This window comes from Xyrauchen texanus, chromosome 14 (genome assembly GCF_025860055.1).
Source record: "Xyrauchen texanus isolate HMW12.3.18 chromosome 14, RBS_HiC_50CHRs, whole genome shotgun sequence".
Taxonomy (NCBI): domain Eukaryota; kingdom Metazoa; phylum Chordata; class Actinopteri; order Cypriniformes; family Catostomidae; genus Xyrauchen; species Xyrauchen texanus.
Genome location: NC_068289.1, coordinates 6,423,826 through 6,495,914, shown reverse-complemented (window position 1 = coordinate 6,495,914; position 72,089 = coordinate 6,423,826). Strand labels below are relative to the sequence as shown.

At 37.8% G+C, this 72,089-nt stretch overlaps 2 protein-coding genes across 4 annotated transcripts; both read left to right on the top strand.

Moving 5' to 3' along the window:
- Window positions 1–31,498: 31,498 nt before the first annotated feature.
- On the top strand, window positions 31,499–55,476 carry LOC127655095 (protein mono-ADP-ribosyltransferase PARP4-like). 3 transcript variants are annotated; one of them, XM_052142701.1, is made up of 34 exons: window positions 31,499–31,601; window positions 31,910–32,058; window positions 32,295–32,490; window positions 32,844–32,952; window positions 33,144–33,222; window positions 35,267–35,365; window positions 35,780–35,938; window positions 36,159–36,296; window positions 36,400–36,558; window positions 37,320–37,471; window positions 37,573–37,704; window positions 37,827–37,925; window positions 38,073–38,256; window positions 38,475–38,625; window positions 38,799–38,941; window positions 40,617–40,748; window positions 40,851–40,937; window positions 41,089–41,253; window positions 41,366–41,409; window positions 41,503–41,581; window positions 41,713–41,850; window positions 41,933–42,140; window positions 42,336–42,406; window positions 42,676–42,863; window positions 42,988–43,087; window positions 43,196–43,366; window positions 44,566–44,646; window positions 44,740–44,820; window positions 44,932–45,027; window positions 48,683–48,808; window positions 51,607–52,758; window positions 52,860–52,962; window positions 53,242–53,374; window positions 53,460–55,476. In XM_052142701.1, exons 2-34 carry the CDS (start codon window positions 31,933–31,935, stop codon window positions 53,659–53,661), a joined length of 5,283 nt encoding a protein of 1,760 aa, XP_051998661.1. In that variant the 5' UTR covers window positions 31,499–31,601; window positions 31,910–31,932; the 3' UTR covers window positions 53,662–55,476. The 3 variants fall into 3 exon arrangements, with proteins under 3 accessions (XP_051998661.1, XP_051998663.1, XP_051998662.1); XM_052142703.1 differs by having other exon boundaries at window positions 31,509–31,601; window positions 31,926–32,058; XM_052142702.1 differs by having other exon boundaries at window positions 31,519–31,674.
- A 7,784-nt stretch (window positions 55,477–63,260) lies between these two features.
- LOC127655335 (V-set domain-containing T-cell activation inhibitor 1-like) lies at window positions 63,261–66,734 on the top strand. Its single transcript, XM_052143092.1, has 5 exons — window positions 63,261–63,496; window positions 63,637–63,701; window positions 63,841–64,200; window positions 65,043–65,300; window positions 66,209–66,734. The coding sequence occupies exons 1-5, from the start codon at window positions 63,465–63,467 to the stop codon at window positions 66,316–66,318; spliced, it is 825 nt and encodes a 274-aa protein (XP_051999052.1). The 5' UTR covers window positions 63,261–63,464; the 3' UTR covers window positions 66,319–66,734.
- The last annotated feature ends 5,355 nt before the right edge of the window (window positions 66,735–72,089 follow it).

Sequence of the window (72,089 nt, the reverse complement as noted above, 5' to 3'; positions counted from 1 at the left end):
AATTAAATTATATTTTGATTATGTACTGGTTTCTTCGAAGACTGAGCTCTAACTGTCTATTCTAATGTTCACCAATCAATACAGCCACTGATCAATGGTGAATCATGATATTTATACAGATCTGCATCAAGTTATTGTAGGACTGTGTCTCCAAATTTTGTACACAGAAGTCACGTGACTTGGGGAAGGTGAATGGCAGCGTAGTTTAGTACTGCTCACAGCGGCACTGTTTAAACATCTTATTTGGTCATCCTAAGCAGTTAACTTGACTTTCTTTTCTGATAAGTAAGGATTTATCTAGAGAACAAGAAAATGACTTGCAGGCAAAAAAATGGTGCAATAGTCAATAATTTAAAAAATGCCCTGCGAGGTGGTGAGGCAACCTAAAATGGCACGGAGGAAGACAGCACTACAGGTTCTCAGATTGGGAGTGGCAAACCGCCAATGAAAACAATTGTCTGATGAAACGCAAAGCCTAAAAGAGATCTGTAAAGCCACAACGTTTATGAAAGGGAAGCTGTCTGCGTTGATGGACAACATTGGTGATATAGAAGGGAGGCAACAGTTCTTTGACAAAACTGAAAGGGAATTGCCAACTAATCCACCTGCTGAGAGGGCCGAGATGGAGGCGCTTCAGGAGAAACTCACTGACAGAGGACAGAAGCAGACGAAACAACTTGCGGTTTATTGGGATCCCGGAGGGCAGTGAAGGCCATAATATGATGGCATTCACAGAAGAAATGCTGCCCCAAGGCTGGACATCACCACTCCATCCAATGGTTTGGATATTGAATGGGCTCACAAGGCTCTCATGCCCCGACTGCAATCGAATGAACGACCGTGTGCAGTATTCGCCAGATTCATGCACTCTGGGATGAGAGACATGATCCTGCGGATGGCCAGAGAGAGGAGACAACTTCAGTGGGGTGACAGTTCCATAATGATGTTTCCTAAATTCTCGAAGGCCACCCAAGAAAAATGCAATGCATTTAAAGAATGCAAGAAAGCATTATATGACCGCCACATCAAGTCTGCTTTTCCCAGCGATGCTCAGGATTGATGTAAAAGGGGGCCCTAAAAGTTTCAATGATCCAAAAAAAGCCCTTGCTTTTATCCGTAGCATGTGAACACATGTACTACAACCCGGTTGCCATGCATTTACTTTCTTCCGGTTTTCTGGGCATGACACTCGCTTTTTTGCTTAACTATTAGTTACAAAGGCCAGTCATTTCTGATAAAGACTATTATGAATGGTAACAGCCTAGTTATTCTACTTAATAACTTTATGGAGATGGAGATCTATGCCTAGATGCCAAAGTTTCACCACTTCAATTATGTCTGATTTTCTATGCATGCCAAGTCTGGCTGAGATACACAAATTACGTTTGAAAAAGTTTTGAGGGCAGCTAGCAGTAATGTTAATGCTCTACTATAATTTAGTCTTATAGTGAGTTCCCTTTTATTCTAAAGTTCTGTAATATCCAAGAATGTAAAGTGACTTATTTAGAGTTGTCAGTTATCGGCAACCTTTACTGTGCTGCAAGCAGCAATGGCTGTACGTCTTTTGATGAAGAGTCATGGACCAATGTTTAATTTTACAGAATTATTTTTATTTTTTGTTATTAATGTTTTTCGTTTTGGGCTTGACAGTGTTAAATACATGGTTTTATATCCAGGTCCTTGTGATAAATGGTTATAATCTGGCCAGGTTAGATCAAAATAATCACAATTCACACCTCTCTACATGGAATGTTAAAAGCCTAGGTAATCCAATTAAAAGAAGGTGCTTATCAGTTTAAAGTCTAAGAAAATAGATATTGTTTTCCTTCAGGAAAGTCACCTATCAGCGCAACAGTCACAGGAACTTTGTAGAGACTAGGTAGGTCATGTTTATTATAGCACCGGCTCGAGTCAGAGCAGGGGAGTAATTACATTAATAAACTGGTAAATTAATAAACTAGTAGTCTACAATTGAAATGAGACAGGGAGGGGAGGATTATAGTTATACTGGTAGAGATACAGGGGAAGCTGCATGTTCTTGCTAACACATATGCACTAAAGGGGATGACTATGTGACATGGGAGAGTATCCTATTATATGGGCGGGAGATATGAATGCCATAATGTATGCGACTCTGGACCGTAGCCACCCAATTGCTCAAAGCTCCCTAGATCTGTTTTTACATTAAGGAGGTTACTTAATCCGTCTAGCAGAAACTATACTTTTTTTCATACCCACATAGTACGTACTTGGGTATTGATTACTTTTTCATAACTTAAAACCTTGTATCTTCTATATTAAATTGCTCTATTGGAAATATACTGATTTCAGATCATACACCAGTATTTTTGGACTTTATAACTCTTGATAAAAGAACATTCAGATGGAGATTTAATTCTGCATTATTGCAGAACAGTGGATTTAAAGATTTACTTAAGAACCATATTGATCTTTACGTATCATCTAACCTAATGTCAGATCCATCAGCAGGAGTAGCCTGGGAGGCTCTAAAATCTTATCTGAGAGTGATTGTCATTCAGCATGCCTCAATTAAGAAAAAGTTAGATCATGAAAGGCTGTCTCTTCTAGAAGGGAAAATCAGGGGTGCAGAAAATAGTTTCAAACAATAGATGGACCAGTCCAATTTAAGGAAATTAAAACAGCTAAGGTATCAATATAATCTCATTCTTACCTAGAAGGTGGAGTTTTATTTGTTCAGAGCAGGGATGGCGGCCAATCATTGAATATGGCCCGTCGGACAAAACTGAGGATTGATTTTATTTTTTTGAAAAATGGATTATGTAAAGATGGCATTCAGTTTATGATTTTATTACAACTACTGTCCAGGAGAGAATGCTTGTTCTTAGCAGACCTACTGATCACTCTAGGATTCCTACATGCTACATCTTACACTCCGGTAACGGCTGTCCGCGCAAGAGTTTGACATAGGTGTAGTGTAAGCTTCGGTGAGAAGTGACAAACGCGAAAGCGCAGAGGATAGAGGAAGCCAGTGAATGCACAGACGGCTGTTACCGGAAGCCAGTGATTATAGTTTATGAAGTTATTAATATGGATATTGTTCTTACAAAAACGAATCGCTTTGCTTTAGAAGGCCTTTTATTAAACCCCTGGAGCCATATGGATTACTTTTTTGATGGATGGATGTGCTTTTTTGGGCTTCAAAATCTAAGGTACCATTCATTCCGATTCTAAAGCTTGGAAGAGCCTGGACTTTTTTTAATATAACTCAGATTGTGTTTTGCTGAAAGAAGAACGTCATACACATCTAGGATGGCTTGAGGGTGAGTAAATTATGGTATAATTTTCATTTTTTAGGTGAACTAACCCTTTAAGGCTCTGGGTTACTGATCAGAAGGTCAGGGGTTCAAGCCCCAGCACCACCAAGATGCCACTGTTGGACCCTTTAGCAAGGCCCTTGACCCCATCTACTCCAGGGGTGCCATATTATGGCTGACCCTGTGCTCTGACCCCAGCTTAGCAAAATGTATAATGTGTGACAAAATAAAGGCTTCTAATTAAAGAAGTGATATAGAATATGCCAACAGGGAAAGCCCCTAGACATGATGTGTTCAGAGCAAAACATTTTAATATACTCAATGCCGAAAAGGCTTTTGATTGTGTAGAATGGCAATATTTATTCTTAACCGTGGAAGCTTTTGGAATCAGTCAGGTGTTTATAATGTGGGTGAAGCTTCTCTACAAATATTCAGAGGCTGCTGTCCAGACTAACAGTGTTATCTCCCCTTAATTTTTTGTTTAGCCTTGAAACCCCTGGCAGTTGCATTGAGTGAAAACCCTAGTTTTCCTGGGGTAGTTGTAGGAGGTTCAGTTCTGAAAATTGTGCTTTATGCAGATAACATTTTGCTGTTCATTATTGATCCAGCTAATTCAATTCCAGCATTGCTCAAAATAATAAAGTTGTCCTCAAAATTGTCAGGGTATAAGGTCAACTGGACAAAGTCAGAAGCTATGCCCTTGACTGCATACTGTCCAAGGTCACTGTTTCAGGTTGGCGCATTCAAGATGCCTGACAGGGGCATACAATATTCACTTTTTCCCATCAGTTCAAGGATAATATTAAAGCTAACCTTGACCCCTGCTTGGCTCCCCTCTTTCTCTCCCTTTGGGGTAAGGTAAAACATGTTTCAATGAATTGCATACCCAGTATTAACTATTTATTATGCTCCCTCCCTCTCACTGTTCACTCTAGATATTTCAGTAGATTTGACAGGATTTGTAGGCAATTTCTGTGGAGTGGTAAGAAAACTATCTGAATGTGTCTTGGAAAACTTGAGCTCCCAGTTGATAGAGGGACTTGTCCTTCCCAAACTATCATTGTATTATTATGTAATTAGTCTTAAACACCTGGGGCAATAGGTGCAACCTCCATGGTTGGCCATGGAAATTTATGATTGTCCATCTATACCATTAGTTTACCTACTAATAACTAAGTTACCCCTGTCAGTGTGTAAACATACCATTATTTTGCATCTCCTAACAGGTTGGAAGGGGGTATCACGTATTGTAGGGGTTAACCCCTTTTTAAGCCTGCATGCAGCTATTTATGCCAATCCAAGGCTCTTAATAGGTGGATCCCCTTTTCTGTGGAAAGAATGGTTAGATAAAAAAAAATTATAATTACTGGAAACATTAAGCAAATGTCTAGAGACATTAAAACACGTCTAATTCAATAAATATTTTTGACATAGGTTCCACTCGACACCTAGTAGGTTATTTAGAGCGGGTTTAAGGGATAGTCGAGATTGCTGGCATTGCCAAAGGGAGGCGGGAGATCTAGATCATGCCCTTTGGTCATGCTCAGAAGTTCAATATTTTTGGAGATATATTTGCGATATCACAGGCCTAGTCTGACGTGTATCCCAGTTTGTAAATTCTCGGTGATCCTCGGCCTTTAAGTCACATTAGGAAAGCTGAATCACAGTGTTTTCTGTGTATTCACAGTGCTGAATACACAGAGCTGTATTATGCAGGGCAAACAAATCATTTTAAAAAGCTGGAAGTCTCCTGGAAAGCTATCCTCTCGTGAGTGGCTCTCTGAAGTGGGACAGGTGGCTGCTTATGAGAGACTCATCTTCAGTATGAATGGGAGGATAGATAATTATTATCATAAATGGATTACATTTCTAGAATTTTTCAATTGGCAGTAAATAGTAATTATTGAACGAGGCATGCAGTAGAGTTTTAATGACCATAGAAACAATTTCATAGTCGTATTTTTTTGGGACCTGGTGAATATAAGGATAGGATTTGTTTTTATTTTATTTATTTAAAAAAAAAAAAATGTTTTTTAATGTGTTGTACTGAGCTGTCCTTTTGATTGCTGTAACAGATGTATTTTTTCGTGTGTGTGTGTGTGCGCGCGCATGTGTGTGCGCGTGCGTGTGCGTGCGTGCATGTGTGTGTGTTTTGTAATTTGAAAAGCCAATAAAGTACGTCATAAATTAGTTTTTTTGTATACAACATCTCTTAATTCACACTAAAAACATACAAATATTTATCACGCTATTGTAGTGATAATGCCAATTCTAAAAAACGATCTCAAAAGCATGCCACAAATGTTGTTAGCTATGCAATACTCTCTGCTAAACATCACAGGAAACTCGAGCTGCTGCTGCTGCTGCTCTGCTTTTGCTTGGTTGCTGAATACCCAGCTCTCACCACAAGCTACAGCCATCCATAATTGATGATTCTTAAAATGTGTGGTTTTCTATGGGGGCCTTGCACAGCTATAATGAGCTCTGTCCCGGGCAATGTGAAGACATTTCAGGTGAGTATTACTATCTGATTAATTTGCCCCACAGCAAATGTTTTAGTTTACGTGTTATTGCATTTAGAGGGAATGTACCTAATGGCACATTTTGCTTCTTGCCATGTTTTAGATTGTTAAGAAGGGTTTCATTATTAACCTTCCCATTAAATCTGGTCTCTAGTTAGCAATGGTTAAGTGTTATGTAAATGGTGAGTTTCGTTAGAGGCAAATTGAGATAATTTTGATTTGTTGCCATCATATTGATTTCTGTGCATCACAATAGCCTAAGCATCCATTTCGAAACATGAAGCATACTCACTTAAATCCTTTTGAGTTTACATCTGAATAAAATCCTTTGAAGTGGTAGGGTTCATTTGAATTGATCCAAATTAGCAGTGTTCTCAAGATAGAAATGCTAAATTGCTGTCACTGGGCAAAAGCTATATTGGCTGCCCTTTACAGGTACACTGCTTACCCTGTGATTTTGTGAGTTGGCAAAGCAAGAGGAGGAAAATGGGCTGCAAAAAGCAGCAGGAATAGCATTATCACAGATAAAACTTTCATTTGTTGTACTTGTATTTGCCTCCCTGGAGAAAAACACAGCTGAAATCAGCCTAAGGTTGTTAACTGGTCTCTCAGCCTGACCTAGCTTGTTAGGCCTGGGTGACCCATGTCATGTGTCACAAAAAAATCTCAACAAATTCTGATTCCAGGATTGGTTTTAATTTGACAAAACTCACCAAATCCAATCAGGCTGCATTAGGGATAAGTGGCATCAAGACGCTCATTACCAACTTTCTCTAGCAATTCAGAGTTTTATTATAAGAATTTAAACACAGCACAAGATGACGTTAAGAAAATATGATCAATCTCAACACATTTACACTACACTACTTATCGATATGAAATCATGAATAATTTGAATACATTCACACAGCACAGAGGATCACATTGTTAAAGAATTTAAAGGTATTTACACAGCAAGAAGAAACAATACTGCTGCTGCAAGAGCACAAACAAATCTCAATGTGATGAAAATATTAAAATAGATCATATGTAAATGTCCCACAACAAAGAACATTCAGGCTTGTGATTTTAAAAGGTTAATAATTTGATTTTAAATGTAAAAATTTGAAATTAAAACTTTAGTATTCATTTTAATTAACAACTTAACATAATTAAATATGATTATTAATAGACTATCAAATAAAAAAAATGTGAGCAATTGGAAAATGAGTAGATGGTATGAACTAATAAAGACTTGTTCTTTCTTTCTTTCTAGCAGCATATAACACAGTAAAGACACATTTGGTGTGCTAGTGTGCTTTTATTGAACTTCAAGTGAAATACTGTATGTTCATGGCATCTCTGCCAGCAGATCCTAACAAGAAGGGGTTTGGGTGGCATTCACACTTTTCTGATATATCTACAGTATATTGTGTAGTGAATAAGTTTTTATATTTTAAAGTCATTTGATCATTATTGATATTGCATTAACATCTTACTTGAAATTATATAATTATTTTAGGTTTATTTATTCATATTTTTATATTTATTTATATATATTCAAATATTTTATGGCCAGTGTGGGAAAATTATTGGGAAAACAATTAAAGTGTCTTTAAACAAATGCAAGACTGCTCAATTCCATTTCTTGCAATAAATGATGATCATAAATAGCTTATTTTGTAAATTTATAAAATTGCCTCGTTGAAGTGCACTTTAAATTGGACTGAGAAATACATGGGGGAGTGACTGTCACTTTGCTCACAACTGATTGGTCCAGTACCTGGATAAGATCTCTGATTGGGAACATAACAGGTTGAGCCTGGACTGTACCTGGATGGGAGACCTGAGGAAAACTAAGGTTGCTCTGGAAGAGGTATTAGGGAGGCCAGCAGGGGGTGCTCACCATGCGGTCTGTGTGGGTTATAATGCCCCAGTAAAGTTACGGGGACACAATACTTTAAAAAAGCGCCGTCTTTTGGATGAGACATTAAACCGAGGTCCTGACTCTCTGTGGTCATTAAAAATCCTAGCGCACTATTCATAAAGAAAAGAGGTGTAACCCTGGTGTTCTGGCCAAATTCCCCCCATTAGCCTTTACCTATCATGGCCTCCTAATAATCTCCATCCCTGAATTGGCTACATCACTCTACCATCTCCTCTCCACCAATAGCTAGTTTGTGGTTGGCGTTCTGGCACACTATGGCTGCTGTTGCTTTATCCAGGTGGATGCTGCACACTGTTGGTGGTTGAGGAGTGGGCGTAGATTCCGGGGGAACGGCAGAGAGGTATTCCCAATTCCCAATGTGCTCTAAGTCGTCTTCATGGAGACACGCCTCGGTCTGGGTGGTGGAGGACGAATGTTAGTTGCCTCTGTGTCTGAGACAGTCAATCCACATATCTTATGATGTGGCTTGTTGAGCACGTTACCATGGAGATGTAGCACGTGTGGAGGCTTCACACTATTCTCCGTGGCATCCACGCACAACTCACCACACACCCCACAGAGAGCGAGAACCACGTTATAGCGACCACAAGGAGGTTAGCCCAACATGGCTCTACCCACCCTAGCAACTGGGCCAATTGGATGCTTAGGAAGCGTCTTTACTTGCTGAGTTACCCAAGCCCCATGCATACTTTTATAATGACTTCATCTCCTTTTTGTAGCTTCAAATATCTCATCAACATTCACTTGCATTGTTTGGACCTACAGAGTGTGATAAAATCAGAATAAAGAAGAGTACAAAAAGAACACTATGTTTATAACACTATCATATAAGTGCATGCAAGTTTAATTAAGAGTGTTTGGGGTCATCAAGCTTGGCCTTATGTTTGTCTCACAAACCATATTTGCAATCCTTGTTTCGATCGCTTAAGGTGTTATGAGGACATGTCAATGCAAAAACACTATGTACTTCACTGAACCTCCATTGAAACATACAGACTACTCTTCACTGATGCTAAAGTTTTTGTTATTGTTTGATTTTTTTACTTTACCAGCAAGCTCAGGTGTCTCTGGGGATGTTTGACTGTCTTACAAATGATTTAAGTAATCTTATTCTCCTTAGAAACTACACTTTCTCAACACTCCTGTCTCTCTACAAATGGGTGTTTTGTGAAGGTGTTGTTGGTGAGCAACAAGATGCGTTTGAGTATATGATGCAATCAAAAATACTGGGAAAATGAAAGAAAACATTTTAAAATGTAGCTGGAAACAAAAAATGAGAATTTACTGGTAGAGATGAGAATGAGGGAGAAAAGAAGAAAGATAAGGCTAATGACCTGTGTTAATCTGTAGAAGCAGGTGTGAAGAGAAGTGTGTGAAAGTGTTCTTTTTTTACTTTCTGTAAATATGCAGTGGAGACAGCAGAACTTTATGCAAGCATATTTACAAAGGCTTTTGCATATATAATTTCAGAATATCAGATGGCATTTAGAAACAAGCACTCTTATTGGTCTTAGAAAATCTAAGCATATATTAATGCACCAAATATTGTGCTAAATAAGGGTTCAGTATTCCAAATTATCTGTAAATGGTTCTGTCTGGAGGCATATACAGCAAATAAGTCTGAAAGGAATGTGGAATGGAGAGAGAATTGGTGGAAAATAAAATAAATATTAGTGAAATGATAGACAGAGAGGGCGAGGGAGGGGGTGCATGGCAGTATGTAAGAAAATACTGAAAAGCTGAGTGATCGGAGCCTTAAGAAAAGATGAGAAAGAATAAGCTTTGATTTCAAGCTCTTGTGCGTGTGTCGTCTTTGGAAATGCAGACTAAGAGAGTACAATGCCAAAAACTCTTTCAGATGTTCAGGTGACTCTCCTTGATCTCCCTCTCCATGTATCAATTAATTCACACATCTCTGAATTGCTGCTTGGTGATTTTGTGTTCAAATATTTAAAAGATGTGAATTTGCTTTGATTAAGGTCGAAAAGGCTGAGACGATTTGTGAATACAATTTTTCACAACGTTGTCACCAGGTTCATAATGTGAGATAACTGACTTGACTTCTGGTTGATTCACAAGTATGCAAATGTTTTATGTATGTAATATATATTTAAACAATTGGTTGAATTGCAAAAAAAAAAAAAAACAAAAGAAGAAAAAACTTTGTTTTATATGCCTTTACCCTGATATAAAATTATATATACCTTGATATAAGATTTTGGTCATATTTCTCACCCCTACCAAAAAGCAAAGAACCACCTTTTAACAGGTTTATATACTAAAGAACCCCTAAAAATATAGCAAAGCAGAATTTCCATTAGCTAATAAAGCACTTTTAGATTTTTAGTCTAATGCCCATCATAACATTTGTTGAGAAATGAAATCATTATAATCTGCTCATATAAGCTCAAAACATGGTAATAAAAACAAGAAAAACAGCTCTGCTGCAGTAAGTAAAGGGTGATAAATCTTCCCAAACGCCTAGCTGCAGGAAAAGCTGATGTCCTGCTATGATGGCCATTGGTTTAAGTGGTTTCAGGAGCCTGTTTGATCACTCTAAGTGAGCCAATTACAAAGGATATAATGAAAGGCGGAAAGTCATACAGAATGTTAAATATTTTTCATTCATTAACCAAGAGAAAAAAAACATCCAAATGGCTGACTGGAATTTGCTTAATTTTCCAGCCACAGCAATTACTAAACTGAGCCATTGTTTGTCTGTGTAATCGTCTTGCCAGTATTGATGAAAATCTGTGACAAAGATTCATTTAAACCCATCAGGCTCTCTAAATAGCTAGCACTGTGGGAGGCAGAGCTTTTATCCAGAGACAGTCTGTCTTTGAGGGGCTATCCTTAAGCAATATCACACAAGCAACAGTGCTGTTATATTGAATATCAGCATGGCTTTTATTCGGATGCAGGTAACCACAGCTATGCTGATATTCATTACAACAGCATGATTGTGAGTGTAAAGTTACTTTTAAAAAAGAGTTCTTTATAGAATCTTCTATAAAGTATCTTCTACGGTCACGTGATGCCATGCAAGGTTCAGACGTGTGAACGGCGAGCTCTGCGCACTCTGCTAGTTTTTAACACTATTAATGAAATAAACCGGTGAGAATCGATACACTCTGTTCTATAACTGTTCTAGGAGGACAATGTATCAAGGTATTCAAAATCCTCAGGCTCTGGAGACATTAAAAGACACTTAAGTGATGACACACCCAAACATGCCCCAAGCCAGGTAGCTGATTTGGTCGGAGAAATTAGGGAAATTCGGAGAGATGTTGAACATGTCGGCAATGCTGATGAAGGTCGTTGCTGACCTGGAGGATATTGCTGTAATATGTCAATCGACACTGCCATAGAGACTAAATTCTCTGTGGTGGTTACAAGAGTGGGGGATGTCAAGAAACAGATCAATTATCTGGAGTAATTCTGACCAAATTTCTGAGATCATCTGATAAAGACTTTGTGTTGCGCGAGGAGTAAAGGAAGGTTTTTTGGAAGAACCACAGCATTTTCTTGTTCCCAGACTTTGCGAATTCGACAAGAGAGAAACGTGATAGACTCAAGAAATCTAAGAAACTCTTACATTAACCGAAGGTCACTTTTGCACTGATATTCCTGGCCAAATTGAGAATAGATGCTAAGGATGGCTGTAAAACATTCACATGCCCACATGAGTGCCTTTTTTGTTTCTTATTGTGCTGGTTCCGCCTTACAGTTGGAGTTTGTTTTGTGGAGTAACACTCCATTGGGACAGTTTGTGGATGAATCTGCAAGCTCTGTGTGCTTATGCCTCATATTGGCTGGAGTTTCACCGGACTTGAGCAATCCAATGGCAAAGTTGGCACGGGGGCTCTCGTAGGCGTACATGGACTGTTTGAGTTTAGAGGGATGGATGTCATTTGGAGCTGTCGTGCACTGGGTTAATGTGCACATTTTTCTTTTTTGAGTTTTTTTTTGGTTCTGTGGGATTGTTGCACTAATGTTGGAATGTGGTCTTTATAATTTAGTTTTTAACACATAATCAATTTTTTCTCATGTGTCAAAATATCAGATGTTAATATGAGTGGATGGTCTATCTCCATGTGGAATGTGAATGTGTTTATGTTCCCATAAAAAGAAGGAAGGTTATTTCTCTTCTTATGTATAATAAATTGAATGATATATTGTTTCTTCATGAAACACATCTTTCCCCGCAGGAAGCTGAAAAATTTGGGAAGATATGGGGTGAACATGTTTTCTTTCGCGCTGGCTCAAGTAAGAGCAGGGGAGTTATTACACCGATAAGTAAGCATCTACAATTCAAATGTCTCAAACAGATTACATAAAGATATAAATTATAAAGATAAATTAGGAAGAGTTATTTATATAATTATTGTTTTAGAAGAAATGCAGGGGCAAAGTCTTATTTCGGCTAATATTTACGCACCTAACATTGATGATCAAGTCCCTCATTTGATCTGTAGTTGATTGCTAAATTGGACACATTTAAGTCTCAGATCACGCCCTGGTGTGTTTAGAGGTGTTGATTCTGATATAACCTTGGAGGAGCATGGCGAGGTAATTAAGGCCTTGCCTACAGGTAAGGCTCCAGGGCTAGAAAGCTTTGCCACTGAGTTGTTTAGATCTTATGCTACAGAATTTGCTCCAATTTTTCTAGAAGTTAATTCAGATTCATTAAAGAATGGAAAGCTTCTGACAACCATGACACAAGAGGTGTTATGTAGAAGGCTGGGGAACTTGGATTCATTTGATGGGAAATGGGGCAGATATTTGGCGTTCTTGGAGGGCTCTCGGGGAGGGACAGTGGAGAGAGAAGTATTGTTTTAAATGTGTGTGTGTATACTTGTGTGACAACAGGGATGTTTGTTGAGGATCAGGGTGGGGTTGGGGATTGGGAGGGGTAATAGTTGATTCTGTGAATATATGATTTATTTTCTTTTTTAATTGTATGAATCAATAATAAATGTTAATCAGAATATTAAGTATCTTTAGGCTATGTCCACATTAATCCGGATGCATTTAAAAACTGAGTTTTTGTTTTTGAAATGCTCTCCGTCCACACTGCCGTTTTCAAGCATTTTCTAAATGTTTCTTGTCCACACTGAAACCTATGAAAAGATTTAATCCTGTTACGGTACATGAGAAAAATTGCCATTCCATGTATGGTCTGAAATGCAATTGTCCTCGTGCTGCATCGTGCAAATCCAAGTAAACTTCCAGTTGTGATGTCTCTGGCCTTCTGCAAAATTGTGCATATGTGTCTACTGAGTGGAGAGAGTACCATCCACATCTTGAAATCAAGACATCCCCTTTATGCTCAATTTGGCAAAAGTTTTTGAAGCCATAAAGATTTATTTAAACTTATGACCCATGGTGTGTTGTTTTCAGCCCTTTTCACAAAGCTCCATTAACTCGTAACTCTAACTCATTACACATTCTGGTGCTGGTGACAGTTGACTGGAGATGATTTTAGAATTATAAAACCTAATTGGAAATAAGATCAATTGATAAGGTTAGTGTAGAAGTCAAAATACTTTTATGGTTGTAGAAAAATAAATACATTTTAGGGCACTCATAGACTCTGATGAGCCTATTTATTTTGGTTTCCCAATTATGCAAGATTATCAATAGTTAAAACATTTTGTTTGCATTTAGGGTAGTTTAGGTCAGCATACTTCATACAAAATTGAAGAACGAACGGGTGTGATGTGATTTAGATCAGAATCAGGCCAAAAATATTTATATATTTTTTTCTGCATTTGTTTCCTTGGTTCGTAACAGCTTGTCTGGGTGAAGTTTTTGGAAAAATTCTTACTGGCTGCTAAACCCCTTCTTACAGCCATTGGTTCACGTCATTGGTAGTGTGATTTGGAGCTCCACCTACCTTGAGACTAACAGCTAATTTTGTTTACGTTGTTCAGTCAACATGAGTTATTAGTGAGCTGGTGCAAACTTACCAACATCTGTACAATCGCTCACGTAGACATTTTTCCAAGACCATGCCAAATAATTTTTTTGTTTGTTTAATTAGTCTACAAAAGTAATCAAATCTACTCAAATACTCTCAAGTGCCCATTCACTCATGTGCCATCTGCAGCCAAAAGCCATTCACACATCTGCCCAAAGTTAGATATGCATATCATAATTTTTTTGTCTGCATTCTTCACATTAACGATCTTTTATACGCCCATCTTTGCAGTAGTATCAGTGTCATCATAAATTATATGAACAGAGTGTAATCTGCACATATCATGAATTTAAAATGTAAACAAGACAAATTAAACATTATCTACTGCATGTATATTACTTTAAATCATCAGCGAGTGGTTAAAACAACTTCTTTTACTGACCTAGTGTGAATTTTACTTGTAGAATGAGGAATAAAGTCATTGATAACACATTTTAATAACACATTTTTAAGGTTTTACATGTAGCTTCCTCATATTTAAATGTACTTCTAAATGCCTCCCACAGCAGTGTGCCAGATGTCTCAGTGTTCGCAAACAGTATACCATTGCTTGGCTGTTTCGAGCTTCTTTTTACTCCTGAACAAAGAACCAAGAAGAACTTCACTGAGAGTATATAGGGGCCTTTAGGCGACATCTATATCAGAACAGACCTGTGACAGGCCTTAATGGCAGGTATATTTCTATAATGCTTTTCACAATACATATTGCTTTATAGCAGTTTTGCAAAAAATTATTTCTTAATGCCCCAAATGAGCAAGCTAAAAGCAAATGTGCCATAAACAAAAGTTCTTTAGATAATAGAGGGAGGACAACCTGGGAGTAACCAGTTTCAGCTGGGGGACTTATTCAATTGACTATTCAATTCTAGTGATGAATGGCCATCAGTACAAAGAAACCCTCCATATATGATCCTGGAGCAGATTCTCACCAGTACATCCACAGGCCCTAGAATACTGCTGCCACTGGGCCTTTGCAGTACAGCCTAATGCACAAGCACCATAACCCTAATGCTCTTGATTATCACATAGCCCAGAGTTCTTCCTCTTCAATCTTGTGGCTCTGCTTTCCCTTTCTATCTCCAAAAGCAATCACTGCAGCCTATAGAATCGCAAATGATTTTCAAGCATGCACTTTTTTTATTTAAAGGCTTCAAAGAAAGACATGGGCTTCGCATTAGCCTACCACTTAGAGACACTGTATAGAAACTATTAGAAAATCCTGAGTGTTGACCCTCTGGAAATGGCTGTCCTGCTGTAGGATTTAAAGAACAAAAACAGTAATTATTCCTCTTAGTGAACCTTGCAACCTCTATATGACACCAACAATTCATGAAGTAATTAAAAGATAACTTAAAAATAACAATGAGCATTCTTGTTCTCTTGTGGGGATATCATATTTCATGTACTGTATATGTAGAATACAGTTGCAATTTTGTATGTATTTCTATCCAGCTTCTTGTTGACATGGTTAGGGCAGGGTCAAAAAGAACAACGGGATTGTTATGTATTTGGAAGGCCTCAATTTGCAACTAGTGTTTACATTAATACCTTGTCTACGTGTCTATGTGTGCATTCTACAGAAATGTTTTTGCAACAGTATGCATGAAACTACATATTTTAGCACTCTTTCAGCATTAGACAAAGATGCAGAAAATCTGGTCAGAGTGGTCACAGGAGATATGTTAAAATATTAGGTGACTCAGTTGATCAAATGTGTTGAAACAAGGTGAAAACAAGGACCTTAATGTTATGTTTAACAGTAATATTGCAGTGGGATGGACAACAGCTTGGTCGCACAAGAATTACAGCTTTACCTCTCAAACACAGAATTATGCTGTATAAATATACAGCTAAAAATATAAAACCATGAAAGGTTTAGAAAAGAGACAGATTTGATTATTTTCCCTTTGCTATTCAGTAGTTTGTATGTTAATGTAATCTTGTATAGAAGAGGTACATTTATATGGCTTGCTGTCCATACACTGGAGGGCTCGGAGCTCGAGACTCAACTTGAGTCCTGATTACCCCACCGGACATTACTTCTTTAGATAAACGATGAATCTTGAGAACAAGTGGAGATTGGGTGGAGGAGGGATGTCAGGAGAATTGTCACAGGAAGTAAATAAACAGCGGCTTATATAGGCTACTCTGTATGTCAGATTAAAATGAACATGCTCCTCCCAAACCTCTGGTAATTAACTCCATATTGTGAAAGTGTGTGCACACTTTAATTGTTGTAGACATTTATGACAAGCAAACAAACACTGAAAGTACATCTCACATGTCATAAAATCAGTAAAACTTTCTTTATAAAACAATTTACTTTCTAAAGAAAAGTTACAAAAGATACGTTTGAAATCACTCTTTTGCTAAATCATAAATGCTTTAAAATGGATGTTCATTTTTCATCATGTGAATACACAGGGCCTAGTTATTAAGGGCCAGTGAGAGTATACTCGTGAGAACATGCCTTATTGCTTTGTTGGTAGTTGTACCTCATTCTCAAGTTTTCTGGCCTTTAACGTCTCTGGCTATGATATCATCTGACACAAGGCTGGCTGGATTGAAAGCACAGTACTAAATTCTCTTTGATGAGGAATGTTGATTGGTGCAGCTGCCTGTTACTTTGTTCTTACAGAACACAGTGTTCTAAAACACAACTCAGGATCAGCATAGATTATGTGATGTGCATGCACAATCTTGGGTAGAATGTGAGTGAAATGGTGTTGTAATCATTTTGAGGTTTTTAAGGTGAATATTAGATGTAGGTTTTAATGAGTAAAACGTATTCCCTAACCTAAAACTTTAGCCCAATAGTGATCTAAGATTAAATGAGATGTGAACAAAACAGACATCCTTATCCTATACTAACACCTAAACGTAACCGATAGTGTTTGAAAAGCAAATGTGACATGAAAACCATATTTTCTAAAGCAGCCACATCAGTTCTATGATACTTTCATCTCACGTGTCAGCTCACGTGCTTGACTAATCTCGAAACACAGTCTTCAGGGTCTAGAGTACAACACTCTATGAGGTTAGCTACCGCAGAATCTAATCACATGAGAATAAGTGTGTAAATGTACATGGGTCTGTAATTCAATTGTAAAATGTATCGATATTGAAATGATGCATTAGAGTAAAATGTTTTGATATCATAACAAAGCAGTGTGTGAGTAATAGTGTGAAAAAAAAGTGTTTATAAAATCATGATCAGACATTCTACTCGTGATTTGTGTGAAAGTGAATAAAACGAACAGCTGTTGTAGCGCCTCTAGTGTTAACTTCAAAAGGAAATTACGGCAAAATGTAAAACGAGGTACGTAAAACTCAGTTTGCAAAAATGTATAGTAAAGTTCATTTTCTGATGCATGTACTATGACACTGCAGGAAAATCTTTTTGAGATTCACATGGAAAGTCCAAAAATAACTACTTTTTCACACAAGTTTCTAACACTCTGCTATTGTTTAGACCAATGAGAAAGCTTTTTGTTAGCATTACCATTTACCTCAACGGAAGATGCTCAGCTGGCGCAGGACACCAAGCAGGTTAAAAGTTCAATCCAAGTTACATTTGGGCGTTGGTAAAACACCTTAAGATGGTGAGATATATTATTACATTTCACATGTATATGTTGCTTGCAAAATATCAAATTGAGCTAAAATATAAGGCTACTTTTGAATGGTTGTCAACTGGGGAAAGATACTTTTTGGAACAGATGTTGTTACGACATCTATCAGCAGGGGCTCACTGGACCATTTTCAGCCGTCTTGGTTCAACAAATATTTTCATAACAATTTCATACAATTCTTCATAAAAGAGTTCTAAGCCATAAACCAAACCAGCCAGCTCAGATGTGAATCACAAATATATTTTATTTATTGATTCAAATATAAAATCGAACAAAAAGTGTGAGACTATCTTTCTTGAGGTAATGAACTACAACCCCATGAAGCATTGCAAAAGACATATTTGAATTACAAATGATGAAAGAATATAAAACTTGATTTAAAGTTGTCATTTAATCAGGAAATGCTTCTAGGCTCTTTTGCTGCAGTTTGTTCGCAGTTCTCTGATTGATTGATTTTCCCCCTCAGAATCGTGGGTAGTGTAGTTCTTCACTAGGAATTCTGCTAATAAACGCTCTTTTAAATGAAGTTGAAATCATTTAAACTGATGGCTTTAGAAGAAGCATATTCAATTGCTTAAACTCAGAGCTCACAGTAAGTCTGTCTTTAAAGGTTTGTAAGTTATTGTTAATAATCAATTTATCTAAGGTAAAAATGTATGGGATTTTTACTTCGGGAACTAGGCTGATGTGCTGTATTGGTGCCAATAATGGCAAAGAAACGTACCTCTTCTTAGACTTCACTTCTACGTAGGATATTTACACAAACATAACTGAGTCTTGATAGATTCTGAATTGTGAAATCAAAACAAAAGATCCATCTCATGATAAGCATGAGATATGCAGGCGGTAATAGCGTCGTTATACTCATAAATGAGTATAAATGAATGACAGCACAAGTGTTTTTTAAGATACTACTGCAGAAACAGCAAATAGAATCCGGTCTTTCTCCCTTCAGCCTGTGTAATGTAAGTGTTCCACCAGACCCAGATGAGCTTTCATTTATTTATGCCAGAGTCAGTTTCAATTTTATTCATCTCAATCCCTTCAACAAAGGTGGATTTAAAAAAAAAAGAAGCTGTTCCCTGTGGTAAACAACAGACACAAAAGAAAGGCATCATTTCCCTGGGCATATACATTTCATTCCCTCTTAAATTTGCCAAGAAAATAGGTGATATTTCACAAAGACAAAATAAGTGGAAGAAAAAAAAACACATGAAACACAAAGGCAGTGTTTTCATATGTTGAACAAATGCGACGATCGTGATTTTCTATTACTCTTTATCCTAGTTGGAAAGCTCATTTGCTTTCTCTAAATGTATATTGTGATGTGTAACCAGCTGTGCCAGCCAACAGGCTCACCATTCTCTCTTGTGTAAGGTAATTCTAATGAGGCTTGCTGTGAAGATTTGTTTAAAGTCGGGTGCTGAGGGGTCATCTGGCACTTTACAACATTCCATCCGGGAGCTCTGCTAATCTAGAATAATCAAGCATTGATCCACAATAACATTTTCCTGATGTTACCAGGCTGTGGTTTGCAGAGCTCACCCACCGTTTACAAGCTACAACACAGATAGAAGTGTCTTTCATAGCACAAAGAATTGTATTTTCATATGTTGTTTCTATAACACCCCGAAGGCCTACGATACAACATTTAAAAGTAAAGATTAATACATGCTATAAATTAATGGTCATTATTACTTTGTTCATTCTTGTGTTAACTAATGTTACCTTGTACAGTAAAACCCACAATCAACCTGTTATTGAACAAAGAATATCTGAAGAGGAAGACCAAAAGTCTCTGACGATCTTTGGAGAAATCTCACGAACACTGTAAATCTATAAATCTTTTGCTCTCTCTTGCACATCTTTTCCTCTGCACAAATATGAAACATGGTGCACTTAAATCAGATCCAAGTAACCAGAAAGTCCATTAGGACAAAAAAGAACATTAGCCATATAGAAATAAATCTGGGGCTCCAACACAAATACATACACATAAAAACTCTTTGGAAGATTGAACATGCATTTTGAACCCATGAAAGGGCTATTTAAACTGGGGGAGGAGAATAACTTGTCAAAATGTCACTGAAGATGTATTTAAAGTTGTGGGAGATGATGTAGAAAATCAAGCAAAGAGCTCTGAGAGAATAGCCCTATACAAAGAGTAAGTTAAACTCATTGGCAGAGAAGATCATTTGCTGGTTGTGAGGATATGTTGTGCAGAATTGTTTCTTGTTGTGGGTTGCAGGCATGTTTAAAACTGAGGTAAGTGTGTTGACTGCTAAGACCATCAGTCTCAACACTTGTAAACTTGCTTTGTAAATCCATAATAAGTCTGTTTGAATCTATTTTTCTTTTCTGAAAGTTTAAAATGCAGAGTTTTGATGCCTTCTACTCTCCTCTTACTTTTTCATCAATGCTTGTCATTTTTCACAGTGTGCGTGTGGGTGGGCGCCCCTTGAACACAACGACTGTGGGTTCAATCAGTATTTGGTAAGAGTATGAGAGGAGTTTTTTTAGGAGCAGGACATCAATATTCCTAAAAAAGAATGCCTGTGAAGAAAACATTTTTTACGCTCATGTGAGGATAAATATTATGTGAGGTCTGTACTAAACAAAAAAGTACTGCGCTGGATTAGCAGACTTTTTGACCATTGATTTTTCCTTGACTTTTCATTCGTTCATGATCAGTAGCGTTTTTAACCAAAATGCAATTGCGTGGGGCTCCCGGACGTCGGAGGGGCCCCCGCCCTGGTAGGAAAGCTCTGAAAAAAAACTGCTTGTGGAAAAAAAAAACATATTGTTCTGGGTACACGTGCGAATATGCTGTTGCCAGAGCTCTCAGTGCGGTTCACGTTAGAAGCCGCCAGGATCAGGACGGGTCAGTTTTTCAAGTAAGGTTCGGGTTTGTAGTTTATGAAAAAAAGATATAGGCTGTCCGAACTTGTTTCGCCCACACACTCTCACAAACAGATATGCGAAAACAGATGAGTTAGGGGCCGATCACACACTAAACGTGTTTTTGCGTGCGTCTGCACTGTTTTTTCATTGTTTTCTTATGTAAACATGCTGGACGAACTTCCTCGACTGCTTCACTGCATCTCGCTGTTTCTTCAGTTTCACACAGTTACAATACTGTAATAATGTTGCCTATGATCCTTACATAAAATACAGCCTTTTGCAACATGGTGAACAATAGATACACTTTAGCATCAGAATAAAAGATCCAGGTGAAAGTAAAGTAAATAAGACAGGAATATTTTACTTTACATCAAATCCTCAAAGTAATAATAATACTGTATCATATTATAATGATAAAATGGACAACAATAAATAATTTTTTTGTAAAAATATATGTAGGGGTTATATTATATTGTTTTTTTTTATCAATGTATTGTGGAAAAACTGGAAAACATGCAATAAATATCTATAATTGTATTTTTTTTTAATGTACTTGGCTAAATGGTTGATTGGATGAATTTAAAATTATGATTTAAAATAGATTTTATGTCATTTTTAAGCAAATATTTTCTAAATCGGGCCCCGGGTTGGTCGGTTGCTTGGGCCTCAGAAATCATAAAACCGTCCCTGTTCATGATTACTGTATGCATTTGTACAAATAATATTACGGAGATTATATTCAAAAAGACCCTTTCTAGCTGATGAACTATTATAGAGCTGAGCATAACTTAAATAAGGTATATTTATTATAGAAATGTACATGACTTCACCATAACTTTAAGATTTTAATAACATCCAATGAATTTTCCAATCCTGGAAATCACACTTTTATTTTCCATTTAAATTGTATTTATTTATTTCGCCGAATTCTAATTGAAAAAATGTTTATTGCCTATTTTTGGGGACTTTAATTGTTTTATTTATTTATTTTTTTAAATATTTTTTTAAATTCCAAGTTTTTTAATTGCATAAAGCAAAAAACAACAGGCAGAGGTATCAGAAAATTCTATTATAGGAATACAATGTAGAAATTGGCAGACTAGAGATTCGCAAACAATAACAGCAAAACAGAAGATTTGCCTAATGGGGAATGTCTCCCCTAGTGTTCAAAAATAATACAAGTTCAGGATCAATACAAGAAAAAGATGTCATATTTACTGAGGCTTCAAACATCACTTCTGCCAAGTACATTTTCTAACAAAAGATATCATCCTTTCCAAGGTGTCACTTGGAAGGTATCATGAACATTTATTAAACCGTGTTCTAGGACAATGACAAGGTGTGCAATCAATAATCTTGTCACTGCAGACATCGTGTCGGTATAAATATTGCTGGAAAAACTGTGTGAGAAAGACATAACATATTCTCTCTTGATTATCACCAGATTAATGTCTTACATTCAAACAGTTTGTCTTGACAGACTGTACCTATCCTATCCAACATTGCAGTCTTATCATTGTTCTGATCCTCATCTTGTTTCCAAGAGGATCTGTCAGGCCAAAGCACAAATTGGCATGAACAGAAAACCCAGTTTTGTTTGATTCATTGTTTGAACAGGGCAGAAAGCAGCTTAGTCTTTTATTATGAAGTCATATGTCTTTTTGTATTGCATCAGCTTGAGGCTGGAAGCTCAGCTTAAAGGGATAGTTCACCCAAAATGGAAAAATCACACATTATTTACTCCAGGTATGACCCAGGTATTCCGGTTCATACAAATAAATTCAAACTTTTCAGACTTGTTTTGTAAATTCTGTTCTCTGGTTTGTGTGCAGCTGTGTTGTATTTTCTGTCGGTAATATCTCTGTGTGGTGGTCCCCTTGTACCAAACAAGCAAGTTTTTGGCTTGAACGCCCCATCTTGCGAGCAGGAGCAGCATAAGTACTGCTCTCAGGTACTCTCATGAACGAGCACAGTGAGAAACATTATTATTAAAAGTAGAATAGGCAAATTCAAAGCTATATTTATGTTAAAAAGCATACAAATCCAAACTTACACAACTCCTTGTACAGGCTTGTTATATCTAGAGTGGACTACTGCAATGCTCTTCTGGCAGGACTTCCTGCATGTACAGTCCATCTTCTGTAATTGATCCAAAACACGGCAGAACGTACATTAAACTTCTCTTCATTGAACTGCACTGGCTGCCAATGGTTGCTCATATCAAGATCAAGGCATTGATGCTCACTTACAGAACAACCACAGGATCTGCACCCACCAATCTACACTCACTACTTCAAGTCTATTTTGTCTTCTTTTCTTCCTCCCACCTGTGCTTCTCTGGGCAATTAGCAAATTTGTGTTACTGAACTTGTCATATCATTGACTACTTACAGTATAGGCAGCATGGTGTTATGATAATGGTTGTCCTAAGGATGAATCGTTTCTGTTGTATTCATAATTTGTAATTCGCTTTGGATAAAAGGGTCGGCAAAATGAATAAATCTGACTGTAAATGTAAACCTATATCAAAAGAGAGAAAAACTAGACATATAAGTTGTCATTTAGCAGACACATTTGTCCTAAGTGACTTATAGCACACTTTTAACAGAAACGCTTCCTCTGGCACAATGGTGTAAGCTCACTGCTCGGTAACCTTTCATTTACTGGCCTTAAACTTTATCCACACACTACAACACATAACCCACCAAACCAGACAATTTCAAGAATCATTAGATCAGTAGCCAGATATCTGGAAAATTTTGATTTGCAGTTTAAAAGCCAATGGCTTCTCAAAGTACATAACACAAATAAGTGCTATTTATAGAATTCAAAAGAATATGAACCCAGTTGTGTGCAGTGAATGAGAACCAATCCTTATACTCAGATGAGTGGGGACCTCTTATGGTGGTGTAGAGGAACTGCAGGCTCAGTTTATGCACATACCTTGTCCTCAGCACTTCAACAATATATAATTAACTTTTTGGTGTTTAGTCTTTAACAACAACAGAAATATCTAATCAATTAAAAATAAAATGGAATAGATTTGTAGTGATTTCTACTTCTGGTCATTGTCAGCATTTGCAATGCATCATTTTTGAGAATGGCAGTGTTTTTGGGCAGAATTGTGAGAGAGCCCACTCCCTTGGATGAAAGCAACTCCACACATGGATGGTCTCAGGATGCTTCACTGTCGGCACAACACAGGACTCACGGTAGCGTTCACCTTTTCTTCTCCAGACTATCAATTTTCCAGATGTCCCAATCAGTGGGAAAGGGGGGTTCATCAGAGAAAATAACTTTTCACCAGTCTTCTGCTGTCCAATCCTTGTACTTCCTGCAGAATTTCAGTCTGTCCTTGATGTTTTTCTTGGAGAGAAGTGGTTCTTTGCTGCCCTTCTTGACACCAGGCCATTGTCCAAAATTTTCGCCCCTCTGTGCGTGCAGATGCACTCACACCAACCTGCTGCCAATATTGAGCAAGCTCTGCACTGGTGGTGACACGATTCCGTAGCTGACTCCTCAGGAGGAGACAATCCTAGTGCTTGCTGGACACTCAGGGACATCCTGACGCCTTCTTCACAGCGGTTGAGCCTCTCTCCTTGAAGTTCTTGATGATCCGGTAAATGGTTCTTTCAGGTGCAATATTCTTTGTAGCAATTTTCTTGCATTTGAGGCCATTTTGATGCAAAGCGATGGTGGCTGCACGTCTTTCTTTAGAGGTAACCATTGTGAACAAGAACACTATGATTGGAAGCACTTCTTCCCTCCTTTTATTTCAGTCTGCTCATATAATCCAACCAAAATGATAGAATTATTTGACTAGTACTCGTTCACACTTTCCCAGGTGCTGCTGATAGGATTAGTGAAATTCTGTTAGCTGGTCATTTTGTGAAAGGGCCAAAAAAAACAGTGAAATTTGAGTTTTTGTGATAAAGTAAATTTTTTTGGCCAATGAAGCTTTTTGCAATTATTTAAAATGCATCTGATCACTCTGCACAATAATCTAGAAACAATGTTAATCAACACCACAACAACTGAAGCAGAAAACTTTGCGAAACACAAAATGTATGTCACTGCCAATAATTTTGGCCATGGCTGTAGTGTTTTAGACATCATATGACACGGTTACATATCAATGGGATATGCAAAATCAACTTGCAGAATGCTTTGGCTTTGCTTGTCATGAGAAGTTTAGCACTACTTTCATATGATTTGTTCTGTATGTGTGGCCCTTTCAGATGCTTTGCAGATGAGTTGCTCATAAACTGTACAAAAAGACAGTACATAGTTCAGAAATACTTTTTTGGAGAAAAAAGTCCTTGTTTTATAGAAAGAATTTGTTTGTGCACTAAATCCTAAAAGAGTAATGTAACAAAATCTTGCAAGTAAACCTTACAAATGTAACAAATGTGTTTTTGATTTTAGTTCACTGAAAAAATTTACAAATTCTCGAGGCACCATTTGTGGTTCTTCAGATGCCACACTGGTGAAAACCTCTGGAGAACCTCCAGGCACCCTTGCAGCTCTCTGAGAATATGAGTTCTTGCAGAAGTATAAAGACAGTCAAAGATTCCTTCAGTAAACCCATCATAAGTGTAAGCACCTGAAATATAGAGTACATTGAAGTGCCTTGATAACATAAACAGGATATTTGAGACTACTTTAAAGACTGCCTGGAGGTTCTCCAGAGGCTTTTATCAGTGTAGCATCTAAAGAACTCCAAATAGTGCTCATAAATGTTTTAATTCTTACAGTAAAAAAAATATAAAAAATGATAGAACAAATTTAAGTAAATAACATGAGCAAAAAAAAAAGGTTGATATGCTTGTTTCTCAGTATTCAACTGAGAATAAAATACCACAAATAATAAAACTACCTGTAAAATGCAAATTAATGTCAAAATGAGTGGTAAACATTCTTTTTGCAAGATGTAAAAACAGGAGGTAGAAGTACTTTAAATGTAAGTACAAAACAAAAATATATTCGTAAATTGTATCAAACTTCCACCTGTGGGTCCAAAAGGGGGTAATATGTTGCACAAAATGTTTATGCTGAAAATGTTCAAGTATCCGAATACATAAGTCAGGCATATGTGTTATGTGGTATTTATGATATATAAAATAACAAAATGAGGCCTGAAAGGATTTGTCATGTGGTAGAAATATTAATATGCATATAAAGGTCTTTCAAATAGCACATAAATAGACAAATCATACATCACATGAAAGCTCTCGTTCTCATGAATGTGGAATATTTTGTAGCCCGAATACCACAGTTTGAAAGTTTTTCAAAATAATAAAAGTGAACTATGATATTTATAAGACATCAAATACTAATGTCTCTTTTATGCGCCGATCACTAGTGCAGTATGCCACAAATAGCTAAAAACTTACTTTATATCTGCTTTTACCTTTCTAAAATGTTTTTACCTGTCTGTGAACTTGATTGTGTGAATCATCCAATGTCCAGAACAAAATATGCGATCCAGCAGGAAAACAAAACATCAGAAATATATGTTATCGTATTATATACTATTCAGTTGTATACTTTAAGTATAATATTGATGAGAAAATGTGTAAATCGCAAAGGGAATGATTTTCTAATGACATCTAGATTGAGCTTCTAGTCCACTCACAGGTTGAGATATTCAGTGGAACAATGGGGGCGGTGGGTGAACTGAAAATTAGACTGAATATCTATGAACGAGCACATCTGTAAGGGCTAAAATGCATTAGAGCGCCACCTACATTTCAGATTGGCATTTTGTGATGGAAGCTAATAGAGGAAAAAATCTAGTACTTGCCACCATCAAGTGGACTAAAATCTAAAATCTAAAATCTTCTTTCAATCTATCTTCAGTTGAAGTCAGAAGTTTACATACACCTTAGCCAAATACATTCAAACTCAGTTTTTCACAATTCCTGCCATTTAATCTTAGAAAGCGTACCCTGTTTTAGGTCGGTTAGGATCACTACTTTATTTTAAGAATGTAAAATGTCAGAATAATAGTAGAGAGAATTATTTATTTCAGCTTTTATTTCTTTCATCGCATACCCAGTGGGTCAGAAGTTTACATATACTTTGTTAGTATTTCGTAGCATTGCCTTTAAAAATTGGGTCAAACATTTTGGGTAGCCTTCCACAAGCCTCTCACAATAAGTTGCTGGAAATTCATCCCATTCCTCCAGACAGAACTGGTATAACTGAGACAGACTTGTAGGACTCCTTGCTCACAGGCGTTTTCAGTTCTGCCTACAATTTTCTAACGGATTGAGGTCAGGGCTTTGTGATGACCACTCCAATACCTTGGCTTTGTTGTCCTTTTTTTATTTTGTTGTCCTGTTTTATTTTGCCACAACTTTTTGCCCATTTGGAAGACCCATTTGCGACCAAGCTTTAACTTCCTGACTGATGTCTTGAGATATTGCTTCAATATATCAACATAATTTTTCTTCCTCATGATGTCATCTATTTTGTGAAGTGCACCAGTCCTGCAGAAAAGCACCCCCACAGCATTATGTTGCCACCCTCATGTTTCAAGTTTGGGATGGTGTTCTTCAGCTTGCAATTCTCACCCTTTTTCCTCCAAACATAACGGTAGACATTATGGCCAAACAGTTACATTTTTGTTCTTTAAGACATATTTTTTTCTCAAAAAAGTAAGATCTTTTTCCTCCTGTGCACTTGCAAACTGTAGTCTTGCTTTTTATTGTAGTTTTGGAGTCTTTTTCCTTGCCGAGTAGTCTTTCAGATTATGTCAATATAGGACTTGTTTTACTGTGGATATAGATACTTGTCAACCTGTTTCATCCTGCATCATCACAACGTCCTTTGCTGTTGTTCTAGGATCGATTTGCACTTTTCACACCAAACTAGGTTAATCTCTAGGAGACATAATGTGTCTCCTTCCTGATCGGTATGATGGCTGCGTGGACCCATGGTGTTTATACTTGCGTACTATTGTTTGTACAGATGAACGTGGTACTTTCAGACATTTGGAAATTGTTCAAAAGGATGACCCAGGCTTGTGGAGGTCCACAGTTCTAAGTTTATTTTATTTATTTTTTATTTTTTTGAGGTCTTGACTGTAGAGAGCATCTTGACTGGATGCATCACTGCCTGGTATGGCAACAGCAACTGCCCTCAACCGCAAAGCCCTGCAAATGGTGGTGCGAAATGCCAGACACATCATCGGAGGTGAGCTTCCCTCCCTCCTGGCCATCGATCAATATACATCAGCACTGCACTTTATTAATCTTATTATCTCACACTGGACTGTCATAATTATATTCTCTTTTAATAACACACTGGCAACTGACTATCAACCAACAGCCTGAATGTCAATACAGCACAATACAACCTTACTGTATATTTTATATGCACTATTTTTATTGTATACTGTGTATTCTATATTCTGTGTATTGTATACTGTATATTGTGTATTATTATTTGTAAATTGTGTTGTGTAAATCTGATGTCTCATCACTGTCATGAACGCTTTGTTGCTCGGAACTGCAACCAAGACTTTCACCCACTGTTGCACTTGTGTATATGGTTGAGTCACAATATAGTGATTTGATGTGATTTTGATTTGGCTGTTTTCTTTTGATTTTCCCATGATGTCAAGCAAAGAGTTTGAAAGCAGGCCTTAAATACATCCACAGGTACACCTCCAATTCAGTACACCAATTCAGAAGCTAACTGTCTAAAGGCTTGGCATCATTTTGTGGAATTTTTCAAGCTACTTAAAGGCACAATTAACTTCTGACCCACTGGAATTGTGATATAGTCAATTAAAGGTCTGTAAATAATTGTTGGAAATATTACTCATGTCATTCACAAAGTAGACGTCCTAAACAACCTAAACTATGTCCTATCTGCTCTCTCGCATTCCCAGTGAACGTGGAAGAGAAAAGGGACCATAATGATTTAGATGACATGAGCTTTTGGTTATGGAGCGCCTGCTGATGACATAGATGTATGTATGATATACATTTAGGTCACGTAACTCATGAGGTTTTCAGCCTTTGAGTAGAATGGTTCGTATCAGGAAGGGGGATGAGTGGAAGACATTATTTAAAACGCATAGGGGGCACATTGAATATTTGGTTATGCATTTCGGATTAGGAAATGTCAGCGCCCCCGCCGTCTTCCAAGGGTTTGTGAATGATGTGCTTAGAGACATGGTCGATCGTTTTGTCTCTGTTTATCTTAAAAATATATTCTGTTCTTCTCCCAGAATATGCAGGACCATGTGTGGCACATCAGGAAGGTGCTTCACTGGCTGTTAGAGAACAAGCTGTTTGTCAAGGCGGTGAAGTACGCTTTCATCGTCTAAGGTTAAAGCCGTCTCCGAGTGGCCAACCCGAGATTTTCGCAAGGCATTGCAGAGGTTCTGGGGTTCGGCAATTTTTACCGGAGGTTTTTTCACAACTATAGTCAACTCGCTGCTCAGCTGACGGATCTCACTTCCACACACACACTGAATTTAGTTGGTCCCTGTGGGCTGAAGCTGCAATTTCTAAACTTAAGAAGCAGTTCTCCGTCACAGCAATTTTAATTACCCCTGACTCTGCTAGTCAGTTCGTTGTGGAGGTGGATGCGTACGAGGTCAGTGTTAGAGCGATCCTTTCTCAGCACTGTCCCTCGGATAGAAAGATGCATCTATGTGCATTATTTACGCACCGGCTGACCCCCACATAACGGTTCAGGAATACATTTCATGGTTGGGCTGATCACAAGAACCTAGAGTACATTTGTAGCACTAAACATCTAAACTCTATGCAGGCTCGCTGGGCCTTATTTTTCACTTGTTTTCATTTCACCCTCTCGTATCGTCAGGGCCCCAAGAACATCAAGCCCGACTCTCTATCTCGATGTTTCGAAATCGAGACCTCCACCACCCCAGCGGATACCATCCTCCCTGCTCCTCGAGTGTTTGGCATTGTATCCTGGGAAGTGGAGGCTAAAGAGTTTCCTGCTGCTTGCCCATTGGGCAAACTGTTTGTTCCATTATTAGTTCGAATGCATGTCTTTCAGTGGGGCCATTCGTCTAATGTCGCCTGCCATCCAGAAGCTTCTCGTACCCAAACACTCATTAGACAGCGTTTCTGGTGGCCATCACTTGCACAGGACGTTCACCAATTTGTTGCCGCCTGCCGTATTTGTGTGACCAATAAGACTTCCTGTAACCCCCCAGTCGGGCTCCTCCAAACACTGTTGGTGCCTTCGAGACCCTGGTCACACATTGCCATGGATTTTGTAACTGGTCTCCCCTTCCTCCCATGGCAACACAGTCATTTTGACTGTAGTGGACCAGTTGTCGAAGACAGCTCATTTCATTCCCCTCCAAAAATTACCTTCAGCGAAGGAGACAGCAGTAGCGGTCATTAATCACGTCTTCCTTATTCATGGCGTGGTTTCTGTCAGAGACCCCCAGTTTGTGTCTCATTTTTGGGGCAGAGTTCTGTCAGCAGCTGGTAGCAACAGTTAGTTTGTATTCTGGGTTTCATCCCCAGACAAATGGGCGGGTGGAGCGAGCGAACCAGGAACTGTAGAAGACCCTGTTGTGTATGGCCTCCCATAACCCTTCTTCTTGGAGCGAGAATTTGGTTTGGGTTGAGTATGCTCATAACTCATTGCCGTCTGCATCTACGGGGTTATCACCCTTCCAGTACAGAATCGGCTACCTGCCCCTTCTGCTCCCGGCTGAAGAGCCCATTGCTCAGGTTCCGTCCATCGTTGCATTTTTGCAGAGGTGCCGACGTACCTGTAAAGCCGCCAGAGAAGCCTTGTTATGGACTGGTGCTCATGTTTAGAGGTCAGCGGACTGACACCGTTCTAAGCCCCCAGCTTAAATGTGCGGGCAGATGGTTTGGTCATCCTCCCAGGACATCCCACTCCATCTCCCCTCATGTAAACTGGGCCCCAAGTTTATCAAACCATTTCCCATCTCCAAGATCATTAGTCCGGTGGTGGTCTGCCTCAAATTACTACCTCACCTTTGTTGCATTCACCCTGTTTTCCATGTTTTCAGAATTAAGTCTGTTTTACATTCCAATTTGAACCCTGTCACCCCACAATCCACCCACCCACCACAATTGCACTCCCTTCTTATTCCTCATTTCCCTCTTTCTATGCCAGTTTATTGTCCTCTGTTATAGTTCACATGTGCGCTGTTTATGGTGAAGTCTAACTCTTCTCCCTTGTTTAGTTCAAGTATCTGTGGTACCATGACTTCTTCAGCCGGCACAGGGTGCGCCTTGACTTGACTTTTCAGAACTTGTGAATAAATACTGTTGAACTCTCTCTCTCTCTCTCTCTCTCTCTCTCTCTCTCTCTCTCTCTCTCTCTCTCTCTCTCTCTCTCTCTCTGCTTTTGGGTCTTTTATCCTCCCCACTCCCCAACCGTGACAGGAATACTGATAATTCACCATTGTCACACAGAAAACCAGCCTGATATAGTAGTCATTTGTACGAATATAGTACTCATTTGTCTTGTAATAAAAAAAAGAAGTATATATCCTGTGAAAGTGAACTTATTTATGAATACATACATAAAAATACATAAAAAAACTGACACTATTGCATATCTAGGATCTTTAATGACCGTATACAATTTTAGTAATGAGTCAGTTCTAAAAAATTGTTGTTGTTATTTGTTACACTATTCAGTAGAGAAAGGTGGAGGAATAATAAAGGTGCATCAACATAAGAACACTGGATTAGGTGCAGGTGGTGGGATGAAGTCCTGTGTCACTAAAGACCCAAGGCATGGATTAAAGAGTTAAAAGTAATTAATTACTTTTACAGTTGCTCCCTCTGTTGAGGCACCAGCATTGGGTGCATCTTTTATTTTTTTTCTTATGTGGCATGTTTGCAGAGACCTTGATATTCCAGAGTGTTACCACAGTCAGGAAAATCTTAAAACTCCCTTAACTATTATCCCTTAGAATTATTGAGCTCTCTCTCTCTCTCTCTCGCTCTCTCTCTCTTTCTGGAAGAAAAATATAGACTATAATAGTAAGGCTAATTATGAGCCCATAGTTGTTGAATATAACAAACATTGCCTAATTCTTTTTTAAACAAATAAACATGCTGGTTTTGAATTATTTTACAGTACGTGTTCTGTGGCAGAAAACATTTTTGTAATTGCTGTTTTGACCACTAGATGGAGCCCGGCTAATGTTTTTTCTGCAGTAAGGGATTTTGGGGTGTGTCTTTACTGGTCCTGACAGTAAAGTCAGGAAGTTGTTTTATTTACTGAACTTAACCCAGTCAGATTATAATCGTCTTTATATATGTTTTGTTCTAAATGTAGCATACGACTCTAAATTTATCAACGGTAAGATGCTATTCCGTCTGCTAATGACATGCTACTGACTCAGGAGAGAGAGAGTTACTGCGACATGATTTAAGTAATTAATATTGTCTATCAAGAGCAGTTTTTGATATCTTAAAATCATGCCACTATACACGTATGCATAACGTCTAGGTTATTCAGCTAATTGTTCAAGACCGCAAATAAATTGGCTTGACATTTGGTGTTTCAGGGAGTTACAAAAATCCACTATTTTTAATAGCATTGCATCATCTGTTTGTTAACCAGGATTTAATCGCAGGCTTATTTTTTTTATTATTATTTATCCTCAGTATCTTCAATTTCTAGTGGCATAATGGCAGTTTTTGAGAACTGTACTGTAGTATTAGATGTGAAGAATTTGCCTTTTAAAGAGAAGAGTAAGTTGAGGTCAGCACTTCTGGATAATGGAGGCAACATCTCCTATGTCGTCAACAAAGAGGTTCGTATTCTGTTTTTATTTTGATAAATTACATTTTCTCTTAAATCAGCAAAGTGAAATAAAACTACGAAGAGCAGCTACATTGAATCTAAGAAAAATATTGTTAGCACAAATGTATATGAGATGTACTTGTACTAATGAACTTGTGTGTATATATATATATATATATATATATATATATATATATATATATATATATATATATATATATATAAACATTCCTTTATGTTCTCTAGTGTTCATTTGTAGTCACAAGCAGTCTGGATGACCTGAGCAGTAACCGACAGCGCAGCATTCAGAAGCACAACATCCCAGTGGTTGACTTGCAGTATGTGCAGAGTTGTCTGGAGAAAGGACATCTTCTCCCTTTGACAGAGCATAGCTTGGCCCCACAGCTGTCAAATCACAGATCTGAACCCCTCCCCAATCCAGGTATTAAACCCTCAGCTCAATAACCAGTAATGCCATTGGAATTAGAGTAGAAGGGATTTAGGAAGTTCTTTCTTTCTTTGGCTAGATCTGGAGTCTCAAGTGAGACTGTAATTCAGGTTTACACCTGTGGAAAGAAGGTGGAGGTGTAGAATGAGATTTATGACAGTATTATTTTTTGCTAACAGTGGGTGTGTATTGCTCTGTATGTGTAGTAACACTATTGCCTTAAAGTATGTTTTGGTTTACAAATGTAGGCCTATTTGGCATTTTATATGGATTATAAAAGTAATAACTTAGATTAAACCATGCATTCTAGTTGTGATTTTGACAGCATTTTGCTTTTCACCATAAAGAGATAAAAGAGTCGACCCAGCTATCAGGGAAGTTCAAAGGTCAGACTCAACTCAGGAGCACTGAGACTGAGATTCTTGAAAAGGGTGGATCCCATCTTGGCAAGTTCAGGTGCGCTCACTGTCAGTGCTTGAATAGTAAAATCACTTTGTTTCCTGTCGGTCTTGATTGAAATGTATGTAGTAGGCTATGTTCTACACGTTTGCAGTTTATTTATTGTTCTACTCTACTAAAAACAATTCTACAGTACCTGTCCTATTTAGAATATTCTAATTGTGTACTTTTTCATTTACCCAAAGCAGAGTTTACAAAGGAAGTTACCATGACCTGCCTGAATTTCCCTCTCATTTTCAAGTGGCCAAGTATTCCATTTTTGACAATGTGAGTAATTTTATTGAACATACACTTTAACAGGGTCATATTATGAGGAATCAAATGTGCCAAAATAGTGTAGCTGCAGAACCCAAAGCATCCTACCCAGTCCTACATTTGATTTTTAGAAACTTGGCCTGCCAAGTCACAGTAAGGTAATATGGAGGAGGTTTTAATGGTTTCATCAAAATCTTTTGTTGTTCTGGGCTGTTTATAGCCATATGTGTGGGTGGGGGGAGGTTACAAACTGGTAAGGGTATTATGCTAGAAATGTGGTTTATGAGGACATTTCTAGTGTCCCCATAATTCAACTCGCTTAAATACATACTAAACGATGTTTTATTGAAAATGTAAAAATGCAGAAGGTTTTTTCTGAGGGTTAGGGGATAAAATCTATAGTTTGTACAGTATAAAAATCATTGTGTCTATGGAGTCCTCATAATGATAGCTGCACCAACATTTAAGTGTTTATAACTCAAACAATTTAGTACAAAGTTGGGGCTATGGGGAATACCCATAATCCCTTGCACTTGAATTATTTAATAATGTTTCCTTGGTAAAAGAGAAGTTAGGCATTTTAAAGGTTGTTATTAACAGTTCATAGATGTTTTAGCTCATTTGTAGTATTATTTATGTTTATTTGTTGTTGCAAATAAGGTGATCTTTTTCCATTTGGTCAGGTTGGAAACTGTAATCACTATTTTATGATTCACCTAGATTTATATATAATCTTCTTTATTTGAACTGTGTTATTGTATGGTCTAAATTTAGTTCAGTTCATTTAAAATGATTAAGTAGAAACAACAATATTTAAATAGCAAATTTGAGTTTAGTCTACTTGCATCTAGTTACCTTAACTTAAATAGTTAAGTTCATTCTCTATGTACACCAAGCTAAGTGAACTTAATTACACATTTTTTAATTGAGAAAAGTCAACTTATTAGGCTTTTCAGTGCAGTAGCAAAAAAATAACAGGTATAGAAAATGTCAAAAACTAAACAATGACTAGCTATATATGTATGTATGTGTATATATATATATATATATATATATATATATATATATACACATATACACACAATCAGCCACAACATTAAAACCACTTGCCTAATATTGTGTAGGTCCCCCTCATTCCACCAAAACAGCTCCAACCCACATCTCAGAATAGCAATCTTAGATGATATTCTTCTCATCAGAGTTGTACAAAGTGGTCATCTGAGTTACCGTAGACTTTGTCAGTTCTAACCAGTCTGGTTTGAGTATTTATGTTACTGTAGAAATAGAAGCGCTTGGATGCTTCACTGTGTGTGTATCACTCCGCTTGTGTTCCTGCTGTTCTAAACTAAAGTTTAAGAGTAGTGCAGATCTGTTAGAAGTTACGGTCTTTATTTTTGAAATTACATATGTTAGCCAGCAGGTGGTGGCAAAAGATAATTTTTGTGTGTAATATGAGCAGTTGGTGACGTAAAGTGAATCCGTCATTGTTTACGAAGAACAGCGCTCCGTGATCGCTCGTATTACCACTATATTACTTATGTTATAGGACATTGTTTTAAACGGCTTTAAATGAAAAATGTCAGGATTAAGGCTCATTCCAGCTGAGAGACAGAACAGACTCTTTGATTACTATTATATGCACAATGCGTTTTTATGACCATTCTCGGTTTTTCCTAATTCTTTTTAATTTACTTGTTCATTGAACTCTTGTATATAAGCAATATCACACTCGCAATCATGCTATATGGCCCTACATCAGCACTGCTGTAATTACCTACGGCACGAGGCCTGCGGCCGAATCACAGCAGTGCTGATGTAGGGCCATATCGCACTCTTGCTCGTGTGATATTACTTCTATATATATATATATATATACTTTATATATATTTATATATGTTTTCTATACATATAAAACTAAATATGTAAACTTATAAGTTGGGGGGAATTAAAAAAAAATATATATATATATGTATGACCCCTTTAATATTTCCTTAAAAACATATTCTTGTAGCCTTCACCAGTGAGTTTGAAAGTGTGTTCTCATTGTGTATTGCAGGTCAAACCCAAGACTTTGTCAGTTTTGGAGCTACAGAGTGCCAAAGGAAGTGCTGGCCAGCAGTATCGTGTATTGTGTTCCATGTTGCGTGAAACAGAGGTTTGGCCATTTTCAACTTTGTAAAAGATTATTATATATTGATGTTTTAGTGATTACCACTATAGTAATTATATTGTAATTACCTTACATTATTATAAACCATTGGTGAATCCTTTTGCCTTATAAAACCCCATTCATCCAACAGTAAATGAATAGAAGGAAGCATGAATTGTGATGGTGGTAATGAAACTATGGCAGTTGTGTGGTGATCAAATCAAATGTATTTATAAAGCACTTTAAAACTACAGAGTATACCAAAGTGCTGTTCAGTTAAATTAATAAGATGATTTAATAGAATCCATATACATAAAACACAATTTGGTCTGTTACATATTTCCATTATAATGTAGCAAAAGTATTCCTTGTATTGGTTAACATTAATTGAAGATGGTGATTCTCTCTCTCAAACAACAGACAGCAGTGGTGCAGGACAAGCTTGTGTATTGTGTGACCTCTGAGGATGCTGTGGAAGCCTATCAGATGCTGATGAAGGAGATGGAGGCTCAGGGTTTCAAACAGATACACACACTTCCTCCTGAGGTTGAGCGCTTGGCATCCTACAGCTTGCAGCAGGTGAGCACACAGAACACGGTTTACATATATGCAACAGTATTGCCACCAAACTGTAGTCAGTGGTTCACAATGCATACATTTTTTGTTTATATACAGTATACAGTATATGACACCAATTGTATCACGAATGCCCATAATCAGAAAAATGAAATGAGAAGAGCTCAGTAACTAGATTCCTTTAGTTGGTGTAAATTCATTGTTCACCCTTTTTGACTGGCAGCTTCTGTTGGAGGAGAAGCTGAACTGCAGTACATTATCACAGGACGTGGGTGTCTTTGTGGAGCTGGTCTGGACGGAAGCTCTTGGTTCCCTTAGCAACATCCTGACGGTCCCTGTCTCCAGCATCAGCCTTAATGATGTAAGAATGAGCTTAGATAATCGTACACACAACCAAACATGTACTTCATATGTTTATTTGTTCTCAGTTCATTTGTGTGTTTAATGGCTCTGTGATGTTGCAGGTGAGTCGGGTGGAGGGATTGCTGCTGCAGGCACAAAAAACTCAAAAAGAGGCTGAAGTCAAGGCCCTGCTAGAGGAAGTCGACACTCTTCTACCCCTCAGAATGATCGACCCTCCTTCCAAACAGAAACTTGTGTCTCAGAAACTAGACCTTTGTCAGGTAATACATAAAGGCAGACTTTCTGTCACACTCAGTCTCTGCACAATGACTTGACACTCAATGATTGTCAAGGAACCTTAGAGAAAGCATGGTAGTAGTAGTTCTCAGCATGGTTTAGACCTGTGCCAGTACAGCAGCTCCATACTCTTGGTGATAATCCTGACTGGGTGGTGTACTGTACTAATTACAATAGTGGTGTAGTATTGCTCATGGCCCAGTAAACCAAAATTTGAAGCAGTTAGTGAAATCATCAGTTTTTCTCTGTAGGAAGGGTTACATTTCTGTCTGATTTAATTAGCCTACAGCTTTGTAAATAAAGGTGTGCCTGCCACATTGTACCAAATTCAGGTCAGACCATAAAATACCACTGGAAAGAACTCTCTGTTTATACTGTATCTGTGTTACATCAAAGTTATCTTGAAGTTTGATTTTGAATTCCATGGTGAATGTATAGAGCTTTTTTTTATTTAAACACATGTACAATCAGATTTGATTCCATTATCTGATCCTATGTCAATAATGAGGAACAAATCGGGATTTCAAAAGGCAAAACAAGGTGTGAAAATGTACAGCAAGTAAAAAGTACACATATAAAAAAAAATGTTGCTCATTCACGCAGTTTTGGAACATTTCTTTGGGTGTACAAACACTTATAAATCGTTGTAGGAACATTTGGAAACTTTCGTACATTCATATTAAATATAATTGTATGCACATATTAAATGAGGCCCCTGATCTTTTCACTGTTTTGTCCTCCCTAGCTGATCAGAGATATTGTGAATGTGAGTGAAGCCACTCTGAGAAGCCCCTCACCCTCCTCTCTGGGAAAGTATCGTGCTTTGAGATGCAGCATTGAAGTTGTTCCATCACAAAACCCTGAGTTTCATGTTGTTTCTCAACTACTTAAGGACAGGTATAATCACATAACATTACAAGATTGTGGCCTGAAGTTCAAACCTGGTGGATGTTTATATTTCAGAATATGTTTTTAAATGACTTCTGTATCCACTTAAGGCCTGTTCAGATTCAGCAGATATTGCGCGTAAACAGAGGGGTGGAGCTTCAAATGTTTAAGGGGGAGCTAGGCAATATTAAGCTCCTCCTCCACTCTTCTAGTCCCAGAAGTTTTGTTGGAATACTGTCACGGTAAGAGCATTCTTTAAACATTATTATTCATAATAATATGTAAAAAAAAAGAGTAAATAAAAATAAAAAAACAGATAAACAGACAATTTGAATACATGTAAATCATGTCTACTTTTATCTAGGGGTCTGCTGCTGCCCAGAGTTGGAGTCGAACAGCATGGAATTGAGAGGACAGATATTGGGAATCTTGGAGGAGGCATCTACTTCAGTGACTCTCTATGGTCTTTTTTCATCAACAGCCAAGACCTTTTAAGATTTTTATAGGAGAAATGAATGTGTTTTTTATGAGTTTGCATTATACTGTCATTAATATCCCATGAACAGATTTAAAAATATGACAAATTAAGATTTTGTGTTCTGTATGACAGGACTAGTTTGAAGTACTCCAAGCCCAGTGTAACAGATGGCTCTCGGCTGCTGTTGGTGTGTGAGGTGGCTTTGGGCCAGTGCAAGAAACTTCTAAAAAGAGACACCACTTTGACTTCTGCCCCTGAGGGGTACAGCAGTGTACATGGAGTCTGCCGAACCCCAAAAACAGCTTCTGAATTTGAGGTTCTTTTCTTAGTTATTCTTAACGCACTTAAAGCTGAAATGACCACTAGTGTCACCACTATCTTCATAGTGCTACAATGTTTACACTTCACATGTTTAGAATGGATAACAGAATGTATTTTAACATAGAAACAATTAAATACACTAGCTTTAAACATTGTGCTTGTGTGTGAAATGCAATGTGACCCTGCATTTGTGTGATGGTGTATATTTTCCAGGATGATGAGTATGTAGTATATAACCAAGACCAGATTAAATTGAAGTATGTGGTACAGTACACTCTGGAGGAGGACCAGTTAAAAGTTTTCCAGCCTCATGTGGACACCTCTTTGGAGCTCACACAGCCCACTGACACAACCTCTGACTTCTGTGAGTTTATTACTCCTAAGTGATTAGGACATGCAGAGAAAGAATAACTTTTTATATGTTGTAGATCTATTAAGAATGATAATTGTGTGCTTTGAAATAAAGGATGGATATAGTATCATAAGTATGCCTCAATGGTATCAGAAGTAGTATTGTGTGAACGTGTGTTTCTTTAGTGTCCAGTGATGACAGTGGGAGTTTGGAGTGTACTAAGAATCCTCTAGAGGAGATGACTGCAGGGTTGCTGGACAGCAGTGGTCAGAAACTTCCTCTACAGGCTGTCCATGTAAGATGCAAGCTCATGGACCTACTTTGTCAGGTATGTATCCATTGGCAAAACTAGTGTTGAACAGTAGTCAAATAGACTGGACAAATTGGTCAGTAACTGTTGTTTACAATGTCTACTTTTGTCTGCGCTGCTGCATAAGCTAAAATGAAGTATAATGAGCACAACAGCAATAGTAATGAAGGGCTCATGGAGAGGATGCAGTGCTTTATAAATCACAGTGTCAGAAAATGTCAACTCTCAAGCTAAACTAAGATCCAAACTGTGTATGTGAAAGCAGAAATTCACCAAATAGAACCGCATAACAAACAATGCTAGACAAGAACAATAGGCGAACAAAGGGGTATAAATACTCTTGAACAGGAGTTCCTTTTTATGTCACCTGATTACATATGGCCTAAATCAATGCTTTTTACCTAGATTTTTTAAATATTTATCTAAAGTATTATCTGAACTACCCCTATGAGATATTAAGCAATACTAACCTTTTAACAAATATGAATTTTGCAGTGTTTTCCCTTTATTTGCAAATGATTAAATTATAGTTCATTTAATCATTTCAGAAGGTCATGTAAGGGAAAAGAAACCAACAAAAAGATCCCCAAATCCCTTAGAGCTGTAAATGTATGTCAGAACATTGCATTATAATTTAAATCTGACTTTTTCTCCTCTTTCGATTATCGTATTATACCAATACATCAGTCAAATGTGCCCATGTGTAATCCGACTTCACCAAAGATTACACATTTCCCAGGATACAATCATTACCTTAGTATCTGTCACATTTTTCTCCTATTTCTAAACGTATATCAGCCTGGCCTGGGGGAACATATCCATAAACTACTGGTTAATTTCTCAATTAACATACCACAAGAACAGTTTCTCTTTCTCAATTCTCAAACAGTTCTATTTAAATTGTTATAAACAAACAAGTCAAGCAATCTTAATCTTTAGTCACCGCCATGTTTTTATTTCATTACTATCAAAATGTACATGAGTTCAAAAAAACTAAATTAATAAATCATCTTTCAATCTTAACTATTCATCGTACAAACATTCCACGGTTTGTTTAATACTAACAGTCTCCCAAGTCAGGCACTCCTTTGTCTGCAACGGTTCTCAAAACTTTAACCCCAAAACCAATCTATAAATAATAATCTTGTACACATCCCCATGGCACTGTAACAGAATGCTTGGCATTTAACACTGTTAATGGCTGTTTTAGTAAAGGGGTTATTAAAATGCAGTCGGGTTTAGTGGAACCCTAAACAGGTTTCTTCTAGACTTCCCCTTTGATTCTTCCGGCCTGAAAGCATCCATCCACTTCCTTAAACCATATTGCACCTCCCTTTTTGGGCAGGTTTCCAGGGCGGTGATGCCCTGCCTTAGGTTGCCCCCCTTTTTTGGCCATTGGAGAGTCTTACCCATCATTGGGTCATCACATCTTGCCATTGCTCTAGATACCGCTCAGTCCTATTAGCCAATCCTTAATAATTTGGTATTAGTAAACAGATATTTTCTTGGGAGTATCAATTGAGAGCCGTCACAGTCAATGGAAACATCTACATCTGCTTAAATATGGAGACAGTTCAAAACATGGTTACATTTACAAAGCATTATTAAAAATTCAACAATCTATTAGAGCTGTAAATATATGTCAGAACTTTGCATTATAATTTAAATCTGACTTTTTCTCTTCTTTCACCAGGTCATCATTTTTCAGACTTACACAAATCAGAGTGCTGTTCCTATTGAAGCAAAGTATGTCTTTCCACTGGAGGAGACGGCAGCAGTGTGTGGATTTGAAGCCTTTATCAATGGAAAGCACGTCATTGGAAAGGTACTTGTCATCATGTTAGAATTTATCAGTGCAGAAAATGTACTTGGTTTCTCATCCCTTCCTTCCTTCCTCCCTTTTCATTTTCCTCCGTCACATACACAGGTAAAAGAGAAAGAGCAGGCTCGTAAGGAGTACAAACAAGCAATAGAGAAAGGCCATGGAGCCTATTTAATGGACCAGGATGCACCTGTGAGTAATTAATTACCATTTCTTCACAGATCCTTTTATTATAGCAGACATGCCAAATGCTTTGCTTAAGACGTCCATCGGTACACATATTTGTTAAAAATGTTTCTATAAGATCCAGTCTACTTTAAGTACATATATTTGTGTGAGACAGGATGTATTTACTATCAGTGTGGGGAACCTTCCTCCTGGAGCCACAGTTTTGATCAAGGTGACCTTCATCACTGAGCTGGTGGTGAGAGCAGGATCCATAATCTTCTCGCTGCCTGGCAGCGTTGCACCATGGCAACAGAGCAATGCCATTAATCAGAGAACTCAGGTACAACACTCTCACAGCACATCTTTAATTTAACTAATATTTGTGCTGCTGTTAGTTAGAATGTTTTGACTGACTGTGTTCCGTAAAAGAAAGAAGTTGTGTTGTATTTCAGGGAACTGTTGAGAAGGTTTGTGTGACAGAGTTTCAGTCAGAAGGGTGAGAATCTCAAATCGCTCTAGAATTCATTGTTTTGATCAAAATGTTCGATATCCTTAAAATAACTCTCTGTCTCTCTTTATCTATCTTTAGGGAGTTTTCTCTGTGTATGTCCATTGAAATGCCTTATGAGATCATATGTTTAAGATCTTCACACCGCATCAAAACCAAGGTTTGTATTTTTAATTTTTATTTTATAACTACTTTCTTTACTGTTCTGGCATTCTGTGGAAAAAAAAAAAAACATTCAAATTGATTTTCTTAAGAATTGTATTAAAAGTATTAGTCTTTTTTCTTGCTCAGATGACAGACTGTAAGGCAGTGGTCAGTACTTTGCCAGGACAGACTCTTGGACCTGAAGGGCTCCAGGTGTCCTTCAGTCTCTCTAAGATCCACATGCCCAGGATGTGGGTGGAGAATCATCCAGAACATGATAGTCAGGTAAAGAAATAAAGAAATCGTCAGTCATCATCTCTAAAACACACAAAGATACATCCTTCTCTGACACTCACTGTTCCTGCAGGCCTGCATGTTGGTGTTTTATCCAGACTTTAAGTCAAGTGGGGTGTCCAGCTCTGGAGATCTGTGCAGTGTGAGTGATGTTGTCATTTTGCTGGACTCGTCCGAGTCTATGCGGGGAGACACCATGATGAATGCTCGCAGGATTGCCCTTCAAGTCCTCAACTCTCTCAACCGCTCTCTCAAGATCAACATAATCTCTTTTGGCACTGGTTAGTGCTCACTGAAACAATCAACTTTTTTAAGATGGCATAGATTACACTCATTTTTTTCTGTTTTCACTTCCCTATGAATCTGTGGTTTTATAATGAAGCATTATTGGTGAAGAACAACATTGTAGTTCTTCAATTCAATATCATATCACACTCTTAAGTGCAAAACAATCTAAATGTGTGTTTTTTTTACAGATTACAAAGCAGCTTTTTCTGCACCAGTGCCCTTAATTGAGACATTTGAATCAGCCAGACAATTCATTATGGTGAGTAATGTTTAAAAATGGTTTAGATTGTTATTAGATTGTAGACATCATTTTCCTGCAGCTCCAGAGTGAGTTGTCTCATGGCATTTCAAGCTTGCTGATTGTCAAAAAAAAAAGGACTATTAAATGAATTACATTGCTAACTGATAGCTCTCTTCAGATATACTAGACTTAATAAAAATTAGACTTAAATAAAAATAAATTCTTATAAATTCTGAATTTTTTGTTCAGTTGTGTATCATTGCATTTCTTCTCTCTTTTATGAGCAGTTCTCTAGTGTTGCTGGCGGTAGCACCGAGCTGTGGAGGCCTTTCCGTAGCCTGAGTCTGCTGCCTCCTTCACAGGGTGTGAGGAATATCCTGCTGCTGTCTGATGGACATGTTCAGAATCAGGATTTGACCCTACAGCTGGTCCGAGAGAACTCCTGCCACACACGCCTCTTCACCTGCGGCCTCAGGTCTGTCTTCAAAGACTTTAATACATTCACAAGCTAACCGATGCAAACTCTATTAGGAATTATTTCTTTATCAGTTGAAATTAATATATGAAACCTAAATTAAACCTAAATGTTTGTATTCCAGTTTGACAGCTAATCGTCATATGCTCAGAGCTTTGGCTCAAGCAGGTGGTGGAACATATGAATTTTTTGACACGAAGATGAAACACACTTGGGCCGAGAAGGTGAGTCAGTCTTTGTTCTATCGTTGTTTTACATTTAAGAAGTAGAAAACATTAACCAAACCTTATTTTATGGGTTTTGTGTTGAAAAAATGTAAATGGTAATTTCAGGTGCGCGCTCAGGTTCAGCATATGGAGTCTCCAGGCTGCAGATCAGTAGCAGTGAAATGGCAACAGTTTAATCCCACAGCGCCCCCTCCTGTTCAGGCTCCTTCACAGCTGCATGCTCTCTTCAGTGACTGTCACACACTGGTATATGGCTTTGTGCCACATTGCACTCAGGTAAACCTTCTGTACTTACTGAATTGATGGTTTGGTAGATGCATAATTACTTGTTTTGAATTTCAAAAACATCACAAATGAGCTTATGGTGATAAGCTTATCGTCGAGATTGCTGTAATGGAATGATTATAATACATTAATCCGTTAAGTTTATGAAGATACGGGGCCTGGGTAGCTCAGTGAGTAAAGCTGCTGACTACCACCCCTGGAGTTTGCAAGTTTGAATCCCAGGGCATGCTGAGTGACTCCAACCAGGTCTCCTAAGCAACCAAATTGGCCCGGTTTCTAAGGCAGGTAGAGTCACATGGGCTAACCTCCTCGTGGTCGCTATAATGTGGTTCACTCTCTGTGGGGCAGTGGTGAGTTGTGCATGGATGCCGCAGTGGATGGTGTGAAGCCTCCACGTGTCCTATGTATCCGCGGTAACGTGCTCAACATGCCATGTGATAAGATGCGCGGATTATAGGTCTAAGACGCTGAGGCAACTGAGATTCGTCCTCCGCCACCCAGATTCACTCAGCGGAGTCACCACGCCACTACGAGGACTTAGAGCGCATTGGGTATTGGGCATTCCAAATTGGGGAGAAAAAAAAACGTTTATAAAGATGCAGAGAGCATGTATATGTTAGATATAACAGTGCTATTATAGTTTTAAAAATGTCACTAGTTTTTATTCATGTTATTTGTATGTTTTATTTTATTTACGCCCCTCAAACTGAATAATGTGCCCCTAAAAATGATGCATGACAAACAACAGTGGTTGGTTGTTTTACATGTCAATCAGATGGACGCATCTTGTTTAATTGACTGGTTCTTTTTTGACAAAGCTTTTCAGTCACCTTAAGTCCAAGCACAACAGGCTGTATGAGCAGTATTTGGCGAAAAATTCTGCACATGTAAATTGTTATTTAAGCCCACACTTTGCTTACAATTTCATTTGATTGCCATTAATGTTGAAAAAAAAATTAAATAATAAAACTTAATAATAAAAGAACAGGTCACATGCATAATGGATATTATTATATTGTGGCTTTAAGTCTATTTGAAAACAGTTGAAATAGTTTTTTGCCTATTGCAACACATATCAACATGGCATTATCATAACAAGTTCCAATCCAGTCTTTTATCACATTTTTCCTACATATCATGCAGTTCTATTGTAGTTGTTGTTTTCACTGATGTGAACATCACTATTTCAGGCCACACTGTTTGGAAATCTGAGTGGACAAGAGATCAAAACAATGGTGTCCACCACAGAACTACAAAAGTCAAAAGGAACTGTGAGTATTAGCATCTTAAATACTTCCTATAATCTGAAACGTCATTAAGGGTTCATCAGACTTTTGAAGAGTTGTGTGTTTTTTCATGTGTAGTTCCTCCACAAGTTAACAGCCAGAGCGATCATCAGAGATTACGAAGATGGCATTCTTGGCATTAGTGAGGCTGAACATGAGGTACAATATTTGTTCAGGATGCTCATGGACAGTTTTTAAACTGACATACTGTACATGTTGCAACTTTGATAACAAAAGAACTTGCTTTGCTTTTTTTTATCTCTCTATCAGGGAAAGAAAGCAGAGCTGAAATCCTACATCACTGACCTCAGTAAAGAGTTTTCCATCTTGTCCCAGTTTACGAGCTTTGTCGCCATTGAAGAGAGGGTAAAAATACTGCTGAATTCTGTGTTTAGATTACTGATGCTAAAGCACGTAACATTTAAACATGTCAAATTAAAATCTCACAATTAGTGGCAAATCCTCATACACTGCCTGGCCAAAAAAAAAGTCTCAAATTCGAATATTTAATTGGACTGCCTTTAGCTTTGATTGTGGCGTGCGTTCGTTGTGGCATTGTTTCGACAACCTTATGCAACGTCACAACATTTATTAATGTCCAGAGTTGCATAGATTTTTGGCCAAGATCTTATATTGATGACGGGAGAGTCGAACCACTCCGTAAAGTCTTCTCCAGCACATCTCAAAGACTTTCAATGGGGTTAAGGTCAGGACTCTGTGGGGGCCAATTCATGTGTGAAAATGATTCCTCATGCTCATTGAACCACTCTTTTACAATTTGAGCCAGATTAATCTTGGCATTGTCATCCTGAAATATGCCTGTTCCATCAAGGAAGAAAAAAACCATTGATGGGATAACCTGGTCATTTAGTACATTCAGGTAGTCAGCTGACTTCATTTTATTGCCATGTAACGTTGCTGAACCTAGACCTGGGCTGCGTTTCCCAAAAGCATTGCAACCTTAAGTAGATCATAGAGGCCATTGACTCCAATGGTTTCTATGATCTACTTAGGCCTACTATACTTTTGGGAAATGCAGCGCTGACCAATTGAAGCAACCACAGATCATAACACTGCCTCCAGAGGCTTGTACAGTGGGCACTATGCATGATGGGTGCATCACTTTATGTGCTTCCCTTCTTACCATAACGCACCCATCGCTTTGGAATAGGGTAAATCTGGACTCATCAGTCTACATACCCTTTTCCATTGCTCTACAGACCAATCTTTATGCTCCCAAGTGTAGGGAATTACAGCTTGGGCCCGTAGACCAGGAGTCGCGGTGTCAGTCAAATTATTTGAATTTTACTGAAGATATCAAATGGCAGAAGTCAGCAGTACAAAAGCCTCTGAGTTCAAAGACAGGAGAATCACAAACTGAACTCTGGTCCAAAACATCAATACTTCTAGTCAGATACAGCATCATGTTGACGTTAATGCTATAGTTTCTAGAATTCTGATTGGTTACAAGCATAGATAACTATAGTATTGATGGAACTGGTTTTAGGAATGTGCAAAATTGTTTTTCTTGATCAAACCATTCATTCCACATGGCCACATCCTTTACTTGTGGCCACATAAACACTTCATACGGGCTGAAATCTTTCCATACTAGGTCATCGACTGTCAAAGGTACACACTAATTGATCTTGCTACTAGCAACCACTTCTAACGACAGGTGGAACAGGTTTAAGTGCATCCAAGCTGTAACATTTTAGGTAGCACTGTTACATTTCGTCTCCAAATGGTCATGCAGCTGTTCCATCATTTTATAGATTTAGTTGCAAACATTATGGCTAAATCATACTATACCAGTACATCAGTAAAATGTGCCCATGTGTAATCTGACTTCACCAAAGATTACAAATTTCCCAGGATACAATCATTACCTTAGTATCCGTCACTTTTTCTCCTATTTCTAAACATATATCAGCCTGGCCTGGGGGAACGTATCCATAAACTACTGGTTAATTTCTCAAATAATGTACCACAAGAACAGTTTCTCTTTCCCAATTCTCAAACTTTTTAAACGACTATTTAAATTGTTATAAACAAACAAGTCAAGCAATCTTAATCTTTAGTCACCGCCATGTTTTTATTTCATTACTATCAAAATGTACATGAGTTCAATAAAAGCATAAGTAAAATTAATAAATCATCTTTCAATCTTAACTATTCATCGTATAAACATTCCAAGGTTTGTTTAATACTAACAGTCTCCCAAGTCAGGCACTCCTTTGTCTGCAACGGTTCTCAAAACTTTAACCCCAAAACCAATCTATAAATAATAATCTTGTACACATCCCCATGGCACTGTAACAGAATGCTTGGCATTTAACACTGTTAATGGCTGTTTTAGTAAAGCGGTTATTAAAATGCAGTTGGTTTAGTGGAACCCTAAACAGGTTTCTTCTAGACTTCCCCTTTGATGCTTCCGGCCTGAAAGCATCCATCCACTTCCTTAAACCATATTGCACCTCCCGTTTTGGGCAGGTTTCCAGGGCGGTGATGCCCTGCTTTAGGTTGCCCCCCTTTTTGGCCATTGGAGAGTCTTACCCATCATTGGGTCATCACATCTTGCCATTGCTCTAGATACCGCTCAGTCCTATTAGCCAATCCTTAATAATTTGGTATTAGTAAACAGATATTTTCTTGGGAGTATCACTTGAGACCCGTCACAGTCAATGGAAACATCTACATCTGCTTAAATATGGAGAGAGTTCAAAACATGGTTATAATTACTTAAATTACTTAAATTGAACTCATGTACAGATCATACATTTCCATTCATGTTGTATTTCTGCTACTTTAGCAAACGTCACAAAAGACCATGTATAATGGTGGGGACTAACATCGGAAGAAAACAAAAAATGGGTACCCACTGTCAAGCTTCTATGAAACTTTATTTAAAAACATCACCTTAATTCAATAGTTACACTGATGGGAGGTTTTTGATGGAGCACAAATCTGTTGCTTCTTTCAACAGGATAAAGACTGTAATTTTCATGAGCCATGGTTAGAGGAATCCAGCTAAGTGAGCTGAAATTACTCTCAACACATCCAATCCTTTTCATTCTCCCACCGGCCTTTCTGTAATATGAAGGTACTCTCTGAATAATTTGGGGATTGACCGAGCCAATATGTCACCTTGCTATTGCCGTCCAAACGATAACATTTCTGTTGGCCGTTAGGCTCTCGGAAATATCGTTTTAGTGCTGGATTTAGTTTTAGACCCTCTTGTAAATTTAGGCATGGATATCTGACCCATGGTGGAGGGCTATCTAAAATCTCACAGTCCAAATTCGCTCTAAATGCAGCGAAAAGTTGTAAAACGTTGTATTCTTGTTAACTTGGCAGAAACATTCATAATCAAATGTATGTTGCTGGGTTATCATGAAGACACTATAGGAGCGGCCTACGTGACCTAGGCCTCTTTTTCAGGAGACAAACTGTCTGGGGGCATTGCGATTAATTGCGTAAATATGTTTAACGCGTTATTTTTTTTCAATTAATCGCACTGAATAAACGCGTTAAATCGACAGACCTATTATTTTTTGGCCAGGCCGTGTAATTAGGCATATTGTAAATCATTATGAGCACTTGGCGTTCCTGTTCAGAGCAATCCTTTTCAGAGTGGCAGGAAAAGATCACACATGCTGGTTGTCATGAAAGAGCATCTGTAGCTCTGCAGTGTAAAGATAAAACTCTTTCCTGTGATTTGATGCATATAGAAGAGTGGAGCTCTAGAATCTACCGGTTTCCTCTCATTCACGCCATGGTCAAATTTAAATCCCAAGTGTTAACCTGCTGTAGTCTACCATATTTATACATTATCAAAGACAGAAAAAGTGTTGAAAATAGAGATAAATTGCCCAAAATGAATGTATCTGTCTTCAGCAGTGATACTCTTTCACCCCCTACACAAAAACACATGATGACATCACAGATAGAGCATTTGCAGCTAATGTGTGCTATATATAAGTTAATCAGAACCTCATTTGACCTCATTTGCTCTGTGTAGGACCAGAATCTGCTTGACATTGGATTCACAGATATTCCTAAACTGATTGCAGAGGAGGATGTGGATATTCTGTCATATATGGGCTGGACTGAACAGCAGCTTGCACAGGATAAATCTGAAGAGGAGGTAATTTCGAGTGTTGATGTTGACATTATGAGTTGATGTTGCAATCAATTGACAGAGTTTACTGAAGACAAAGGTGTTTTCCATTCTCCTCAATTCCATCGGCAACAATCAGCAAGACAGAAATACTAGGATTTAAGGCAGGGGTGGGGAACGTCAGGCCTTATGACCGTATAAGGCCCGTCAGACCATTTTACCCGGCTGCGAGGCCATTTGAGAAATCATTTTAACCCACAATCAGAAATTGCAATCAATTGTTTGGCCCGCAAATAATTTCATAAATACTCAAATGGCCCTTAATGGAAAAAAGGTTCCCCACCCCTGATTTAAGGGGATGAGCTAAATTAGTTTACATCACAGATTTTATAACATTGTGACTTGTAAAAAAAGAACAGATTACAGAAACTACTCCAAAGCTTCCACTTATTTAATCAACATATAATATAGTGTGATGAAGAGTGATTTTTGGAGCTAGAAAGAGTTAAAAATGTTAACAATATAAAGTCTGGGGTTTTTCTATGAATGTATTCTTACAGTCACTGAACTTTATGACATAGGCGCATTCTTCCTTTTACCCACAGGTAGGGCTGGGTATCGTTCAAACATTTTGGCGATACCGATACCTTGACTTTGATACCGGTTCCTAAACGATACTTTGGTCAAAAAAAACAAAACAAAACTCAGCAGGAAAACGACGAACACTAGGTGGTACTATGGGGTAATTTTAATTAAGTAGGGTTAGGGTTAAGCTTACACAATAAAGCAAGACACCTTGATTTCAAACTTTGAACTTTATTTTTTATTTTTAACTAAAAGTTCAATTCTCTACCAGTCGGGAATTTCATTATCCAGGAAAATATATCATGTGTGTGAATAAATTCGTTTAGTTCCCTCCTTCACGATATATATATATCCAATTACATCGGAAACCTCGGGGCTGAGAGATTAGTGAATATTCTTGCTTTAGTGATTTTGCATTTAAAATTAAATAATAATAATAATAATACATTTCTAAATTCAAACTGCACTCCAAACGAAACGAAAAAGCAAATAAAAAAATTATTAAATTATTTATATATATATATATATATATATATATATATATATATATATATATATATATATATATATACGTAACCACCTTTCCATTTACCGTCAGGCAAGAATCCATATAAACATGCAGGTGGAAAATACTACACAAATGAAGACATGAAAACAATTATATTATATAATATATCAATAAATAATAATTATTATGATGATAATAATCACTGAAATATAAATCATGGTTCAAGTTGAACGTGTTTTTATATATTTTGATACATTTTGTATTATTTTATATAGTTTGTATTATTTTACAGGCTGCAGAGTTGCATTCACAATAAATTGCTCTGTGGAAATAAAGTGAACTGAACTCAAAGCACATCCTGAACTGAGATGTCTGAGGTAATTTGCAGCAACAAAGTGTGAGATCTTTAGATGCGCGTGTTCTACGAGAACTGCATGCCTCAGTATCAGCACGTCATATATGCCCATATACAGCTTTTCTGTCATCTGACCTTAATAAAATAATAAAGAGTGTTTCTTCAAACGCGTGTCTTTGTGTCTATGGGCAAATTATTTGTTATATTAATTTGATAATAATAATAGTCTAATAATAATAATAATAATTTAATACATTAATGGGAAAACGAGCCAAATATCATCATGATCAAAGGCATCAGCTATTGGCGATCACTCTGATCATTATTGATCTCGAGATCATTGTCTGTTTGCTCAACCCGAATGTGCATTTCTCTCTATAAATTAACAAAATGTTCAGACAGTCTCTTGCTGGTTTTTCCGACACGTTCAGGATCATTACCGCTTTTCCCGGTGCTTGTAAAAATTATATTTTAAAGGCTCCTTATTACGGTTTAGTATTCTATGTAATGTAGAACAGTGTTAGCAATATTACTAATAACATTCTTTCTCAGCCATGGAACTCAATCTATTTTCTGATACTAGTGGCACTTTTAGATTTGGGCACATCTAGCATGTTAAATGCTTATCACTGACGTTGACGAGATTAACCCCTTAGTATCGAAATTTGGTACCGAACGACAAGACATTTTTCGATACTCGATTGTTTAGAGGCAATTCGGTCGGTGCCTAAAATGTATCGAACTCGATACCCAGCCCTACCCACAGGACACATGCACCTGTTTCATACTGCCTATATGAATGTACTACAAAAAGGCATATAATGAAATTAATTTAGATTAAATTAGTTATTAAATGTATTAAATTATTAAAGAGTACAACATCAGTGCATATCTATTCTCTGGATAAAGCCGGGCTAAATGAGTAAACACTGTTACTGCACTCCTGACATGGGTCAGACCCTCAGTCACTTCTCAGATATTAAATATACACATCGCTTGTGAAATAATAACTGATTTATTAAAAATGAATAGTATAATACATTGTATAACATATAACAACATAACATAAAAACACAAAATAGTAATTGTTAGTCAATTTGTTCAATTCATCCTGAGCTGTAGAGAAAAGCGTTTAAAATTATAGTGTGGTTATCTTAAATCCTCCCCTTCAATATAATTGTCTTTATTTCCACATATTTGAACATTAAATGCTCAGTGGTCCTATTCTCTACACTACTGTACTTTTTATGTACCCGGTCTGTTGTACTCTTTGATCATCTTCATGTGTATTCCCTTATATAATTTGCTTGCTAATTGCTTTTTTCTGTCAACTGTATATAAATGGAAAAAACTTATATTCTTTTACTCTTTTGGTAGGTGTTAGAAGCTTGGTCCAGTGACTCCTATTCTGGAATTCACTCTCTCCTTGATAGTACTATTCTTTCGGATTTGTCAACGGAATCATTTTCAGTATGTGCAAAACGAAGAGGGAGGAAAAAAAAGACCAGATCTTCCTTAAGAGTTGCGTCTGCCTTTCGTGAATCAACTATGCAGAATTTAAGATCCGCAGAAGCAGACAAAATCCAGCCAAAATCTGTGGAAACCCACAGTAACATCCCCTATGATGCTGATGATCTAGACATAGATCTTGTAGCAGTCAGACGTAGTGGTCTAAACTTCTCACTAAATGCCCTATGTGAATCAGCGAGTCCTGAACATCCAGCTTCTGCAGCTTTTGAGAGTGAAAGCACTCTATCTCCTCCCTCTCCCATGAACTTTCAGAGATCAGTGATCAGAAGAAATGTGTCCAGGAAAGAGTTATCTTCCCCTACTGTCGCGTTTGGCTCCACAATACTTGCTCCCTCTCCCTCTCGTGCTCAGTCTCGTTTTTCCCGCTTGTGTGACAGTGCATCTTTTCGCTCCACGGTTGACAGGTGTCTTACTCCAACTCTTGCTACCACAATGCCTATACGTCTCCCCATTTTTCACGGATCTCCCTCTGTACCTAATGGCAAGCCTTACACCTCAATGCTTCCTCTCCCTCCTCCTCCAGCTTTTGTATATAATGACCCTGCACTTGGCCCTTCTCCTAGTCTTAGGATTTTAGGCCCTGACACTCCTCCTCCAGCCTTTGCACATGATGTCCATACAGATATTATTGGGATTTGTGACATTCTTCCTGCTCCTGAGTTTTGTATGCTTGAATCTCTTTCTAAAAGAAGGTCTTTCCAAGCTCCCCCACGAAGAGGTGACCATCCTTCTTCCAGTAACTTAACTTCTGCTATGCCCATCCGCCGAATTGGTGACCATCCTTCTTCCAGTAACTTAACTTCTGCTATGCCCATCCCCCCAGTTGCAATGGACCTTTCTGTTAGGCCTTCTGCTACGCTCTGCTCCTCATTTTCAATTGAGGCATATCCTCAGATACTGGGAAAAAGGAAAGGTAGAGTTCAGTCAGCGAAAACATGTGAACCACGCACACATCTCGATACAGTGGCCTGGGAAAAGCTGTTTGAGCTTCAACATAAGGTATACAAACATCATTGAATGCACAACATAATATACAGAATATAAAGGTGTTATAATTCAAAAAAATATTAACTATTGTTTTGCATTCTTTTTGGACAAAGGAGGGATACTGGGAATGCACTGGGAGGCTGAGTAGTTTCCTCAGACTGGACATAGACTTTTTTGCCAATGTCTTCCTTAAGGAGAAAGGCATCTGTTCCTTGGGTAAGGACTTTTTATCAATAAAATGCCTGTTGCTGGTATTCATGTGTGGGAGACTGGTTTAAAATGGTAGAAAATAGTTGATGCATAAATGCACACCACATTATCTGTATTTTAAAGGGGCCATTCACACCGGAAAAAGTTTTGAGGCTATCTGCGCTACTTTTTTGAAACATGCGCTAGGCTAGATGGACGTCAAAGACCGTTGCAACACATTTGTTTTTCAGAATGTGAATATAGTTTGTCAGAAGCAGTTAATGAATGACATGTTTTGTATGTCAGGTGTGAAGGCTCACATGGACATTCTGAGACTGGTGGCCACTCTGTTGGTGCTGCAGCTGATTCGGGTGAAGAAGCTGGCAGAGGGAGAGCTGCTCCAGTCTCTCTTCAAGCTGAAAGAGTCGCAAGGGCCCAGGTAAGAGCACATAGCATACACATTCTGGTGCAGCAGATAACTGCTCTTTTTATAGATGCTTTATTTTGTGCTCTTCTTCATATAGGCCATTGCACTGGGAGTCAGTGAAGAAGGCAGTAGACTGGGTCTGCTGGGCTGACAGACAGTATCCATGTATGTGCAGCAGGCTCGAGTTGGGCTGGGATTGGGAATCATGCACACGACAGTTACTGGGCTGTGACTCACCACTTCCATACTCGCCACTTATTCCTGTTCTGGAGAGGCGTGCGGTTTTAACGATCATGTAGAACCTGGTGCTGGGAGAGTCAGTTTATAGTTTAGCCGTGTGCATGCATACCATTAGATGTACGTTCTGATTATTGTTAACACATTACAGCACACTCTTTTCGATTTCTTTCTTTTTTAGGTTATTGTGCATTCATGCCAGAAAGCCTTTAAGTGTAAATGGATATAGTTCACCCAAAAATGAATATTCTGTCATCATAATCACCCTTATGTTGCTCCAAACCTGTGTGATTTTCTTTCACAAAGGTAGATATTAGCCAACGTTAATATGTATTTTATTGCATATTTTACCAAACAGTAAAAGTGAATGATGACAGGCTGGCATTCTGCCTAACATCATTTGTGTTCCTCCAAAGAAAGGGGTGAGCTATTCCTTTAAGTCATTTATTAGTTTATATTACTCTTCTTTATATTTGCATATTTGGTCTTGAGGTAATATAAAAGTAATGAATACTAGTCAGATTATGCTACTTTGCTGTTTTAAAGTACCATCTCCATCCCCAGTGTCGGGTAAGCTACACAAAATAAAAGTTAATTAATACAAATGATTCATTACTTCTTTAAATAAATTTATTAGAGTACTCATTCACTTTACTTTTGAGTTACTTTCTAAAACATTTTGCAGATAATTTTTAGATTTTCTGCTCAATGAATTTTAAATAATGTCTGTATTTCTTTCTTGTTTATTGTCACACTCCAGTCATACACTTAGCACTACACATTTCTCCCTTACACTTGTTTAGGAGGTGCATGCTTTTCAGCGGTCACAGAAATGCAAACAGATATTATATTAACATAATTCATGTTTTTAATGTATTCTACATAAATATTATTGTTTTTGAAATATGTATAACCCAAGCAATGTACTTAAGTAACTAATGTACTAAAGTAATTATATTAATTGAAAGTCAGTAACTGTAATCTGATTAAAAGAATGTAACACTGCAATGTGTTACACTACTTTTTGACCTAAAAGCAATTAGATTACAGTAATTACTTTATAATCAGCAGGGTTGGGGAGTAACTGAATACTTGTAACGGGAATACATATTTAAAATAATAAATATAAGTAACTGTCTTCCACTACAGTTACAATTTTAATAATTGATCATTAGAATACAGTTACATTCAATATGTATTTTGATTACTGAAGAGATTACTTTGCATTTTATTGTCATTTATTTAATTTAATATTTAGTCCTTTCAGATGGAAAACATTTATACATATAAATGATGTGATCCAAAGTGCATTTGAACAGCGGTGAAACACTTTCTTATGATGTGTTACATTCATACGAGGAGACAGAGTAAGTTTGGAGCAGAAGAAATAGAAATAAACCTTGTGTAAATTGTTAGCTTTACGCTAAGCTAAAATGCTATTTCTAGCCATTTTATATGTACTGTTACCAGGATAAAAACATATTTTTTATCAAGAATTTATTTTAATAATTTTTTTTCTAGTAAGACCTTTGATATTAGGACAAAAGTCATATTCTTGATAATATTGTTTGTATTGTTTTCCTGTAAAAAAAATATCTAAAATCCTTAAAACAAGATCAATTTGATTTATCTTGTTTTAGAAACAACACATCATAAGATATTTAGGTTTTTCAGAGAATGTACAGTACTGTACAAAAGACTTGTAGGATGTTACGATGATTATTTATATCTGCTACTTTAGTGTGTCAATTGGAAATATACATTTTATTCTCCCAAGCATTCCTTTTACAAATAGAAAAAACTTGTTTTTATTATTTGGGATGGTGATTATATATTTCGAACGAATCTATCACTTTGTGTTTGAAAAAAAAAAAAAACATATTTAAACCCTTCTTAACTATAAAAGATAACTTCCAGTCCGGCGTTGATGAATGGCCGAATTTACCTGAGTGTTCCCGTGACGTAAGCACAATGGCACGTGAACTGACGTCACAGGAGCGCCTGGGTAAATTCTGCCATTCGTCAACGCTGGACTGAAATCGATCTTTTATAGTTAAAAAGGGCTTAAATATGGAAGAAAATGTCAGATTTAGATATAAATGAGTTAAACTAGTACTTTTGACAGTCCCGATTTTACTTGCCTTTTGTCCCGATAATCATTCTTGACCTAATGTTTTAGATAACTGATCATTGATGTGCTTAAGCATCTTATTTTCAGTAAAATGCCCTGACAAAAATAACCCCAGGTGAAGGTAGTCCACTAGCTGCGAATTTGAGAACTTGTACAATAAATATATGTATTCGTAAATTGAAATTTACACTTATAGCACCTATGTGAAAACTTGTAAAATAAAAATCTGAAGTTGAATGTTGCAATCTGCACTAACAGAAAATAATCAAAAGCTTGTGATTTGAATTCAAAGTTGTAAACAAATAGTCACAAATGTGTAAAATTCACATAAATACTGCTCCATGGAAATAAAGCAAACTAAACTTTTATTCCCTCCTGAGATGGTCTAAGGTAATTTGCAGCATTTTCACATACGACACTGTTCTTGCAAACAGTTGCATGCCTCTGAACAAACAGCGCATCAGAAACGCTCATTTACGTCTTTTCTTGTCTGGAACAGTGACGCGTAGATGAGCAAAATTACACGGCATTCGCATGAAATACCCGTATCTGGAGGGTGCTTATTTCATACCCTGAGCTACTATTCAATATATTTCATGACTTCCCAGCTCCGTAGTTTTGTAATTGCCAAATGTTTTCGATAATCGTCTGTCAATGAGTGTCACAATCTGCAGTGGAATATTTGTCAGATATCATCGATATCCGATTACATCGTCCGATTGCCTAGCCCTAATACAAAGCTTTTCCCTCTAGAATTTATTTCAGCTTATTATACCAGTGATACATCTAATTTGTGATCAGATTTGCAAAAGCTATAGTCCGTTTCCCAGCCTACCAAATAACGTTAGGGCTTCCGGTGGCAGGAACACCACTATTGACCAACAGTACAGTAACCTGTTGACCTCTAGCAATAAAATTGTTCTCCATGTGAATAGGGCTCAAGTTTGATACTCCGTGTTCCGCTTTTTTAGTTTTTACCACAGTGCAGTTAAAATAAATGTCTTCCAGCCATGGCAACTTGGATGGAGATGCTGAAGATTTTTTGTCTCTGTCAGACTATGGAGGATCTATTAGTCCTTGTGTTAAATCTATAACTGAGCTAAAATTTGTGAAAACCTACAGTGGTTTCTCCTCTGATGTTGATCAAGAACAGTGTGAAGATGAAACATATGAGCTTATTGAGGTTATCTCCATTCAGTATCTTCTGCTTTTGAGGATGAAGCCCCTCCATCTCCTCCTGCCCCTGACTTCCCCAGTCTTCACACCATGAGTGCCACGTGTCTCTCTCCTTATGCTCTCAGAAATGTTCCAGTGTGTCACCCTCCACTTGCCACCAAACCTGACATCTTAGTGCCTTCTCCCTCTCCTGCTTTCATTGCTGGTTCCCCTTCTAAGTATTGTAGCCTCAGACCTGGGCTCCTCTCCATGGCTTTCAGCCCTTCTGCTCCTACCCTTGGTGCCATGATGTTAATACCATGCACCACGAGTGCAACTCTTTCCTCTTGTCATGAGCAAGAATGTGTTCCCCCTGCCTCCAAGCCTGACACCTCAGTGTCTCGTCCCTCTCCTCCTCTCACTGCTGGTCCTCTCTTCCTGCAAAAATGAAATGCATACTTATGTCTGTCTCTGACTGACAGCCCTGTTTCTCCTCTCTGAATAATTATGCTTAATTCTTGCTTGAGAAGGGTTAAGCCCCTCTCCACCCTCCTTCCATGCCTCCTCCTCCTTCTGCACTATTTTTACTTGGCCTGTTAAACCCATAATACCTGTGTTGCCCTCTAACGGTCAATATGGAAGTCTTACTGATGCCCTCCAGAAGACAGTTGAGCCTGAAAAGGACTGTGGTTTTTCAGTCCCTCAATTCAGGCCTTCAGTTTTGTTTGGAGAATCTGTTCAGCTACAACAACAAATCTTTGGGATGTCTGCTTCTACGCACATTGACAGAAGTGTTCCAATGCCTTCCCCTGACATCAGGCACCAAGCTCATCCTCCTGCTCCCCCCTCTGTTGCCATGATGCCTGTACCTTTCTCCACTAGTGACAGGCCTCCCTCTCCCCCTTCCTCCATGCTTCTTCCATCTCCTTCCCCCTTTTTCTCGTTGCCTGTTGAACCCATTATATCCTCTTTTGGTCAATATGAAAGTACTACTGGTGACCTCAAGAAGACAGCTGGTCCTGAAAAGGACTGTGGTTTTTCAGTCTCTCAATTAATGCCTTCAGTTTTGTTTGGAGCATCTGTTCAACAACAACAACAAATCTTTTGGATGTCAGCTTCTACTCACAGTGGCAGAAGTGTTCCAATGCCTTCCCCTGACATCAGGCACCAAGCTCTTCCTCCTTCTCCCCTCTCTGTTGCCGTGATGCCTGTACCTTTCTCCACTAGTGACAGGCCTTCCTCCATGCTTCTTCCATCTCCTTCCCCCTTTTTCTCGTTGCCTGTTGAACCCATTATATCCTCTTTTCATCAATATGAAAGTACTACTGGTGACCTCAAGAAGACAGCTGGTCCTGAAAAGGACTTTGTTTTCTGTCTCTCAATTCATGCCTTCAGTTTTGTTTGGAGCATCTGTTCAGCTACAACAACAAAGCTTTCGGATGTCTGCCTCTACTCACGCTGACAGAAGTGTTTCAATGCCACCCCCTGCCATCAGGCACCAAGGTCCTCCTCCTGCTCCTCTCCCTGGTACCATGATGCCTGTACCTTGCTTCACGAGTAACCGGCCTCCCTCTCCCACTACCTCCATGTTTATTCCTCATCATGCACCATTTTGCTCATTGTCTGTTAAACCCATTATATCCTCTTTCGGTCAATATGGAAGTTCTACTGGTGCCCTCCATGAAACAGATGAGTCTGAAAAGGACTTTGGTTTCTCAGTGCCTCAATTCAGGCCTGAATTTGGAGCATCTGTTCAGCAACAACAACAAAGCTTTGGGATTTCTACCTCTACTCTCGCTGGCAAAAGTGTTCCAATGCCTCATTCTGCCACCAAGAATCATACTCCTCCTCCTGCTGCTCCCCCCGGTGCCATTATGCCCATGACTTGGTCCATGAGTGGTAGGCCTTTGTGGGGGTGGGGACGTGGTCATGTGTCTGTTTGTGGGAGAGAGGGAGTGGTGTGGCTCGTCAAGCTGGTTGGCATAATTTCTAATAGCTGTTTCTTATTACAGTGATCAAAAGCAGCCAAAACACGCCAGAGAGCTGAGAGAGAAAGACATGAGAGTGCAGCGACTGGTGTGCCTTATTGTGTGTTTTATTGTTTTGTTGTGAAGCTGAAGATTTCATGAAGTTGATGTTAACTGAGAGATTTGTTTCATTGAACTGAATGAACTAAGAAGGGGAAGTGGGGAAGAAAAAAGAAACCTTGCCAATAAGCCCAGATTAGTACAGAACAGCACAATTCAGTATTGGTGGAGCCAGTGCTGCCAAACTCAGCCAAATGGTGGAGAAGGGGCTATTGTCTATCAATATGCCATGTCAATTGGACTTTATTGCCATTAACCTAATTTGTCAATTTGCACTTGTACCATAATTTTATTTAAATGCAAGATTGCTATTTGCACTTCTGGTTAAATGCTAATTGTATTTTTTGGATGATCTTATCTAATATAAATGTATCTGTTGGTTATACTTCATTTTTGTAAACATGCTTTTATCAGTCATAATTTAAAGGGGTCTTAATGCTTTTTTTAATCGTTTTTTATAATGTTATTAAAGTTTTTTGCTAAATTTGTTTTTAAATATTTGTAGAACATGATAATGTTTCATACTCATTCTGACCCTCTGTCAGAAATGCTCGGATTTAGGCTGCTTCTTCTTTAAAACATAATACAAATATTCAAGTCAAACAAATATTCTTTATCCATTTATGTATTTATTTGATAAGTAACAGTGTAATAATGATACGCTTGGAGTTGATGTATTAATTAGAGGTTACTTAGCGATAGACGTCTGCAGGGGCCACAATACCATCAGATTTTAAGCCCGAATCCAACCCAAACCTGAAATCGCTCACTGTCTTTATCATTCCTTCGCCTAGCAAGTACTGTTGCAATAGGATGTAGCAGTATTGTAACTGTAAACACACACAGTTTTAACAAGGCATGGCAGCCACTCAGTACACTAGAGCAGAAGGGGAAATAAATTCGGTCAAGCGCTAGATGTTGAAGAAACAGAGAGACGCAATGCAACAGTCAAAGACATTCGTCCAGCATGTGCTGATATAGGAAAACAATGGAAAAACAGAGCAAATGCATGCAAAAACACGTTTAGTGCGAATGGCAGCTAACTCATCTGTTCGAGAGTGCGTGCATGAAATACTTTGGTAGGGCTGTTTATTTTTTTATTTTTTTCATTAATTAAAAACCCAAACCTGAAGTCCTTCTTCTTTCCGAACCCAGCTCGAAACCCGACAGTTTCTCGGCTCCTGTTGGGCCCGTGGGATTTTCAAACATAACAGTCTCTAGAGTTTACTCAGAATGGTGGCAAAATCAAAAAACATCAAGTGAGGGCATTTTTGTGGACAAAAATGCCTTCTTGATGAGAGAGGTCAACAGAGAATTGCCAGACTGGTTTGAGCGGACAGAAAGGCTACGGAAACTCAGATAACCACTCATATTATCTCAGAATGCACAACACAACAAAGCTTGAGGCAGATGGTTTACCAGAGTAGAAGACTATGTCAGGCACTTTATTATTGCCATAGTGTTCCTTATAAAGTGAGTGTACACTGGTGAAAGCTTATATTAACAGAACTAGCAGAGTCGGGATAATTTGTGATGTAACTCAACGATTTCTGCTCTGCGCTACTGGTGAAAATGAAAGATGCCTACCCACATACTTTCCTGTTGGTACAGTCAAATACGGGGCAATATCGCATTCATGCAACTTATCATTTTAAAAATGTATGTGTAACAACCTGCTAAGTTGCCTGATGACAGGTGATGATATATTTCACTATAAGAATTGAAGTAGAACTGAACTGAACACATCTTTAACACAAAAGCTAAATGTTTCATGTTCAACAGTTTTTGTCAAATCTAATATCTTAAATGTATTTACTTAACAGTTACTTCAGTACTTAAGTGAATAAGCTTTGCCAAAGTAATGTTCCAAATGGGTTGTAGCAACTTATTACATAATAATAAATCATAATGTGGTTAAGCATGGACTAAAGGTGAATTTTAATAACAAATTTACACATAAAGAGATTAAGTATCCCACTTTACCTGTTTTCACCTTATGCAGAAGTTTAATACATCATACAAATTGCAGTTTTATATCATTTATTTTTAATTGAAAATGTATTGAAGTGGAATTGAATATTATTTTTATTTAATGAAACAAAGCAAGTTGAATATAATCCTATGACCATTTTAAAATACTGAAAATGTTGCTTAATGGTAAATTGGTATCTCTGTGAGTGTTCATCTTATGGAATTTCAAGTGACAGAATTAGATCTAAGATCATCTCTTTGTAGTGATCTAACCGAAAGACAACTTCTGCTCTGTGCAATTGATGAGACTGAAAGCTAATAATATGCTGGCACAGACATATGTCAAAAAACACATGTGGCAAGTGTGGTCATAGGACACAGACGTTAGGTGGCATTTCCTGCCATTACTTCACTTTTCCAAAAAATACCTATTAAACCGAGAAGCCTGAAAGTGTGTGGGTTTTTGTTTCATGACGATTATCAAGGTTTTATAGTGATTATCTTTGGAACATATGAGATAATATATAGCCTATTAAAAACAGACAATGAGAGGGAAAAGTAGTTGCATAAATTGAGCTATACAGAGATCCTAAAATGCTCATACTGAAACCTAAGCATGATGCATTAATAAAATAACATCAATACTTAAGAACTTCCAAAGGGGAACCTATGGGTTTTGTGCTAAAACTATACAGTTTAAAAACCTCATATAAGAACCTGTTTAACAATATTTGCAGACAGCAGGATTGATGTCAAGGTGCTGGACTTTCTAAAGGACTCAACAATTAAGATTTGGAAATTGAACATGCACCTGTTATCAGAAATTCCAGAGAAACTGCGTGTAATAATAATGCATGCAGCAAATGTGTTTCTAGCTATCGTCGTGATTTACATTATCCAGTACATCTTTCATCATCAGAGTTTCATTTTCTCGGGATATTTTACATAGTGTTCATTCCATTGATATTGTTCTTAATATTAAAAATAATTAAACAAACTAGAACAAAGTCATGGGTGCTCTGTTGCTATTTGTCCTCAAGTCTTTCAGCTCATTGGAAATGATCTGTTCTGGTTGGGATTTCTCCTTGTGGATGGAGACTTTTATCTCTGTATAATGACCAAACATAATGCCACATTGATTGAAATTCCATGCAAGAAGGATCCAAGCCTTGAAGAAATCATCATGATTAGGCCTACAGGCTATAAAAACGATTCACGGGTAAGCATTCTAGCAGGTAGCCTATTATGTTATGATAACATTTGACAACAACTTGAATGTGAATGACTAATAAGCAGATAATTCCCTCAGAATATAAGTGCGGCTCAATTTATTTTTCCTGTTTATACAGTCTCTTGATTATTAGCTGTTAACTACAATCCTCATTATGTCCACATTGAAAATCTGGGATTTAAATGGGGAAGTTGTCACAAAGGCTAAATCTCAATAACCATAAGATTTGGAGTCAACATTTCAATTGTGCATAGAAAAGGTTTTGTTTTGAACCCATATATCAAAACCCTTATAAATTAAAATGTGTTTTTGTGAATTCAACCCTCCAAAATAAATGTTAACAGTAATCATATTTTTGTTATAGCTCTTGAATAAATCTCTATTTCAAACAATCTACCTTAATTATGTATTGATCATCTTTGTAACACATCATTTAAGACACATAAAGGTACAAAATATAAAGAATAATCTAGTGTTTTGGACTTTTTTAACCAACAGCTAAGTAGATATTGAAGTAGTTATGGATAGGATACAGTTCACAATAACACACACACACACACACACACACACACATATATATATATATATATTTTATAATTGGACCAGGGTTGAAACCAACATACAAAACTACTGCAAAAGAAAACACACATTTGTGTAACTGGATTTTTGACTCTGTTAAAACTATATTTAATTAGATATAGCCCTTGTGACTAGCCCTGGTGACCCCTATTAATAATGCAATACAAAATAAAAAATCTAATATTTGGTCATAAATATATATACCTGTACATAGCATGACTTATCAGAAGACACATTTCTAATAGCTCATACTGTAAACCAATACTGAAAACGTTCCTAACTACTGTAAGTTATACATACAGTATATACTACTCTAACTAGGAATACACTGTGTGTATATACATTAATGATGAGGATTTTCTGTCATTGTTTTGCACCAGTCAAATTATGCCTTGACCAACTACGGGCTCACTTCAACCTGTGCTGTGAAGAGGGTTGATATATACTGTAGGGGAGGAAACCAGTTACTTCAGGACTTAGTTATGTCGAGTTGTGTGTTAACAGTAGTGTCCACACACACCTCTCAAAGGCAATATTGACAGAAGAAGGGTGTGCTGCTCTCGTTCAGTGGAATTAAAGTTTGAAACCGGCTTTGGAGGATAAGAGAATACCTGCCGAACTTATTGATTTATTGCTCTCTACAGAGACGCTGCACAGAGTGGTAGATCTATTCATCAATGATACGGCTTAAAATAAAAACAGATTATCACAATGACTTCAATTGGACAAATAATCTTTGGGAGGTAATGAAAAGTGCAACTTTAACAATTAATACCTACTACAGTTGGCCATTGTTGTAAAATAATCGCAGTATGTTGAAATGTGTCGCTAACTGAATATTGCTAATAAATGTGTTGTGGGTTTATATTTTTTTCTTCTGTAGTATGATTTTTCTTATAGTAGTAATCTCTGGACTCATTATTTTCATTCTGGCTATTGCTTTTTCAGGTTAGTAAAAATCTTTCCATTGCATTGTGTAATTATACATTGTATGAAGTTTAGTCAGTTAATGGATGCCTTCTAATAAGTGCAACTAGATTTTTTGAGAGATACACTAAATGTTTGTGTGTGGATATGTCTTTCCTAGTGTCCCAAGGTACTGTTGAGAGCAGTAGTCCCTCTAATGTGGGTAATCTTGGACAGGATGTGGTCTTGAACTGCAGGTTCCTCACCAATAGTGGAAATGGGCAATTAGATGATGTGTCAATCACTTGGCTAAAAGATGGTCTCCGTGGCGTGGTCTATGAATACAAGAAAAAAGTAGCCCAACTTCAGGGGCAGAACACGCAGTTCAAAAACAGGGCTCAACTGTTTCTTGACGTTATCCCTACGGGCAACGCTTCCCTACTCCTGAGAAGTGTGAGGCTGGAGGATGAAGGTGTGTATCGCTGTAGTGTCAATGCACCAAAAATCTCTGGGACTACCACCATTAACCTCAAAGTGGCTGGTAAGTTATTGCATTTTTTAAAACATTTGATTAAAAACTAATTAATATGTTTCAAAATTAACACATTTTATTTTATTTTGATTTATATTTAACTTTAAATCTAAAAGAAGATTAATAAAAAAAAACACTCACTGAGCAATTTATTAGGAACAACTGTACACCTACTTATTTATGCAATTATCTAATCAGCCAATCGTGTGGCAGCAGTGCAATGCCTAAAATCTCAGTGATTTCAACCGTGGCGTGATTTGTTGGTGTCAGACAGGCTGGTTTGAGTATTTCTGTAACTGCTGATCTACTGGGACTTTCAAACATAACAGTCTCTAGAGTTTACTCAGAATGGTTCTGTGAATGGAAACGCCTTGTTGATGAAAGAGGTCAACAGAGAATGACCAGACTGGTTCGAGCTGACAGAAAGGCTACAGTAACTCAGATAACCACTCTGTACAATTGTTGCGAGCAGAACAGCATCTCACAATGCACAACACGTCGAACCTTGAGGCGGATGGGCTACAACAGCAGAAGACCACATCGGGTACATTATTAGGACCATATTGTTCCTAATAAAGTGCTTAGTGAGTGTATAAGCTATGGCTAGTTTTAAACATAAAACACATCTCAAAATGTAATTTGGTGAAGCAATCAAATAACAATCTATTCTATTTAAAAACTATAAATTTTTTACACATATTTGTAGTACATGGTTACAGTTTTGGAACTGTGCAGATCTGGATGTCCCTTTTCACAAACTTCTTGTTGCAAGTGTCAAATAATAATTCCTATATGTTATTCTAAATTGATACAGACATAAGCTGGTGTGCTGTTCTCTGTGTATTTTGCAGCTTTTTCTGCTCCCACATTTACTCAACAGAAAGAAGGGTCTCTGACTGCTGAGGCTCAAAGATGGTTTCCACGACCAAATGTTAGCTGGTTGGGTCAGAGCGGGGTGCTGTTGAACAGTAGCACCCAATTTAGCAACAACTCTGCTGGAATCACAAAAGTTGTTAGTGTCTATGAAGGCCCAGTAAAAGCTGATACCACCTACACATGTGTTATCCAGAACAATCTAGTGAAGGCTGTCTCAGAGGCAACTATAACAGGTAAATAAATACATGTTGACTAAAAAAAGTTGTAAAGATTACGCAAATTACCAAGGAAACCAGGACTCGCTCTTAATCATAATATTTACACTGAGCATTGGATTGCATATCAAATTAAGTCAATAAAAAATAATTATCTGACAAGTAAGCCCAAATAGACTTGTTAAAACATTATGACACATGCATTTGGCTATGTGAGTTGCACAGCCTTAAACACTATACTTCTGTTACACTCAAAACAGTTTTTTTTGCCTAATTTAAGGATTTACGCATTTCAGTTTCATGACAAAATTCCATCAAATTCCATAAAATCTTTAACAAAATTATTAATTTAATGTTGTTTAATTTAAAGATTACTCAGTTCAATTTCATGGAATTTTTTTATGAAATTGAAATGTGTAAATCTTAAAAATAGGCAAAACTGGGGGCCTGGATATCTCAGCGAGTATTGATGCTGACCACCACCCCTGGAGTCACGAGTTCGATCCAGGGCATGCTGAGTGACTCCAGCCAGGTCTCCTAAGCATCCAATTTGGCCAGATTGCTAGGGAGGGTAGAGTCACATGTGGTAACCTCCTCGTGGTCGCTATAATGTGGTTCACTTCTCGGTGGGGCGCGTGGTGAGTTGTGCGTGGATGCCGCGGTGGATGGCGTGAAGCCTCCACACACGCTATGTCTCCGCGGTAACGCGCTCAACAAGCCACATGATAAAATGTGTGGATTGACAGTCTCAGATGCGGAGGCAACTGAGATTCGTCCTCCGCCACCCGGATTGAGACACTACGCCTCCACGAGGACTTGGAGTGCAATGGGAATTGGGCATTCCAAATTGGGGAGAATAATTTTTTTGGTGTGTGTGTGTGTGTTTAAAGTTAATCTTATGTACTTTTGTGATTATTAATCCTCAGGAAATGGAGTGACAGGGAAGACATACTACATTTTTAATGCTGCATCTACAAACATGTTGTCTTTAAAACTACTGTTGGCAGTCATCTTCACTCTCTCTGCGTTCCAGTAGAAACAATGAACTTTCTTCAATGGTTGTTGGTTAATAGAGAAGTCAACCACCTTAAAGTTAAATAAATATACATTGAACATGGAACCTACTTAGACACTAATTCAATAAAGGTGTTTTTTATGATTAAATAATGAATTGTATGCCCCTGATGTTTGTTTGCACTCGTGTCTTGATTTATCTAGCCAGCAGATGGGGACACCCATACTTTGATCATGTTGTACAGGCATAGATTTGTCTTTACACTACTTGCTCAGATTTCAGACAACGCCTCATAGTGTGTACATGTCTCTTGATTAGTTAGTGAGACTAGATCTCAAATAACATGAGTGAAAAAATTAACTACTCACAAACTTTGGTCTTTTGCACTTTAATTTAAATGGCAATAATTTTGTGCTTGCACTGTGATAATAAAGAGTTTTACAGTCAGACCCTCAGATTAGTTTATTAGCTGTTTTTTTTTCTCACTAAATTAATCCTGAACTGTATTGTGCTTTATCTGAAATGTTATATGATGTAATTTAGAGTTAAATGGCCTCTTACAACTCTCCTGTGTGTTTGAAAATGTTTTCAAACTGTTTTCCCTAAACACTCCCCCTTCTACTTCTATTTTATGGTGGATCACAACTTAACAGTGCATTACCGCCATCTACTGTTAGCATGGACCAGAATACCTAAACGTCCTCTAACTATCATACCCCCGTTTATTGACCTGTCAGAGCTATGGCTTTAGCCAGCTGTACTTTGGCGTGTACAGCTCCTCTGGCCTCAATACATAGCCCCTCAAAGTCCAGAGGAAGGGGGAGAAGAATGAGAAGAAGGGAAACATTTTTTTTTAAAAAGTGACTACTAAAGTTTCTATATATCTATCAATATATTTATCTTTAATATTCTCCCATAACTTAAATCCTACCAATTAAACCTGTGCTTTCCAGGAACCTAAACAATTCAGAATTTTCCCCCTTCCCGTTTCTGGATTTAACAAGCTTGTTAATGTTATTTCTTGTTCTCCTTTCCTCCTCATCTCTTCTAGCTCTCTTTCCTCACTATACTTCCTACAATACATGTTCTACTGTTTCTCTGAATCCATACCATTCACAAGGTCCATTAGGATCCTTCGATATTAACTGCATACTATTATTAAGTCCAGTATGCCCCTATCCCAATCTCAATCTTGATATTATATTTTCTTCTTTCCTGCTCCTCCCAGAATTCCTTCCCCTCCCCACTATTGACTGTATTGAGTATAGATGTCTCCCCTTAGTTTCTGTATCACAATATTTATACCTTCTTTTTTATTAATGACTTGATCTCTGATCTACAGTGTGAAATCTCCATTTCCACTGTATTGCCAATCTATCATCCTCCTCATTCCCTTTCACTCCCTCATACCAGGACCAACATAAATTGCACCTTCACTCTTAATTGCTGTAATGAATATAAAAGATGAAGAGTTTTCCATATAATATCTTGCCTTGTTTCAGATTGCCGAACATCAAGACTTACCAGAGCAGAACTTGAGTCTGAGCATAATACTGTGTGTTGTAGATTTATCTCACTTATCCATTGTATTGCTATCATTATTGACATACATTCACCAGTATAAACTAATAACTTTTCAGATATCCGTTTCTTATTTACAGTTTTCAGCTTTGGAATGTTAAATGCAATCCCAATCTAGCCACTATTTGGATTCTTTGATGCATCTGTGAATTTGAGTGTATTATTTCTATAAAGTGACCATAAATACTCCCTCACCAAACCACTTCTTGTTCATTCTGACCTTTTTGTCTAGCCTCCAACAATGTCAGGTCCACCATTGTTTAGGGCAGAGGAATTGGTGAAACATCTGCACTTGATGCACATGAGTAATTATTTAAACATTTACTATATCCCCTACAACCCATCCATATCTATTACATTTCCTTTTACCCTGCTCCCAACATGGTTCTAACATTTTTGGTGTGGGATGATTTGTAACCTGTCCTTTAAGATTGGCCCAATAAACCGCTGTCAGATGTTGCCTTCTTATTCGGAGAGGCATTTCACCTACCTCCACCTGCACTGCTGAAACTGGAGTTGATGGATAAGCTCCACAATAAATTCTCATTGCTTGTGCCTGAATTCTGTCCGATTTAACCAAGTGAGATTTTGATGCTGCTCCATGAACTATAATTCCAAAGTCCAAAACCGATCTGATCATCTGAGCTGTATATTTGATTTAAGGCCATTCTGTCTCCCCACACTCTTGTCCTGAAAAACACCTGATTATGTTCAAAACTATCTTACAGTTCTCCACTATTTTCCCTATGTGTCCCTTCCATGTAAGCCTTTATCTAACCACATCCCCAGGAATCTAATTGTAGGGACTCGTTCTAATGTCTTGTTATACAATTTCAAATGTAATTCCATATCCACTCTCTTATTAGTGAAGAAGTCTGTCTGCGTTTTCTCCACAGAGAATTTAATCCCCACTTGTTTGCCCATTTCTAATCTTAATTTAATGCTACCTGCATTTTTTGTACATTATGCTTATTATTTCTTTCCCTGTACTATTGAGCTCCATCATCTGCAAATAATGATTTGCCAACACCCTTTATCTACTGTTGAAAATACATAATTTATCCTTATTATGAACAATAAAGGACTAATGGCCCTTCCTTGTGGTGTGCCATTCTCTATCACACCACTAGATGATGTTGATTCCACAACTCTTTCCTTAATCTGTCTTTACATAAGAAAATATTTAATCCAATTGTACATTCTTCTTCCTATCCCCAGCTGCCCCAACTTCATCAGCAATCCTTTTTACCATAAGATGTCATAAGCCTTTTCTAAATCAAAAAGCACTGCAACCACTGACTCTTTATTTATCAATGCTTTCCTGATATGCGTTTCTAAATATATGACTGGATACATTGTACCTTTTCCACTCCTATACCCACTCTGATATGATGAGAATTTTCTTTTTATTTCAAATGATACTTCAGTCTATCAGTTATCATTATTTCCATTATTTTACATAAATGAGATTTGAGAGCATTTGGTCTGTAGTTTAGTGGAATGCACGGATCATTCTCGGGCTCCCTTGGGCAACACCAATGCTTCTTTCCAACTTTGAGGTAGTGTTCCTTCCTTCCAAATCTTCCTAACCCACCAATGCATTGTCACTAAAATGCTTCATCATATTGTAACTTATTCTATCTTGACCTGGAGTTGATTCTTTCTTTCTCCTTTTTGCTTGTTTTAACTCAAGCATCTCAAATGGGACATCCAACAAATGATTCATAACTCCCCTCTTATCTTTTAACTGTGGATATTCTTTAAGGGTATTTTCCCTTATTTTCCTACTTCTGTCAGATTCTCAGAACTATTTACTTTTACGAATGCATTTAGGAACATCTCTGCCTTGTCTTATTTTTTAACTGCTATCTTTTCACCCATACTCAAAACCGGGTATTCAAAGTTCTTCCACCAGAAGATAACGGTGATGGCTCCTATGGTGTCTCTTACAACCCTGTTGAACCAGGTCTTCTACTCTGTGTAGGTCTGTCAAAGCACAGCATGTCCAGGTAACTATTCAATTAAATCATTTCTGTATTGGTTCAGTACAAAGTTCTAACCAGTAATAACAAAGACGTTTCTCGGTTAAATACGCTTAGCTCGATCTACTGCATCTGTGCCATAATGTCGATTACCCCAGAAAACATTTTTGACTTGTACTACAATTTGTACAAACAAATGAAGTCTGTGGGACATGCCACAGTTGCTGTGGATGGAGCTTAACTTGTATTAAAGCCAGAATATTCCTTTAGAGTGCAGTAGTGTTGTAACTGATATTGTGATAATCCATTTTTTTCCAGAGTTCACCTTTCGTGCTAACTGTGAAGAAAAGGTCAGACATCAACGTGGTATTTGTTCCATTGTTGTTCCTTCTGCTCTGGTGGGGGGCACTAAAGAGTCACGCTGTGGCTGTCCAGGGACTATCCCAGGTAACTGTAGCTAGTGTTACAGAAATTGTTCACCCAAAACATTTTGCAGTCTTACGTTCTTATGAATTATTTTCTTCAGCTGAACACAAATGAAGATATTTTGACGGAGATAAGAAGTGTACACGCGCTCTCTGCAGACATCAAAAACAAGGAAGTGTAACCATGTTTCGAAATCATGATTATGCTACGGAGAACGCAGATGTCAAGATTTAAAGTGGAAAAAGGTCTGTTTCTCACTCAAAAACGATCATGTTGTTTCAGAAGGCACGAATTAAAACAATCAAGTTGTATGAATTACCTTTATGCTGCCTTTATGCTTTTTTAGGAGCTTGGAAGTTTTGGAACCCATTGACTTGCATTGTATATAGATAAACACATCTCCATTGAAATATCTTTGTGTTTGTGTTCCACAGAAGAAAGAAAGTCATATGACTTTGATACTGCATAAGGGTGAGCAAATGAGAGAATAATCATTTTGGGGTGAACTATTGCTTTAATATACACTCACCTAAAGGATTATTAGGAACACCATACTAATACTGTGTTTGACCCCCTTTCGCCTTCAGAACTGCCTTAATTCTACGTGGCATTGATTCAACAAGGTTCTGAAAGCATTCTTTAGAAATGTTGGCCCATATTGATATGATAGCATCTTGCAGTTGATGGAGATTTGTGGGATGCACATCCAGGGCACGAAGCTCCCGTTCCACCACATCCCAAAGATGCTCTATTGGGTTGAGATCTGTTGACTGTGGGGGCCATTTTAGTACAGTGAACTCATTGTCATGTTCAAGAAACCAATTTGAAATGATTCGAGCTTTGTGACATGGTGCATTATCCTGCTGGAAGTAGCCATCAGAGGATGGGTACATGGTGGCCATAAAGGGATGGACATGGTCAGAAACAATGCTCAGGTAGGCCGTGGCATTTAAACGATGCCCAATTGGCACTAAGGGGCCTAAAGTGTGCCAAGAAAACATCCCCCACACCATTACACCACCACCACCAGCCTGCACAGTGGTAACAAGGCATGATGGATCCATGTTCTCATTCTGTTTACGCCAAATTCTGACTCTACCATCTGAATGTCTCAAAAGAAATCGAGACTCATCAGACCAGGCAACATTTTTCTAGTCTTCAACTATCCAATTTTGGTGAGCTCTTGCAAATTGTAGCCTATTTTTCCTATTTGTAGTGGAGATGAGTGGTACCCGGTGGGGTCTTCTGCTGTTGTAGCCCATCCACCTCAAGGTTGTGTGTGTTGTGGCTTCACAAATGCTTTGCTGCATACCTCGGTTGTAACGAGTGGTTATTTCAGGCAAAGTTGCTCTTCTATCAGCTTGAATCAGTCGGCCCATTCTCCTCTGACCTCTAGCATCAACAAGGCATTTTCGCCCACAGGACTGCCGCATACTGGATGTTTTTCCTTTTCACACCATTCTTTGTAAACCCTAGAAATGGTTGTGCGTGAAAATCCCAGTAACTGAGCAAATTGTGAAATACTCAGACCGGCCCGTCTGGCACCAACAACCATGCCACGCTCAAAATTGCTTAAATCACCTTTCTTTCCCATTCTGACATTCAGTTTGGAGTTCAGGAGATTGTCTTGACCAGGACCACACCCCTAAATGCATTGAAGCAACTGCCATGTGATTGGTTGATTAGATAATTTCATTAATGAGAAATTGAACAGGTGTTCCTAATAATCCTTTAGGTGAGTGTAATTAAAGTAAAGACCAGAAAAATTTGGTAATGGCTGAAACATTAGTCCTTTAAGAGGTA

What these genes read in the sequence shown, in the direction of transcription:
- LOC127655095 (XM_052142701.1), top strand. Translation starts at nt 31,933, where the DNA reads ATGGCAGTTTTTGAGAACTGTACTGTAGTATTAGATGTGAAGAATTTG. An exon ending in CATCCTACAGCTTGCAGCAG is followed by an intron (nt 35,939 to 36,158) that starts GTGAGCACACAG and finishes TTTGACTGGCAG; the next exon opens with CTTCTGTTGGAGGAGAAGCT. An exon ending in TGTTTGAGCTTCAACATAAG is followed by an intron (nt 52,759 to 52,859) that starts GTATACAAACAT and finishes TTTTGGACAAAG; the next exon opens with GAGGGATACTGGGAATGCAC.
- LOC127655335 (XM_052143092.1), top strand. Translation starts at nt 63,465, where the DNA reads ATGACTTCAATTGGACAAATAATCTTTGGGAG. An exon ending in CATTAACCTCAAAGTGGCTG is followed by an intron (nt 64,201 to 65,042) that starts GTAAGTTATTGC and finishes TGTATTTTGCAG; the next exon opens with CTTTTTCTGCTCCCACATTT. An exon ending in CTCAGAGGCAACTATAACAG is followed by an intron (nt 65,301 to 66,208) that starts GTAAATAAATAC and finishes ATTAATCCTCAG; the next exon opens with GAAATGGAGTGACAGGGAAG.